This window comes from Gossypium hirsutum, chromosome A13, assembly GCF_007990345.1.
Source record: "Gossypium hirsutum isolate 1008001.06 chromosome A13, Gossypium_hirsutum_v2.1, whole genome shotgun sequence".
NCBI lineage: Eukaryota > Viridiplantae > Streptophyta > Magnoliopsida > Malvales > Malvaceae > Gossypium > Gossypium hirsutum.
The window spans coordinates 27,165,243-27,237,331 of record NC_053436.1 but is presented as its reverse complement, the minus strand read 5'-3'; the positions used below and the strand labels follow the sequence as shown (position 1 = coordinate 27,237,331).

Sequence of the window (72,089 nt, the reverse complement as noted above, 5' to 3'; positions counted from 1 at the left end):
CTTGGAAAAAGGTACTCAGATTCGGCCGTAAGGGCAAATTGAGTCCGAGGTTCATTGGGCCGTATGAAATATCCGAAAGAATTGGTCCAGTGGCATATAGATTGATTTTACCCCCTGAACTTGAAAGGATTCACAACGATTTTCATGTTTCGATGCTTCGACGTTATAGATCCGATCCGTCACATGTGATTAATCCCTCGGAAGTTGAAATTCAATCTGACTTGAGTTATGAAGAAGAACCGATTCGTATCCTAGCTCGTGAAGTGAAAGAGTTGCGAAACAGAAGGGTTCCGTTAGTTAAGGTGTTATGGCTCAAAAACGGGATCGAGGAAGCTACTTGGGAAATTGAGAGCTCGATGAAAGAACGATACCCAAACCTATTCACCGGTAAGATTTTCAGGGACGAAAATTTCTTAAGTGGGGGAGAGTTGTGACAGGCCAAAACTGACCCTAGTCGGGAAGTGGTTTCGGGACTGCTAAACCGAGTCACCGAAATGTTTGAATGTGATATTATTGTCTAAAATATGTGATTATGAATGTGTGGAAAATTTCAAGCTTCGATTTAGTCAATTGCATGTGAATTTAGTCCATAGGACTTATGTGAGAAAGTTTTAAAAAAATGTGATAGGGTAATTTATAAGGACCAATTTAAGCAAGGAGTGAAAATATTGGCTTTGCATGTCAAATACCCCTTTTTTATACATAGTGGCCGGCCATGATGGAGCATATATTAGACTATGTGGTAAATTTCCATGAAGTGGACATTAGTTTAAGTAAAAGAAAAGAAATGATAAAAGAAATATTAAGGATACTAAAAGAAAAAAAAAAAGAAGGAGGAAGGTTATCACCTTGTTCATCTTGGCCGGTTGTAGAGAGGAAGAGAGGAGGATAGCATTCGGTCATTTGAAACCTAAGGAAGGTTAGTCTTTTGTTTGGTTTTTGATAATTTTCACATTTTTGATATCATTGCTTTGTGTTCTTTAAACCCCATGGTTCAATTTTGTGAATTGATGATGATTTTGTGTTTTGCCATTGATGAGTGCTTGAGCTTTTTGATAGTTGTTGATGAAAAATGAAAGATATGTTAAAGATTAATATGTTTGTGTTGAAGTTTTTGGTGATTTTGAGTAGTTAGGGCTAAATTACAAAAATAAATTTTTGAAGGACTCAAAGGTGAAATAAATGAAATGTATGGACTTATATGGGTACTAGGAAGATTCGGCCCTTAAGGAGTGTGACCAAATTTTGTGTATTTTGTGTTTTGTGGAATAAAGACTAAATTGTGAAAGTGCGAAATATTAGGGGTAAAAATGTAATTTACCCATTTATGCGTTATTAGACTAAATTGAATGAAAATATGTTAAAACGAGATTTATTTGAATATGTTAAGATCAAGAAACCAAGAAATTGGATTTAGATCGGGGAAAATCGAAAGTAGTTGAGTAGCCGATCAATTAGTCGACGACATCCGAAGAAAGTTATAAGCAATTAGATATTAAAATTTCGGAATAAATGTTAGTTATATATGCTGAAATGGAAATATGATAAATGTATATATAGCTGAATATGATATGTGTGAATTATATGTTAAATTAAGGCTTGGTAAGCTAGCTATTAAGGTGAAATGCTAATGTTAGTATTTGATTTGGTAATAATCTGTTTGGGGACAGCAGCAGTAAGGTGATTTTGGAAAATCGTCATAATTTGTAGGAGTTGAATTAGAAGCTGAGTGAATTATGTCATTAAAGCTTGAAGAGTCTATTTTCTTACAAAAGAAACTATAAAAACAAAAGAGTTACCGATCTTGAGATATTTGAAGTATTGTTGGGCTGAGTCAAAATGACTACTGGATTCCCTGTTCTGTTTTTAGAAAATCATTATAAATTGTACAAAAATGATTATAAGATAAAATTTATATGCTTAGACTCCTTAATGAGTCTAGTTTCAAATGAGATCAAATACAACACATTTTGAATTCTGTAAAATGAGAAATTGGATTCGTAGTGAAGAGTGGTCAGAATAGTCAAACAGTGAAACAGGGGAAACTTTAAGAAAAATCTGGTATTGATTGGCCAAGCCTAAAATTCTGAAAATTTTATGGATGGAAGATATACGAGTCTATATTCAGGGAAAATTAACGGCAAGTGATTTGGAGTTTAGTAGCTCCAGTTATAAATAATTTAGTAACTCCTGCTCAGGAAAACAGCTCGTAGTGAATATGTGATTTTGTTGTAAACATTAATGAAAATTTGCCAATGAATTATTTATGGATTATTATAAAGCTTACTATAATCTATGTGTGTGAAAGTCGGATCAATATATATATTATTCTGAAAGTAATACTTGAATAGTCGATTAATGACTATTTTAAATTTTGTTGAACTTAAGCTCAAGAGCAAAGGGGAACTAGATCCGATAAAGGGAAGGAAAAAGTAATTGAATAGCCATTGAAGTCGTTCGACGACATTTGAGGTAAGTCTTCGAGTAATGACCCTACTTGAATTATATTGAAATGATTAGTCATACTATGACGGATAGTCGAATGTGCTTAGAGACTATGTTATAAAGCCAATTGAAATCATGCTCTTTGTGTGTGGCTATTGAGCCGAAATTTGAAAGGTTTAATAAATGTTTTGTGTTTGAGCCTTAGTAACGAAGAAATGATATGGATGTGTTATGATTATTGATATATGTGTGCATGAGCACTGGAATATATCCGGGCTAAGACCCGAAGGCAATTACGCGAGTTGATATATCCGGGCTATGACCCGAAGGCAATTATGCGAGTTGATATATCCGGGCTAAGACCCGAAGGCAATTATGCAAGTTGATATATCCGGGTTAAGACCCGAAGGCAATTATGCAAGTTGATATGTCCGGGTTAAGACCCGAAGGCAAATGTGTTTGCGGCTATATCCGGTTAAATACCGAAGAGACTTGGGTTTGAATGTGAGCGCTTGGTGCTGTAATAAATTCTATTAATACGCTCGACTAAACCGAACGATAAGGTATGTTTGCATGTGCTTCAGAAAAGTCGATTAGTTTTAAATAGTCTTCGTGAAATCGACTAATGAATTTTCGGCTTTTAGAAAGGTTGATACCTTGTGTATATATGTTGATGAAGTGTGAAGTAAGTATGATTATGAGAATGTGTGTTAATAAAGTGACTTAGTTAGCTATGTGAATGTAATACTTTAGTCAAAGCCGATTTCATTACTTGAAACTTACTAAGCTTAAAATGCTTACCCGGTTGCTTTGGCTCTCTGTTTTATAGATTTTGTTCGTTAGCTATCGGATTCGGGATCAGCGAAGTCGAAGTCATCCACACTATCAAAGCTCTTTTGGTACTCTTTTAGTTGAACTCTGGATATGGCATGTATAGGACTACCCCCTGTTGTTTAAGTACTTTTTGTGATGTATGTGTGTAAAGCCATGCGAAAATGGCTCGTAGAAGTGGAGTATGGCATTAGACCATTTGTGTTTATGTATGTATATATGGTTTCACAATGTGACGGGTTCGGGGTGTTACAAGCAATATGCTCAATATTTGACCGAACCTCGGTAAAATGGAATGGATTAAGTGAAATTGTGTAAAAGTGAACTTTAGTTGTAAAACAGTATTAGACAGCAGCAGTGCATGACTTTGAAAATTCACCAAAAATTGTGTAAGTTGAATTAAATTTTAAAAAAATTATGGAAATAAATCTTAATGAGTCTATTATCACAAGAAAGAAACAGGAGAAGCAAAAGAATTCTATATTGTGTGATATTTTAATTCTTGTGAAACAGGGTCTGAATGAATTCGAGATACCCTGTTCTTAATTTATAAATTCACCATAAATTGTAAAAAAATTATTGAGAGTCATACCTTATATGAATAGATTCCTTATTGAATCTAATTTTAAGGGAAACAAACGGCATGGTCGTTGGAATTCTGTACAGGGATAAATTTGGTTCGTAGTGCACAGGGGCAAAGTAGTCATACCCTGAAACAGGGGAGACTTTAACTAATAAACTGTACTAAATGGCCCGACCAAAAATTCTAGAAAAAATTAGTAAGTATACATATGAGTCTAGTTTCATATAAAATTTATGAAATTGGATTTCAAGTTTTGTAACTTGAGATATGATTTTTTTTTACACGGGGACTCCAGAAAATAGCCTGTCCTGAATATGTGTAATTGTACAATTATAGTGTTTTATCTTGAAAAGCATGGTAGTAATTGCTTATTATTTTCATATGAACTTACTAAGCGTAAAGCTTACCCATCCTCTCCTTTTCTTTAGCATTGGTAGGTCGGCTCGGGGTTGGAGATCGTCGGAGACAAAATCACACTATCAAACTATCATTTTTGGGAAAATTAATTCAAATATTAGAAATATCAAGTGAGTGGCATGTATAGGAAGTTGGTTTGTGATATGTATTTTTATTATGATTTTGACCATACGTATCAGTTTGCATTGAGTTATCGTATAAAATCATGAGATGTGGTCCTTATCCATTATGGTTTATAAGTTTAATTAATCGTGCCATGTCCTATGTTTTGATGTGATGATATAGTTAGCTTTGTTTGTTATGCATGTGTTCGAAAAGTTTTGAATTAAATGAAATTTTATGGCCCGGTTTTCGTCTATGTGTATTGTTAAGTCTGGTAATGCCTCGTACTCTGTTCCGGCCTTGGATACGGGTAAGGGGTGTTACATTTAGGTGGTATCAGAGTCAGGTATCGATCCTGGGACCTGTGGGTTATGGGCCCACCATGCTTCTGCTGCGTACAAGGCATTACCAGACTTAACAATACACATAGACGAAAATCGGGCCATAAAATTTTATTTAATTCAAAACTTTTCGAACACATGCATAACAAACAAAGCTAACTATATCATCACATCAAAACATAGGACATGGCACGATTAATTAAACTTGTAAACCATAATGGATAAAGATCACATCTCATGATTTTATACGATAACTCAATGCAGACTGATACGTATGGTCAAAATCATAATAAAAATACATATCACAAACCAACTTCCTATACATGCCACTCACTTGATATTTCTAATATTTGAATTAATTTTCCCAAAAATGATAGTTTGATAGTGTGATTTTGCCTCCGACGATCTCCAACCCCGAGCCGACCTTCCAATACTAAAGAAATGGATAGGATGGGTAAGCTTTACGCTTAGTAAGTTCACATGAAAATAATAAGCAATTACTACCATGCTTTTCAAGATAAAACACTATAATTGTACAATTACACATATTCAGGACAGGCTGTTTTCTGGAGTTCCAATGTAAACAAAATCATATATCAAGTTAAAAAACTCGAAATCCAATTCCGTAGATTTTATATGAAACTAGACTCATATTTCTACTTACTAATTTGTTTCTAGAATTTTTTGTCAGGCCATTTAGTACAATTTATTAGCTAAAGTCTCCCCTGTTTCAGGGTATGACTACTCTGACCCCTGTGCACTACGAACCGAATTTATCCCTGTACAGAATTCCAACAACCATGCTATTTCTTTCCATCAAAATTAGATTCAATAAGGAATCCATGCATGTAAGGTATGACTCTCAATAATTTTTGTACAATTTATGGTGAATTTCTAAAGTCAGAACAGGGGATCTCGAATTCATGCAAACCCTATTTCACAAGAATTAAAATATCACAAAATATAGAATTATTTTGCTTCCCCTGTTTCTTTCATGTGAAAATATACTCATTAAGCTTTATTTCCATAATTTTTTTAAAATTTAATTCAACTTACACAATTTTTGGTGAATTTTCAAAGTCATGCACTGCTGCTGTCTAATACTGTTTTACTACTAAAGTTCACTTTTACAGAATTTCACTTAATCCATTCCATTTTACCGAGGTTCGCTCAAATATTGAGCATATTGCTCATAAATTCAAATAAACATATACTTGCACTTGTTCATCACATAATCACTTTCACATGTATTTTCATTTAATCAATTTCTCGTTGAACTCATTGGAATAATAACAGATACACAATTACCTGCACATTTTCCCATTTCCACACTTGTAGCCGAAGCTATCTGGTACGCATAGTATCTTGCACTTAGTACTACACATGCGACCAACAGTCTAGTACACATAGTAGCCTGCACTTAGTACTACACACGTGACCTCACCATCTAATACACGTAGTAGCCTGCACTTAGTACTACACACGTGATCATAGTTTTCGGGTGCACATAGTAGCCTGCACTTAGTACTACACATGCGACCTCACAATAGATCATTCGTATCGTTTTTATTCCGAAGGTTCAATCGGGAAATTCCTCACTTTTCAACATTTTACTAAATTGTCCGTAATCAATTTAAATTCATAATTTACATCAAATAACCATTTGATAGGCAGCCACATTTCATATGATATCAAAATATAATAACATAAAAAGAATCAATAGATTATTTATGTACAAATTTACTCGAAGTGTCGATCTCACTATCCATAGTACCAATTGTCTATTCATAGTATATTAAGACACAACTCAAATATTAAATCAGCTTTTAAGAATTTACATAACATATATCACATATTTCATATATCACTTGTCATGTATCTTCATTTTCTTGCATTTCATGTAACATTATTTCATGTCATATTTCCACATCATAAACACCATTCCATCAACTTTTCCAATATATTAAATCATAAAATATATGCAATAATAGTAAGAAATATAATTCAAACATAACATTTGCATTATTATTATCATACGAACTTACCTCGATCTAGAAACAGCAATTACCATTTTAGTCCATAACCTTGTATTTTCCCGATTTAAGCCTGAATCTCGATTTCCTTCATCTATAATATCACATTTAGCCTAATAATTAGTCACACTATTCATATGGGTCCAAAAATCATATTTTTAAAAATTTTCATTTTGACCCATAAACTTTTGCATATTTTCACTTTTGCCCCAAGGTTCGGAAATTAAATTTCATCCTATTTTCTTATGTTTTATGACATGCTGATCATTTTTCTCTTCTATGGCAACATCAAATTCTCACTCTAACATGTACTTATGACTATTAGGTATTTTTACCGATTAAGCCCTTTTGCTCGTTTTCACTTAAAACCGAGTAGCACAAGTTGTCTAACATAATTTAAAACCTCATATTCTATCATAAAACACCAAAATACACAAATTTCACCTATGGGTATTGTTACAGGCCAATTTTGGGCCGTTTACAATTTTACCCATTTAAAACCTAAACCAACCACTACCCAAACCTTAGCCTAACAACCTAAATACCCCTAAACCCATTTACAAATTAAACCCAATACCCACTACAAAACACACCCTTAGCCCAATTAAACCTACCCAACAGAAGCCAAAACCCCTTACAACCCAATACCCATTGAAACCCTAGCCACCTACCCCATCACCAAGGGTCACCTCAGCCGAATTAGCCTTCCCACTTGCCCTGACTGTCGGCCAACCACCCTCTGCACCCCATGCCGTCTGCCACCATCATCTGCTCCACCTACAAGATCAAGCAAACACAATGTAAAGGCTATAAAAGCCGAATGTAAAAACAAAAACAGAGGATTTTTTTTTCTTTTCAATCAAAAAGCAGTGATATTTCCAGAATATAAAGAATGAAGTATCAATCTTTCAACAACACCATAGCAGATCGAATATAGCAAAAAAAAAAACAAAAGCAAAACAAGCGTCAAAACCGAAGGACCATTACAAATTAGAGAACCAAACACTTTAAAATCTAAACCGAAAGATTAAGGTGATTTTTTTCTTTTTCATTTTCTAGCCTATTTTTAATCTATAAGTACATATTTAATAAATATTACTAAAATAAAATATATAAAAAATAAAAAGAGAAATTTTTAAAAAAAAATTATCTTCTCCGGCCACCGTGCAGGCGACGGATGGCGGCCGACGATCGGCTGGTAACCGGCCCCTTAGCCGGAAAACCCTCTCTCCTTTCTCCTCTCTCTTTTTTTTTCTCTTTTACTGTGCAAATGAAAATTTTCAAAATTTTTTGTTTTTATAGGGACCAAAAGGCACCGTTTTGGCCCCCCCGGTTTTAATGAAAACGACGTCGTTTTGGCCCCGAGTCGGGTCGACCCAACCCGCTCCGAGCAAGATCCGCGTGTTTTTTTAAGGGAGGGGTTATTTGCGCGTTTAACCCCTCCGCTTTTTAAACGTTTTGCAATTAAGTCTTTCATGCTTTTAATTTGGCCCTGAAATTCGACTCGCCTTACAATTTAGTCCCGTTCAATACGGTGCGTTTTAGAGGCTTGGACAAATTGCCCTTTTGGTCCCCCTAAGTCACGCGTGCGTTACAATTCAGCCCCGTGTCCTATTTTATTTATAATTTTTCCCCAGAATTCGATCTTTTATTCAATTTAGTCCATCTTGTTAGTTTACTACTTTATTTTCAAATTTCTTGCTTTCATTTTCTGTTATTTACTGTTATTAATTATAATCTTTATATATTTATTATGTTTATTGTATTTACTATATATAGTAGCGTATATTTCATTATGTATGTATATGTATATGTATTTAATATATTTATATATATTTATGTAGCATCATTATTAGTGGGTTTTTTAATGTGTATAAATTATGTAAATATTTTAATACTATATTATTTTTTTTCATATATTATATACATGTGTTTTTAATATTATATTTTATATATTATTATGTATATTTTTAGCATGTATATATTTGTGAAGTATTATCAATAATTCTAGTTTTTTTATTATTTATCTTTAATATGTATATTGCGCATATATTTTAATACTATATTATATATATTTTCATATTATGTAAATATTCCAATATTATATGCTAAGTATTTCTAATATCCTTATTATTTATACCCATACGTACATCTCTATGTAGCGTATTAGTAAATTCATTCTATATTGTTATCATTTCTAATGCATACGTATATAGCATATATGTTTTATATATTATGTATATATATTTTCAACATTATCAGTTATATTTTTATATACTATTCTATATACATATTTCCATATCATCTTATGTATATGTGTTCTTAAATACTATTATATGCATATGTATATTTTTAATGCCATATTGTGCATATATTATTATTACATTTGTTTATTCCTACTATATTTATTATTAATATTAGTAATTCTATCATTCTTGTATACATATTTTATATATAGTATTATTTTCATATATCCTTATAGTTATTACTATACTTATTATTTTATTCTAATGTTATTATATATTCATTTTAAAATATATATATACGTGTATTTATATAGTATTATCAATGTATATAATTTTCTTTATGTCATTAGTATTTATAATGTACTTTGTATATATTCATTATATATATTATATAGTTATACATTATGTATGTATTTCAGTATTACTATGTATACACTTTCCACTCTTATCATTATGTATACTTTAATATATATATATCTAGCACTATTAATATTTTAATATCAAGCTTATATCACTTTATTTCTTATATGTATATATATATGTTTGTTCTTATTTCGCATTTAACAATATTGTTATCATGTTTAGTATTACATACGTTGCTATTGTTTTAATATTATTATCGTAGTTATTATTTGTTTTGATGTATTTCTAACTCTTATTTTTTGTTTCCCGCTCACTTTATATCCTTTCACTATTCACCGTTTCAAAAATGTTCATTCATGTTTTTATTTATTTCAATAATTAAGGCAACGTACCGATTTAACATTAAGTCATCGAATTTCATCGCTATGTTGGGTGAACATCAATCGACTCGTGTTAAAACGGTATGCCCTTCTAAAAAACCAAAAAAAAAACTAAAATTTTTCGTCTTTTCAATCGGATCACGACTAAATCTTACATTGAACTCGTATTTTGAAAATCAAGACAACACGTGTTTTACAAGATACCAATTTTGGGCGTTGCAAGGGTGCTAATACCTTCCTTGCGCGTAACTGACTCCCGAACCCTACTTTTTCTCTGGATTTTGACATAGACCTAAATTTGGCCTTCTTTTTGTTAAAAGAAAATGAATCTTCTCATCAAAAGATGATTTATTAGGTGTCTGATCACAACTAGAAAAAAGGATCGGTGGCGACTCCCCTATTTTATAAAACTGAAATTCCATTTTCAAATTTTCAATAAATCGCCACAATTAGCGACCAAGATAAAATTTTCACGTCGCTACAGCTGGCGACTCCGCTGGGGACCCCTTTTGAGAGTCATGTCTGGAATTAAACTCGCGTTGTCAGAATTTTCAAAGTTCCTTGTTCGAATTGACATTTAGTCGTGATCCTCAAATTTTTGCTTTCAAAAAGTCATGCATTCGCATTATGGGGTAAATATCTTTCTAACTCGTCTTGTCCTTTTGTTTTGTAGCTTTAAGTTTTATGGTTTTAGTTTAGTAGTTTTTTTAAATAAAATGAAAGGTTTGTGAGTTTCTCCCCACACACCGTGCACGTGCATCTTTGCATAATATGAGCTCTATACCCGGGCTCCGTCCGTTTAAGTGAAAGTAAACGCTATGCCTTCGTGAGTTAACTCGTCCCTCTGCACAGGCTAGTGAATACTATCGGGTTACATATGACTTATGCTTTCGTGAGTTAACTTGTCCCTCCGCATAGGCATAAGTAAATGTAATCCCTCGAATTGAACTCGTGAGCCTGTGATGGGCTATGACCGAGGCTTCGTACTAATCTTAGTAGATGATAGTATGGACAATTCGAGTACCTATCGAGAACCAAAACCACATATAGTGAACCGTACGAGCCACCTAATTAGAGCCATGTCGAACCTCCGTCCGTTAATAGTCACCAAAATAAGTACATGGGAGAAACGCCTCTTACCATTTATTTCTTTGACATTTACGCTTTCTATTTTGATTTTCCGTAATTCATATTTGTTGTACTAATCAAGATATTTTTCTATGTTCTTATTTTGCATCATGCATTATAGGCATCATATTAGGAAGGTGTTGACTAGAGATTGGTTGCCAAAAAAAGGGGTTTCTAATGGAAGAGTCAATTATACAAACAACCGAGAAGAATGCCGTGGTCCGGGACTGGTCTCTAAAAACTCAGAAAGAAAAAGGGGATAGTCTAGTGGAGGGATGTATTGCCAACCTGCCCGAGCACGTAACTGTGAATGTTCACCAGAATAACCTTGAAGATTTGGTTTGGGTTTGGAATCAATGGGACTCAGACACTAGGGGTATCTTCACTGAAAGATATGGGGACATAGCCAACTTGATTGCTGTCAATATAGACGAACGATTGATCCAAGCCATGGTCAGATTTTGGGATCCGGCTTACCAATGTTTTACCTTCAATCGAGAGGATATGACTCCAAATATAGAGGAGTACGTTGCTTTGCTTCGTTTTGAAAATGCGCAATTCTATAAAGTATATGTGAAGGAGCTTAAGCCGATGACCTTCAAGAAAAAGTTAGTGAGATTGACAGACATGATTGACGCATGGGCCGAAAAACAGATAAAGAAGAAGAATGAAAACATTTGCATTCCATGGTCTTCCCTACGAGATTTGGTTCTGAACCATCCCGACATGTTGAAAAAGGTAAATCTATTCGCTTTGGCCATTTATGGTTTGATCATCTTCCCGAAAGTCCTTGGACACATAGAAGTTGCAGTGGTGGATTTCTTTGAAGGATTAAAACAAGGAATCAACCCTGTCCCGACTATCCTAGCCGAGACCTTCAGATCCCTGAGTATTTGTCGGAGGAAAGGGGAAGGACGATTTATAGGATCCGCGCAGTTGCTCAATGTTTGGATCTTGAGTCATTTCTAGAAAGTAGAGCGCACACCGTTCCATATGTTTTCAAAAACATTTGTCCCGTTGGAAGCTTATCTCAAGAAAGAATGGCCAAAGGAAGTCACTGAACAGTATTGGGTCTCAGTTTTTCAAAACCTTTACGCCGAGGATATAACGTGGAGAGCACCGTGGATACGCCCTTCAGTTCTTCTATATAAGGTTGAAGATCAAGATTGGGTACCACTACTCGGGTTATGGGGAGGAATTGGATACGCTCCGTTAATGATCCAGAGGCAATTTTCTTCACGATAATTCATACCCGCCACTGGAGGATTAACGCAGTTCGAGTTTGCTTTTACGGGTGAAGGCTATATGAAGAGGGTCCGAGGCGCTGCAAAATCTTGGAAGGAAGTTCATCTGATGGAGTTGGCCCTGTATGCTGATACTCTCACTCAAGATTACGACGTATGGAGAATGCAACGGGTGAATAGCCAGCAAGTTTTGTCGATGAATTACGCCTTTTAGAATCCCTTCTTGAAGGAAATGCCGTTCGAGTTAGAAGTGGCAAGACAAGAGTTTGAACGCGAAAGGACCAAGAAGTCAAGGGACCTAAGTGCTCTTCAAGAAGAAAATTACCAGTTGAAGATCGACGTTCAGATTGAAAGGTCCAAAACTAAGAAAGTGCAAAAAGAAGTTGAAGTCGTAAGAAATGACTTAAGGAATCTCCATCTGGAAAATAAAAAGTTAAGAGGCACAATAAAAAATAGTGGGCAGGGCAAGTCGTCGACAGAATGGAAAGAAAAAATAAGCAACATTAAAGGCGGGATGGAATTTTGGAAAGGAAAAGCGAAGAAAGAGGAGCAAAAGTGTGACAGCCCAAAATTGACCCTAGTCGGGAAGTGGTTTCGGGACCACAAAACTGAGTTATGAAAATAATTAATTGTTATATTCTACGTTTATTATGTGTGTACATGCATATGTGGAAGTTTCATTCCCTAATTTTGCCAATTGCATGAGGAATTATTAAATAGGGATCAACATGAGACATGGTAAAATATGATAGGCTAATTTTAAAGGGCTTATTAGTGCATGTCAACACAAAGGTGGACTTGCATGTCAAATTGCCCAATTTCCTTATAGTGGCCGGCCAAGGTGGGTTGATGATGGGCAATATATTTGTGAAATTGATATTGGGTTGTGGGATTTAATGAATAAAAGAAAAGAATAAAAAGAAAGCAAATGAAAAAAAAAAGGCTTCATCCTTGTCTTCTTGGCCGAATTGAAGGAAGGAATAGGGGCAAAGAACTTTCGGCCATTTGAATGCTTAATAAGGTTAGTATGTTGTGTTAAAGTTGTGAAATTTTAGCTTGTTTTAGGTTAATTATCATGGTTCTTACTTAGACCATGCTAAATTTTTAACTTTGATGGATGGATGGAGCATTCGGCTATGGCTATTAAAGAAGGAATTTGATTACTTCCTTCAAGTTTTGATGAAGAATGTGTTGAGGAAAGAAATTGATCTTGCTAAAAATACAAATTCTAAATGCTCATATATGTAATACCCAAATAAAAATGCTTGATGTCTTGAACAAATATTGTTTCGATGGGTGGAATGAGTAATGTCATGTATAGGTTTCGGCTATGGATTTTCATGTTTAATATTTTTATGTTGGTGTTCAAATTGAAAATGGATGTTAGTTGTGTTATAACACTTGCTTAATGATGAAAGGATCATGAGCTTAGGGCTTGAGAGGCATTCGGCTTTGGAGTAAAAATAATAAAAATGGTGTTTAGTCAATGCAAGTGTCCATACTTGTAGAATATATTGAGTGTTGCAATCGGCCTTAACATAGACATGTGTGTGTTCGGCCACATAAATGAGCACCTAAGTTGATGTGTATGTTCGGCCAAAGGTAAGCATGTTGATGGCTTTATCTTGACTTAGAAGATTCGGCTAAAGGGAAAATTAGCTAATATGTCGAATTCGATTCGTGATTTCGTACATATGTGACTCTAATGTCTAATGTGTATATGGACTAAGTACCTTGAGGTTCTCTTTTGATGTTCGAGTGAATTGTATTGAATCATTTGATGTGATTAAAAATGCGTATGACCATTGTGTATTTGAGCTAAAAGGTGGCCATATGACCCATCAAACTCCTTGTCATATTCGGCCATAAGCTAGCAAAATGAGACTTTAATGAGTTAAATTTGTTTGAATTAGCTCAAGAGCTTAGAGGACCACAGTTGGATAAGGGAAAGGAAAAAGTGATCGAATAGCTATCGAACTCGCTCGACCACATCCGAGGTAAGTCTTCAAGTAATGACCCTACTTGAATTATATTGAAATGATTAGTCATACTATGACGGATAGTCGAATGTGCTTAGAGACTATGTTATAAAGCCAATTGAAATCATGCTCTTTGTGTGTGGCTATTGAGCCGAAATTTGAAAGGTTTAATAAATGTTTTGTGTTTGAGCCTTAGTAACGAAGAAATGATATGGATGTGTTATGATTATTGATATATGTGTGCATGAGCACTGGAATATATCCGGGCTAAGACCCGAAGGCAATTACGCGAGTTGTTATATCCGGGCTATGACCCGAAGGCAATTATGCGAGTTGATATATCCGGGCTAAGACCCGAAGGCAATTATGCAAGTTGATATATCCGGGTTAAGACCCGAAGGCAATTATGCAAGTTGATATGTCCGGGTTAAGACCCGAAGGCAAATGTGTTTGCGGCTGTATCCGGTTAAATACCGAAGAGACTTGGGTTTGAATGTGAGCGCTTGGTGCTGTAATAAATTCTATTAATACGCTCGACTAAACCGAACGATAAGGTATGTTTGCATGTGCTTCAGAAAAGTCGATTAGTTTTAAATAGTCTTCGTGAAATCGACTAATGAATTTTCGGCTTTTAGAAAGGTTGATACCTTGTGTATATATGTTGATGAAGTGTGAAGTAAGTATGATTATGAGAATGTGTGTTAATAAAGTGACTTAGTTAGCTATGTGAATGTAATACTTTAGTCAAAGCCGATTTCATTACTTGAAACTTACTAAGCTTAAAATGCTTACCCGGTTGCTTTGGCTCTCTGTTTTATAGATTTTGTTCGTTAGCTATCGGATTCGGGATCAGCGAAGTCGAAGTCATCCACACTATCAAAGCTCTTTTGGTACTCTTTTAGTTGAACTCTGGATATGGCATGTATAGGACTACCCCCTGTTGTTTAAGTACTTTTTGTGATGTATGTGTGTAAAGCCATGCGAAAATGGCTCGTAGAAGTGGAGTATGGCATTAGACCATTTGTGTTTATGTATGTATATATGGTTTCACAATGTGACTATGGTTTGGAATGGAAGTGTTGGGCAAATGATCAGCCATTGGAATGGCTAAATATGATCATATGTGGACCTATGTATGACAAAACCCTAGTTGGTCCATGGTAACCACGAAATAGGTAAAGTTTACCTTGAAAACAGATGCTGACAGCAGCAGTGGTGTGGTTTTGGAAAATCACAATAATTTGTAGGAATGGAATTAAATAGTGAATAAATTATGTAATCGAACCTTGATGAATCTATTTTCATATGAAAGTAACGAAACAATCATATGAACAGTATATTAAGAGATATTAAAGTTCTCGTGAAACAGGGCCAGAACGGTTTCTGGATCTCCTGTTTCGAATTTGAAAATTTACCATAAATTAACCAGAGATAATTAGGAGTCATACCATATATGTATAGATTCCTCTCTGATTCTAGTTTCTATAGAAACAAACGGTATCAGTATTGGAGCCCTGTACAAGGAGATATCCAAGTCGTAATGCGCAAAGGTCAGGGTAGTCGATCCCTGTAACATGGGAGACTTTGACTAATAAACTGTACTAATTGGCCAGACCAAAAATTCTAGAAAAAAATATGTAGATGGGCATATGAGTCTAGTTTCAGGGAAAAATCGCGAAACTGATTTTCGAGTTGTGAAACTCAAGATATGATTTTTAAAGCGACTATTACGCAGATTGGCAGTGTCTGGAAAATTTTTAAAAAGTCTGTTAACACCTCGTGTTCGACTCCGGTGACGGTCTCGGGTTCGGGGTGTTACAATTGATTGGTATCAGAGCTACGGTTTAGTCGATTCTAGGACTACCGTAATGCGTTGGGTCTAGCTATACATGCCATTTTATGTGATTATTTGATAGTGTGGATATTTCTGACATTTGCAAATGTGTTTATTTATAGTAATGGATCCCGATCCCGACCGAGCGGTAGCTGATGATCTTGAGAGTGTAGCACCTGCTCCCGCACAAGGGACAGCGCCGGCGGACTCTCAACCTAATGCTAGTAACCCGAATGATGAAGCTAGACAAGCTTTCTATAGCGTGATGAATGATTGGTTCAACCAATACATTCGAACTAATACGGCTGTTCCACAACCTCCATTCCCGACAAACACCACCCCCGCACCTACAATACCTCCGGTAACTGACCAAATAAGGTCAAATAAGCCCCCAGTTGACAGAATCCGAAAACATGGGGCTACTGAATTTAAAGCTACGGATAGCGACGATGCCGAGCAAGCTGAATTTTGGTTGGACAACACTATCCGGGTACTCGATGAGCTATCTTGTACACCCGATGAATGCCTAAAGTGTACTATCTCCTTGCTACGTGATTCTGCCTACTATTGGTGGAGTACTCTGACTTCTGTTGTGCCCCGAGAGCAAGTAACTTGGGAGTTTTTCCAAACTGAGTTTCGGAAAAAGTATATCAGTCAGAGATTTGTTGATCAAAAACGGAAGGAATTTCTTGAGCTTAAGCAAGGTTCTATGTCAGTTACTGATTACGAGCGAAAATTTGTTAGACTTAGTAGATACGCTCGGGAATGTGTTTCGTCTGAGGCTGTCATGTGTAAACGCTTCGAAGATGGGCTGAATGAAGATATAAAAATGTTCGTTGGCATTCTTGAAATACGAGAGTTCGTAGTACTTGTCGAGAGAGCTTGTAAAGCTGAAGAGCTTAGAAAGGAAAAACAAAATGTTGATGTGGGAACTGGGGAGTTTCGTAAAAGATCCTCGGGAAAGTCTCTTCAACAGGCATCGAAGAAATTTCGAGATGATGTGGGCTGGTCTAGAGGCACTTCGGGCCTTTTTAGACGAGATCGTGATCGACCCCCTGTGGGTACACGAGGCACTTCGGTCGCCAGTGTTGGGAATGAACGTCGAGACAGAACGGAATGTCGACATTGCGGTAAATGGCATTCGGGGAGTTGTAGATTTCATGACCGCTCCTGTTACAAGTGCGGATCAGTGGACCACTTCATTAAAGATTGCCCGAGGCTGTCTGAACAGAATGTAAATCAGAGTGGGAAACCGGGTGCTACCACTGCTCGAGGTAGACCATCTAGAAATACGGGCAATGCTAGTGGTGGCCAGAGAGGATCTAGAGATGCTACGACCAGATCCGAGGCTCGTGCACCTACTAGAGCATATGCTATACGTGCCCGCGAGGATGCTTCTTCGCCTGATGTTATTACCGGTACTTTTACTCTCTTTGATACTAATGTAATTGCTTTGATTGACCCCGGTTCTACTCATTCTTACATATGTGAAACCTTAGCATCCAGTAAGACTTTACCTATTGAGTCTACTAAGTTTGTAATTCAGGTGTCAAATCCCTTGGGTCGTTACGTGCTTGTCGACAAAGTGTGTAAGAAATGTCCCCTAGCAATTCGAGGTTCCTGTTTTCCGGCGGACTTGATGCTTTTGCCGTTTGATGAATTTGATGTTATTCTCGGGTTGGATTGGTTGACCGTGCATGATGCGGTTGTGAATTGCAAAAGCAAGACTATTGATTTGAGGTGCGCAAATAACGAAGTAATCCGAGTTGAGTCTACGGACTTGGATGGGTTGCCAGCTGTAATATCCTCAATGTTGGCCCAGAAATACGTAAGAAAAATGTGCGAAGCATACCTTGCGTATGTACTGGATGACCAAGAATTAGAAAGGAAACCTGAATCTGTGCCGGTGGTTTGTGAATACCCGGATGTTTTTCCTGAAGGATTGCCGGGTATACCACCTGTTTGGGAGATAGAGTTTGGTATTGAGCTTGTACCTGGGACTACGCCGATTTCGATAGCTCCGTATCGTATGGCACCAACTGAGTTAAAAGAGTTGAAAGCTCAGCTGCAAGAATTGACGGATAGAGGTTTCGCTCGGCCAAGTTTCTCACCTTGGGGTGCACCAGTATTGTTCGTGAAAAAGAAGGACGGAACCATGAGGTTGTGCATTGACTATCGTCAACTGAATAAAGTGACGATAAAGAATAAATATCCATTACCGCGTATTGATGATTTGTTTGATCAACTAAAGGGGGCCTCAGTGTTCTCAAAAATAGATTTGAGATCGGGTTATTATCAGTTGCAGATTCGAGATTCGGACGTACCCAAAACTGCTTTCAGAACGAGGTACGGTCACTACGAATTCTTAGTGATGCCGTTTGGGCTCACTAATGCCCCTGCAGTATTTATGGATTTGATGAATCGGATCTTCAGACCATATTTGGATCGGTTCGTAGTTGTGTTCATTGATGACATCTTGGTCTATTCAAGAGATGAGACCGAACATGCTGAGCACCTGAGACTAGTGTTGCAAATTTTACGGGATAAGCAGTTATATGCTAAGTTCAGTAAGTGTGAGTTCTGGTTAAGAGAGGTTAGCTTCTTGGGTCATGTGGTATCCGCATCGGGTATTCGAGTTGACCCGAACAAAATTTCAGCCATACTTAACTGGAAACCTCCGAGAAATATTACTGAGGTTCGGAGCTTTTTGGGGCTCGCCGGTTATTACCGACGATTTGTCAAAGGTTTCTCGATGATAGCCACACCAATGACGAAGCTACTTCAAAAGGATGTTAAGTTCGAATGGACGGAGAAGTGTCAGAAAAGTTTCGATCAACTGAAAACTCATTTGACTGAAGCTCCAATTCTAGTGCAACCCGAATCAGGCAAGGAGTTTGTCATTTATAGTGACGCATCCCTACTTGGGTTGGGTTGCGTGTTGATGCAAGAAGGTCGAGTGGTGGCCTATGCGTCGAGACAATTAAAGCCACATGAGAAAAATTATCCGACCCATGATCTCGAACTAGCTGCCATCGTATTTGCTTTAAAAATATGGCGACATTACTTATTTGGTGAAAAGTGCCATGTATTTTCGGATCACAAAAGTCTCAAATATTTGATGACTCAGAGAGACTTAAATCTGCGACAAAGACGTTGGCTTGAGTTGTTGAAAGATTACGAGCTTGTCATTGATTACCACCCGGGAAAGGCTAATGTGGTTGCGGACGCCTTAAGCCGGAAATCATTGTTTGCTTTACGAGCGATGAATGTACACTTGTCTGTTCTACCCGACAATGTGTTAGTAGCTGAATTAAAAGCCAAAGCATTATTGATTCATCAAATTCGTGAAGCCCAGAAAGTTGATGATGAATTGGTTGCAAAACGGGCTGAGTGTGTTTCGAACAAGGAATCGGAGTTTCAAATTGATGGTGATGATTGTTTGAGGTTCAGAAGTCGTTTATGTGTTCCAAGGAATTCGGAACTCATTTCGATGATTCTGAACGAAGCCCATTGTAGCCGAATGTCAATTCACCCGGGGAGTACAAAAATGTACAACGATTTGAAACATCGATTTTGGTGGCATGGTATGAAACGAGACATCTCCGACTTTGTTTCGAGATGTTTAATATGTCAACAAGTGAAAGCGGAACATCAAGTGCCTTCAGGACTACTTCAGCCGATCATGATACCCGAGTGGAAATGGGATCGAGTCACAATGGACCTTGTGTCCGGACTGCCATTGTCAGCAAGTAAGAAAGATGCGATTTGGGTTGTTGTCGATAGACTAACTAAGTCGTTTCACTTTATCCCCGTGCGTACGGATTTTTCATTGGATAAACTAGCTGAATTGTATGTTTCTCAGATTGTGAGATTACACGGGGTACCGATTTCTATTGTGTCGGATAGAGATCCGAGATTCACCTCGCGATTTTGGAAGAAATTGCAAGAAGCTTTGGGTACCAAGCTGCATTTTAGCACCGCTTTTCATCCACAAACTGATGGTCAATCCGAGCGGATAATTCAGATACTTGAGGATATGTTAAGATGTTGCATCCTCGAGTTTAGTGGTTCATGGGAGCGGTATTTGCCTTTGATTGAATTCGCTTACAACAATAGTTTTCAATCAAGTATTAAGATGGCACCTTACGAGGCTTTGTATGGGCGTAAATGCCGTACACCATTGTTTTGGACCGAGCTCGGTGAAAGTAAAATTTTCGGAGTTGATTTGATAAAAGATGCAGAACGGAAAGTAAAAGTAATCCGTGAAAGTCTGGAGGCAGCCACAGATCGCCAGAAGTCGTACGCGGATTTGAAACGAAAAGACATCGAGTATCAGGTGGGAGACAAAGTGTTCCTTAAGGTTTCACCTTGGAAAAAGATACTCAGATTTGGCTGTAAGGGCAAGTTGAGCCCGAGATTCATTGGGCCGTACGAAATCTCCGAACGAGTTGGTCCGGTTGCGTATAGATTGATTTTGCCCCCTGAGCTTGAAAAGATTCACGACGTCTTTCATGTTTCGATGCTTCGACGCTATCGATCTGATCCATCGCACATAATTAGCCCATCAGAAGTTGAAATTCAAGTCGATATGAGCTATGAAGAAGAACCGATGCGTATCCTAGCTCGTGAAGTGAAGGAGTTGCGAAACAAAAGAGTTCCGCTAGTAAAAGTGTTATGGCTCAAACACGGGATAGAGGAAGCTACTTGGAAAACCGAGAGCTCGATGAAAGAACGATACCCAAACCTATTTACCGGTAAGATTTTCGGGGACGAAAATTTCTTAAGTGGGGGAGAGTTGTGACAGCCCAAAATTGACCCTAGTCGGGAAGTGGTTTCGGGACCACAAAACTGAGTTATGGAAATAATTAATTGTTATATTCTACGTTTATTATGTGTGTACATGCATATGTGGAAGTTTCATTCCCTAATTTTGCCAATTGCATGAGGAATTATTAAATAGGGATCAACATGAGACATGGTAAAATATGATAGGCTAATTTTAAAGGGCTTATTAGTGCATGTCAACACAAAGGTGGACTTGCATGTCAAATTGCCCAATTTCCTTATAGTGGCCGGCCAAGGTGGGTTGATGATGGGCAATATATTTGTGAAATTGATATTGGGTTGTGGGATTTAATGAATAAAAGAAAAGAATAAAAAGAAAGCAAATGAAAAAAAAAAAAGGCTTCATCCTTGTCTTCTTGGCCAAATTGAAGGAAGGAATAGGGGCAAAGAACTTTCGGCCATTTGAATGCTTAATAAGGTTAGTATGTTGTGTTAAAGTTGTGAAATTTTAGCTTGTTTTAGGTTAATTATCATGGTTCTTACTTAGACCATGCTAAATTTTTAACTTTGATGGATGGATGGAGCATTCGGCTATGGCTATTAAAGAAGGAATTTGATTACTTCCTTCAAGTTTTGATGAAGAATGTGTTGAGGAAAGAAATTGATCTTGCTAAAAATACAAAGTCTAAATGCTCATATATGTAATACCCAAATAAAAATGCTTGATGTCTTGAACAAATATTGTTTCGATGGGTGGAATGAGTAATGTCATGTATAGGTTTCGGCTATGGATTTTCATGTTTAATATTTTTATGTTGGTGTTCAAATTGAAAATGGATGTTAGTTGTGTTATAACACTTGCTTAATGATGAAAGGATCATGAGCTTAGGGCTTGAGAGGCATTCGGCTTTGGAGTAAAAATAATAAAAATGGTGTTTAGTCAATGCAAGTGTCCATACTTGTAGAATATATTGAGTGTTGCAATCGGCCTTAACATAGACATGTGTGTGTTCGGCCACATAAATGAGCACCTAAGTTGATGTGTATGTTCGGCCAAAGGTAAGCATGTTGATGGATTTATCTTGACTTAGAAGATTCGGCTAAAGGGAAAATTAGCTAATATGTCGAATTCGATTCGTGATTTCGTACATATGTGACTCTAATGTCTAATGTGTATATGGACTAAGTACCTTGAGGTTCTCTTTTGATGTTCGAGTGAATTGTATTGAATCATTTGATGTGATTAAAAATGCGTATGACCATTGTGTATTTGAGCTAAAAGGTGGCCATATGACCCATCAAACTCCTTGTCATATTCGGCCATAAGCTAGCAAAATGAGACTTTAATGAGTTAAATTTGTTTGAATTAGCTCAAGAGCTTAGAGGACCACAGTTGGATAAGGGAAAGGAAAAAGTGATCGAATAGCTGTCGAACTCACTCGACCACATCCGAGGTAAGTCTTCGAGTAATGACCCTACTTGAATTATATTGAAATGATTAGTCATACTATGACGGATAGTCGAATGTGCTTAGAGACTATGTTATAAAGCCAATTGAAATCATGCTCTTTGTGTGTGGCTATTGAGCCGAAATTTGAAAGGTTTAATAAATGTTTTGTGTTTGAGCCTTAGTAACGAAAAAATGATATGGATGTGTTATGATTATTGATATATGTGTGCATGAGCACTGGAATATATCCGGGCTAAGACCCGAAGGCAATTACGCGAGTTGATATATCCGGGCTATGACCCGAAGGCAATTATGCGAGTTGATATATCCGGGCTAAGACCCGAAGGCAATTATGCAAGTTGATATATCCGGGTTAAGACCCGAAGGCAATTATGCAAGTTGATATGTCCGGGTTAAGACCCGAAGGCAAATGTGTTTGTGGCTATATCCGGTTAAATACCGAAGAGACTTGGGTTTGAATGTGAGCGCTTGGTGCTGTAATAAATTCTATTAATACGCTCGACTAAACCGAACGATAAGGTATGTTTGCATGTGCTTCAGAAAAGTCGATTAGTTTTAAATAGTCTTCGTGAAATCGACTAATGAATTTTCGGCTTTTAGAAAGGTTGATACCTTGTGTATATATGTTGATGAAGTGTGAAGTAAGTATGATTATGAGAATGTGTGTTAATAAAGTGACTTAGTTAGCTATGTGAATGTAATACTTTAGTCAAAGCCGATTTCATTACTTGAAACTTACTAAGCTTAAAATGCTTACCCGGTTGCTTTCGCTCTCTGTTTTATAGATTTTGTTCGTTAGCTATCGGATTCGGGATCAGCGAAGTCGAAGTCATCCACACTATCAAAGCTCTTTTGGTACTCTTTTAGTTGAACTCTGGATATGGCATGTATAGGACTACCCCCTGTTGTTTAAGTACTTTTTGTGATGTATGTGTGTAAAGCCATGCGAAAATGGCTCGTAGAAGTGGAGTATGGCATTAGACCATTTGTGTTTATGTATGTATATATGGTTTCACAATGTGACTATGGTTTGGAATGGAAGTGTTGGGCAAATGATCAGCCATTGGAATAGCTAAATATGATCATATGTGGACCTATGTATGACAAAACCCTAGTTGGTCCATGGTAACCACGAAATAGGTAAAGTTTACCTTGAAAACAGATGCTGACAGCAGCAGTAGTGTGGTTTTGGAAAATCACAATAATTTGTAGGAATGGAATTAAATAGTGAATAAATTATGTAATCGAACCTTGATGAATCTATTTTCATATGAAAGTAACGAAACAATCATATGAACAGTATATTAAGAGATATTAAAGTTCTCGTGAAACAGGGCCAGAATGGTTTCTGGATCTCCTGTTTCGAATTTGAAAATTTACCATAAATTAACCAGAGATAATTAGGAGTCATACCATATATGTATAGATTCCTCTCTGAGTCTAGTTTCTATAGAAACAAACGGCATCAGTATTGGAGCCCTGTACAAGGAGTGATCCAAGTCGTAATGCGCAAAGGTCAGGGTAGTCGATCCCTGTAACATGGGAGACTTTGACTAATAAACTGTACTAATTGGCCCGACCAAAAATTCTAGAAACAAATATGTAGATGGGCATATGAGTCTAGTTTCAGGGAAAAATCACAAAACTGATTTTCGAGTTGTGAAACTCAAGATATGATTTTTAAAGCGACTATTACGCAGATTGGCAGTGTCTGGAAAATTTTTAAAAAGTCTGTTAACACCTCGTGTTCGACTCCGGTGACGGTCTCGGGTTCGGGGTGTTACAAAAAGGCTCTGCGGGCTATGATTGGACTAAGGAAGAAGAACGCCGAATATGAAGCTGTGCCTGCTGAACTTACGATTAGTCAGACCGAATGCCGAGAGTTAAAAGAGAGAATACGGGAATTTGAAGATATGCTGCAAGATCGTCAACAACAGTTAGATACTCTCTTGGAGGCTTTGGAAGAAAAGAATAGTCAATATGATAGAGACATTGTGCTTACGAAGAGGACCTCCAAGAAAAAGAAATGCAACTTATTTATTTGATCAATGAAATTCCTGGGGTAGCCATGCATGTGGTACAACTATCGGAAGAAGCTGAAATTCTCATTTGCCAATTCCCTCCAAGTCGAAGATCGAACATATCAGCATTCATAGCACGAGTAAAAAAATATGGCGATATAACTAGGAAGTTTGTGTAATGGCTGAATTAAAAATGGCAAAATGTTTTGTAATGAACTCTTTTGATGAATGAAATGCCTAAATAGGGGCTATCTTGAAATCAACACCCATTTCTTGCATTTCTTTCATGATTGACATTCATTTTTGCATTCATTCATTCATTGCATGTACCTATCCCATAATCACTCCCTAAGGCTAGAATCATATAATTCGCAGTCACAACACTTCAAATCTGGAATCACGCCATTCGTATAAAACGCGTCGACAGGCTAGAACAATAGAGGCTGAGTTCAATGAAAGAATCGAAAGGATGGAAAGAGTCCAAAGGGAATTGCAAGAACAACTGGCTAAGTCATAGCAAGAAACGAGGGATCTGATGGTGAAATCTCGAGAGGAATCACTTGAACAGGCGGATCAAATGGCTAAGATGATGGAAATGATGTCGGCTCTGGTAAAAGGAAAAGGACTTATGAACCCTGACGTTGTGGAACCACAGTTAAGGGCTAATCATGATCAGGATTTGCCCTATCCGCCAGGATTTACTCCACCGCATGCCCACGCAACACAAAGAGGGTACGCTCAATGGGAACCTATAGGCCTGGAGCAACGACCTGCGCCACCTGCTAACCTAGGGCAAAGAATGTTCGTATCAAGCCCGGGGCTAGTCCTGCTGATCCACTCGTTCTAGATTTGGATGATCCAGCAGAAATAGCCAAGTTGAAAACCGATGATCACGTGGCTCAAGACAAGTATAGGAGCTTAGAAGAAAGACTCAAAGCGATAGAAGGCACTGAAGTCTTCTCCGTACTAGGTGCTAAAGAACTCAGTTTGGTACCCGATCTAATTCTGCCTCCGAAGTTCAAGGTGCCTGATTTTGAAAAGTACGATGGGACAAGATGCCCAAAAGCGCATCTCATCATGTTCTGCCGGAAGATGACCGGCTATGTGAATGAAGATAAGCTGCTCATACACTGTTTTTAGGATAGCTTAGTCGGATCAGCTCTTCCATGGTACAACTAGCTTAGTAGAGAAAAGATCCGATCCTGGAAGGACTTGGCATCAGCATTCTGTGAGCAGTACAAGCATGTATCAGATATGGTGCCTGATCGAATGACTCTACAAATGATGGAAAAGAAACCAGCAGAAACCTTTAGACAGTATGCGCAAAGGTGGAGAGATATCTCAGCCCAAGTGGAACCCCCACTAATAAAAACGGAGATAACCGTTCTCTTTATCAATACTTTAAAGGCGCCGTTTTATGACAAACTAGTGGGAAGTGCTACGAAGGACTTTACGGATATTGTAATATCCGGTGAGCTTATAGAGAATGCCGTCAAGAGCGGTAGAATGGAAGGTCAAGAAAGTTCAAGGAGGGTAGCGCCCATGAAGAAGAAAGAACCAGAAGCCCATATGGTGGGAATAGAAAGCCGTTATACCCCTAATCCATATCCAAACCCACCCCGACTTCGAAATTATCCACCTTCGAATTTCTATTATCCCCCTCAAACCCCTTATTACCAAGCACCACCTCCTTCCTACCCCGTATACGCCAGAACAATCAAAGACCCGTCACCACATTCCCACAAAACACTGTACCCACTCAAAGCCAACCCAGAAACAAACCAAGACCCGCAAGGTCCAATCCCGAGAGACCGCAATTTACTCCTATGCCTGTGTCGTATGGGGAATTATACCCAAAACTCTTGGAGAAGCAATTAATATCTCCCCATTACATGGCACCCCTTAAGCCTCCATACCCGAAATGGTACGATCCAAATACTAGTTGTGCATACCATGCTGGGAACCAGGGACACTCTACGAAAAACTGCCTTGCCTTTAAAAGGAGAGTTCAAGGACTCATTGATGCGGGCATTCTGCGATTTGATGGCACTAGCAGTACAACCGGGAACCCATTCCCAAACTACACCGAAGGGAATGTGAGCACAGTAGGAGAGGAGGACAAATGGAAAAGTAAAAGATGGGTTTCTGAAATAAGAACACCTCTGCAGAAAATCTGGGAGGTACTAATTGAAAAGGGGTTGCTCTGTCATCTTAACAAAGTATTCGAAGGAAGAAATGCAAAAGGTCAAATTTTTTGCGAATTCCATGGTATTGAAGGGCACGACATTCAGTCCTGCGAGGAGTTCAGGAGATTACTGCAAAATATGATGGATAATAAGGAGATTGGGATTTTTATAAAGGCGAAGAGGCCGATAGAGGAGAAATATGTGCCTCTGACAATCAATCGTCAGGCTTCCTGTATAGTGCCGACCGACCGTTAATAATTTATTATGACGCGAAGAAGGAGCTGGTAAAACCAAAGATGATCATTGAAGTACCATCTCTTTTCCCTTATAAGGACGACAAGGTAGTACCATGGAAAAACGATATCAATATCGTCACACCTGAAGATGAAAAATCTGAAACCACAATTGGAGATGTTGGGAAGGTAGGCCATTTTACCCGCAGTGGGTGGTGTTATTCTAAAAAGATTGAGCTGATAAAGAAGAACAATGATTGGAAGCAAAAAGAAAAGGCAGTAATGTATGAGGCCGAAGTTGAGCAGGAAACCCCACCCGTGCAAGAAACTAAAAAGCCTGTGGATGAGGAGGAAGCACAGGAGTTCTTGAAATTTATCAAGCACAGTGAATACAATATGGTGGAACAATTGAATAAGCAGCCAGGACGAATCTCGGTATTATCTCTACTGTTGAATTCAGAACCACACCGAAATGCTCTACTGAAAGTGTTAAATCAAGCTTATGTGGCAAATAATATATCCGTTGAAAAGTTGGATAGGTGGGTGAATAACTTGAATGCGGATAATTTCATTTCTTTTAGTGATGATGAAATACCGCCCAATGGTAGAGGCTCCGTGAAAGCATTGCATATCACAACCCGTTGAAAGGGTTATATAATACCGAACGTGCTCATCGACAATGGATCGGCACTCAACGTCATGCCTTTGGCCACACTTTCTAGGATTCCGATGGATTTGTCCTATCTAAGGCCTTGCCATTCCACAGTAAGGGCATTCGATGGAACAAGACGAGAAGTCATGGGAAAAATCGAGATCCTTCTAGAAGTGGGTCCCTACATATATGATGTCGAGTTTCAAGTCATGGACATTACACCATCATACAATTGTCTCTTAGGAAGACCTTGGATCCATTCTGCTAGAGCAGTCCCATCATCCCTCCATCAAAAGGTGAAATTTATCATGGATGGCTGTTTAGTCACCGTCGAGGGAGAAGAAGACATTGTCGCATCTATCTCTGCTGATGCGTCATACCTTGAAGTAAGAAAAGACGCAGTGGAATGTTCCTTCAGATCCCTTGAATTTGTTAATGCCACTTTTTTCATTGAGGGAAACAGAATTTCGGTGCCAAAACTGTCGAGAAATACCAGAATGGGTGTCAAATTGACCGTAGGAAGGGGAGCTCGAGCAAGAAAAGGTTTAGGGAGATATCTACAAGGAATAGTCAGGGCCTTAAAGTCGATATATCACAAAGCTCGATACGGTTTAGGGTTCCAACCAGATGTGCGTCAAAGAAGAAAACAGTGGAAGAAGGATCAGGAGAGAAGGATTGCAAGAACTTTGGGCCGAGAAATAGAATAGGAGCCCATAACGTACCCTCCTTTGTCAAAAACATTTACATCTGCAGGAATGATATACCCCGGACAAGATAATCCACGAAGCATGATGTTATTAATTGAAATGAGTCTTTAGAATGTCAGTATAAATGTCATTGACAAAGGAAGTGATGCAATTAAAGATGTTTCAACGATACGCCTTTCTCCTCTTGGATTTGTTTTGAAGAATTGGACTGCTGTGGAGCTCCTTGTAGTTTCTAAATCTTCTCCAGAGTAATGCTCAATATTAACACTATTCTTTTTGTGTGTCCCTAAGTAAATAAAGTGATTCTTTTGTAAGAGCTTATGATTCGTTCTTTATCATTAAAATGAACATTAATGAAGATGCATTTTGTCATAGTCTTTACATTCTCATTAACTTCATAATTTTTTCCCTCTTTTCATAGCCTGTTATTGCATATATCCCACATCATGCCATTATACTTGTTGGTCCTAATACTTTGATACTCCTCTATAGTTTCCTTTTCCATTCAACTTTCAAGTGCTCATATATCAATGGCATGAACAAACCCGTTAAGATTCGTGAAATCGATTTTGAGAAGGCTATTTGTTTAGGAGAATTCGAAGCCGAAGAAAATGCTGAAGACTATGTCTCGTCTCCTGACTTGCTAAGAATGATAGAACAAAAGGATAAACAGATTTTGCCTCATCAAGAATCTGTTGAAACAATAAATTTGGGAACTGAAGAAAGGAAGCAAGAAGTGAAGATTGGGAGGCATAATTTGATTACTTTGCTCCGCTAGTACAAAGATGTATTCGCATGGTCATATCAGGACATGCCAAGATTGGATAAAGATGTAGTGGTCCATAAGCTCCCATTAAAGCCAGAATGCAAACCCATTCAACAAAAGTTAAGACGGATGAGACCTGAGATGTTGTTGAAAATAAAAGAGGAAGTCAAGAAGCAATTTGATACTGGCTTCCTACAAGCCTCCAAATATCCAGAATGGGTGGCTAACGTAGTTCCGATACCAAAGAAAGATGTCAAAGTACGAATGTGCGTGGATTATCGTGACCTGAATCGAGCAAGTCCTAAAGATAATTTTTCCCTTACCATACATTGATACGTTGGTGGATAACACAGCAAAACATTCATTATTTTCCTTCATGGATAGATTCTCAGGGTATAATCAGATCAAGATGGCCCCTGAGGAAATAGAGAAAACTACTTTCATAACAATGTGGGGAACATTCTGCTACAAGGTAAAGCCGTTCGGATTGAAGAATGCTGGGGAAACATATCAGAGGGTTATGGTGACGTTATTCCATGACATGATGCATAAAGAAATAGAGGTTTACATCGACGATATGATTGCTAAATCCCGAGGGGAAGAAGAGCATGTAGTGAACCTGAAGAACTTGTTCGACAGACTGAGAAAGTTCCAGCTAAAGCTCAATCCGACCAAATGTACGTTTGGGGTTACTTCGGGTAAGTTGCTAGGCTTCATTGTCAGTGAAAGAGGTATCTAGGTTGATCTAGATAAAATAAAAGCCATTCAAGAGTTACCACCTCCGCACACGCAAAAGGAAGTCAGAGGATTTTTAGGGCGGTTAAACTACATCGCTCGATTCATCGCTCAACTTACCAACCAGTGTGACCCAATTTTTCGACTCCTTCGAAAACATAATCCCGGAGAATGGAATGAGGAATGCTAGATGGCCTTTGATAAGATAAAACAATATTTGTCTAGTCCTCCAGTGCTAGTACTGCCAATCCCGGGAAGACCATTGATATTGTATTTGACTGTGTTCGAAAATTCAATGGGTTGCGTACTGGGGCAACATGATGAGTCAGGGAAAAGAGAAAAGGTGATTTACTATCTCAGCAAAAAGTTCACAGAGTATGAGGCAAAGTATTCGTCAATTGAAAAATATTGTTGCGCTCTGGTTTGGGTAGCTCGGAGACTCAGGCAATATATGTTGTATCATACGACATGGTTAATTTCAAAGCTGGATCCAATAAAGTACATGATGAAATCACCTGCACTCTCAGGAAGGATGGCACGATGGCAAATCCTGCTATCAGAATACGACATTGTCTATGTGAGCCAAAAGTTGATAAAAGGAAGCGCAATAGCTGACTTCTTAGCAACTCGAACAATGGATAAATACGAGCTATTGAGATTTGATTTTTCGAATAAAGACTTGATGTGTATTACAGAAAACGAATGCGAGTCATCAAAAGAGAAGTCATAGAAGATGAGCTTTAATGGTGCATCGAACGTATTGGGGCATGGGATTGGAGCAGTCTTAGTATCGCAAAAAGGGAACCATTATCCATTCACTGCCAGATTAAACTTCTTCTGTACCAATAACATAGCGGAATATGAGGCTTGCATCATGGGACTTCGTGCGGCAATTGAATGGAACATCAAAACTTTAGAGGTATACGGAGACTCAGCGTTGGTGATTTACCAAATCCGTGGAGATTGGGAAGTGAGAGATTCGAAATTAGTCAAATACAGCGACCTAGTGGCAGGACTGATTAAAGAATTCAAAGAAATAACTTTTAATTACTTCCCGTGAGAAGAAAACCAATTGGCTGATGCTCTGGCCACTTTGGCTTCAATGTTCAAAGCAAACAGAGAAACAGAAATAATGCCTCTTCAAATGAGCATATATGAAGTCCCTGTACATTGTTTCAGCATTGAGAAAGAGCCAGATGGACAGCCATGGTTCCATGATATCTTAGAATATATCAAGAATCAAAAGTATCCTGAACAAGCAAATGAGAACGACAAAAGAACAATCAGAAGAATGGCAGCGGGATTTGTTCTTGATGGGGATATCCTGTACAAAAGAGGAAAAGATCAGGTGCTCTTGAGATGTGTAGATGTTGTTAAAGCTAGAAAAATACTCGAAGATATCCATGAGGGATTCTGTGGAACACATGCAAATGGTTTAACTATGGCCAGGAAGATTATGAGACTTGGGTACTATTGGTTGACGATGGAAAGCGACTGCATTAGTTTTGCAAGAAAATGCCACAAATGTTAGATTTATGGCGATAAGATTCATGTAGCCCCTTCGCCCCTTCATGTCATGACTTCTCCGTGGCCTTTTTCTATGTGGGGCATGGATGTTATAGGGCCAATTTCCCCAAAAGCTTCTAATGGACACTGGTTCATTTTTCTGGTTATTGATTACTTCACAAAATGGATAGAGGTCGCTTCATTTGCCAATGTGACGAAGACCGCAGTTTGCAGGTTTTTGAAAAAGGAAATCATTTGTCGATACGGTTTGCCTGAAAGAATTATTTTAGATAACGCCTTGAATCTGAATAACAAGATGATGAAGGAAGTGTGTGAGCAATTTCAAATAAAGCATCATAACTCATCACCCAATCGCCCAAAAATGAATGGAGTAGTTGAAGCAGCCAACAAGAATATTAAGAAGATTATTGGGAAATTGACCGAGACATATAAAGACTGGCACGAGAAGCTACCATTTGCTTTGTATGCTTATCTCACATCTGTGCGGACATCTACGGGAGCAACTCCTTTCTCTCTAGTCTATGAAACGGAAGCTGTGCTACCTATCGAAGTTGAGATTCCCTCTCTACGAGTCTTAATGGAGTTGAAACTAGAAGAAGCAGAGTGGGTTTAAGCTCGATATGACCAGCTAAACCTCATCAAAGAAAAACATTTAAAGGCAATTTGTCACAGACAGATGTACCAGAAGAGAATGATCGTGGCCCATGACAAGAAAGTACGGCCAAGAGAATTCCACGAAGGAGAACTCGTGCTAAGAAAGATTCTCCCAATACAAAAAGATCTGCGAGGAAAATGGGCACCAAATTGGGAAGGTCCATACGTTGTAAAGAAGGCATTCTCGGGCGGAGCTTTAATTCTCACCATGATGGATGGGAAGGAGTTATCGAACCCAGTGAACTCAGATGTTGTAAAGAAATATTATGCTTGAAGAAAAAGAAAATCAAGATGAAAATCCGAAAAGGGCATCTAAAAAAAGAGATCAAGGTGAAAACCCGAAAAGGGCGTCTTGATTAATACAAAAGATTAGGATGAAAACCTGAAAGGGCGTTATAATGAAGCAAACCCGGGCTTAAAAGACAATGCATTTTGAACGGTGGGTCAAACAGCGAGACTATAGTATTCGAAGCATTTATGAAAGCTCGAATCTTCTGCGCAAGAAGCCATGCTCGAAAAGATTCTTGATTGAGGAGCGTGGAAGAGTTCATGCGTTGAATATCTAGAGCATTTGTATTCGTTGAATGCGATCCCGTTCCTCTTTATGATACCTTTTACTATCCTGGGTTAACTTTCTTTGTTTGTTACCTTTGAAATAAATGTGAGGCATTCTGTTTATCCCTACCTGACCATTTTCATGCATCTCATTATACGGTTTATTTACATGATAAATAGTGAAATGACATACTCTAAACAAAAGTAATGTTAAGCATTACCTGGATGAAAATTTGACAAATACAAGAGCCTCAAAGAAAGGACAAAGTTCAACCAGGGGCAAAAGAGCGATATCTGAGAAACACGGATTACTCGTGAAACTTGTAGACGGGTACAGGGCCTAAAGACAAATTCAAGAGCCAAACTAATGCAGATCAGCATGAAAATCGTGACGAAAAAGGACATATGACAAACAAGCCCAAGGCTCATAGCATGATCATGTAGGCATAAAGGCATTTAAGACCAACATGTGCATATCATGATAACATCATGCATGTCATATACAGGTACTCTAGCAAGAGCAAGAAATTTTGAATGATAGTTATACTGGATCAAGGAAGAGACACTTGAATTCCACCAGATGATTCGTTTTGGTATTCTGATATTTTTATTTCTGTTTCAAAAATCGACTCATATAGCGAGAGATGAGTTGAGCCTCAGGGCACACTGAGGTATGCTTAGTTTGTGTTTTTTAATTTATGTTTCAAAAAAATCAACTCATATTGCGAGAGGTGATTTGAGCCTCAGGGCACACTGAGGTATGTTCAGTTTGTGTTTTTTAATTTATGTTTCAAAAAATCAACTCATATTGCGAGAAGCGAGTTGAGCCTCAGGATACGCTGAGGTATTTTCAATTTCTATTTTTCAATTTATATTTTTCAAAAATCAACTCATATTGCGAGAGGTGAGTTGAGCCTCGGCTCGCATGCTGAGGTATTTTCAGTTTCTGTTTTTCAAATTTCTGTTTGTCAAAAATCAACTCATATTGCGAGAGGTGAGTTGAGCCTCAGGACACACTGAGGTATTTTCAATTTCTGTTTTTTAATTTATATATTTCAAAAATCAACTCATATTGCGAGAGGTGAGTTGAGCCTCGGGTCACATGTTGAGGTATTTTCAAAATTTGCTTTTAAGTTTCAAAAAAACTAACTCATATTGCGAGAGGTGAGTTGAGCCTTGGCTCACGTGCTGAGCTATTTTCAATTTCTGTTTTTAATGTTTATTTTTAAAGATTCAATTCATATTGCGAGAAATGAGTTGAGCTCAAGGTCACATGCCGAATAAAGAATAAAGATTGGAGCTGATGGAAGACACCAGATTTGACTCCCTGAAGTTGCAGTGGAGCAGGTTAAAGTTGCAAGTCTTGTCTCCCTGAAGTTGCAGTGGAGTTGATCAAGGATATCAAGTCTCGCCTTTCTAAAGTTACAAAAGAGAAGATCACAAACCTCATCTCACTGAAGCGATAGAGAAGCAGATTGAAGTTGTAGACCTGATCTTTATGAAGCTGCATGGAAGCAGATCAAAGCCACAAATCTCATATCCTTGAAGTTACATCGAAGTAGATTGAAGCTACAAGGCAAATGTCAGAAGATGCAGCGGATTGAACCGAAGCTACAATATGCGATGGACTGGAAGGAGACTATCTGAACCAGAAGAGCACCAATGAAGTCAAGACTCGGCAAGACAGGGCAAAATTAGCCTTTCATTATGTCTTTGCTCCATTCCCGTTACACGACAACGAGCAAAGAGGGGCAGCTGTTACAGGCCAATTTTGGGCCGTTTACAATTTTACCCATTTAAAACCTAAACCAACCACTACCCAAACCTTAGCCCAACAACCTAAATACCCCTAAACCCATTTACAAATTGCCCTTTTGGTCCCCCTAAGTCACGCGTGCGTTACAGTTTGGCCCCGTGTCCTATTTTATTTATAATTTTTCCCCAGAATTCGAACCTTTATTCAATTTAGTCCAACTTGTTAGTTTACTGCTTTATTTTCAAATTTCTTGCTTTCATTTTCTGTTATTTATTGTTATTAATTATAATCTTTATATATGTATTATGTTTATTGTATTTACTATATATAGTAGCGTATATTTTATTATGTATTTATATGTATATGTATTTAATATATTTATATATATATTTATGTAGCATCATTATTAGTGGTTTTTTTAATGTGTATAAATTATGTAAATATTTTAATACTATATTATATATATATTTTTTCATATATTATATACATGTGTTTTTAATATTATATTTTATATATTATTATGTATATTTTTAGCATGTATATATTTGTGAAGTATTATCAATAGTTCTAGTTTTTTATTATTATTTATCTTTAATATGTATATTGCGCATATATTTTAATACTATATTATATATATTTTTTCATATTATGTAAATATTCCAATATTATAAACTAAGTATTTCTAATATCCTTATTATTTATACCCATACGTACATCTCTATGTAGCGTATTAGTAAATTCATTCTATATTGTTATCATTTCTAATGCATACGTATATAGCATATATGTTTTATATATTATGTACATATATTTTCAACATTATCAGTTATATTTTTATATACTATTCTATGTACATATTTCCATATCATCTTATGTATATGTGTTCTTAAATACTATTATATGCATATGTATATTTTTAATACCATATTGTTCATATATTATTATTACATTTGTTTATTCCTACTATATTTATTATTAATATTAGTACATATATTCTATCGTTCTTGTATACATATTTTATATATAGTATTATTTTCATATATCCTTATAGTTATTACTATACTTATTATTTTATTCTAATGTTATTATGTATTCATTTTAAAATATATATATACGTGTATTTATATAGTATTATCAATGTATATAATTTTCTTTATGTCATTAGTATTTATAATGTACTTTGTATATATTCATTATATATATTATATAGGTATACATTATGTATGTATTTCAGTATTACTATGTATACACTTTCCACTCTTATCATTACGTATACTTTAATATATATATCTAGCACTATTAATATTTTAATATCAAGCTTATATCACTTTATTTCTTATATGTATATATATATATGTTTGTTCTTATTTCGCGTTTAACAATATTGTTATCATGTTTAGTATTACATACGTTGCTATTGTTTTAATATTATTATCGTAGTTATTATTTGTTTTGATGTATTTCTAACTCTTATTTTTCATTTCCCGCTCACTTTATATCCTTTCACTATTCACCGTTTCAAAAATGTTCATTCATGTTTTTATTTATTTCAATAATCAAGGCAACGTACCGATTTAACATTAGGTCATCGAATTTCATCGCTATGTTGGGTGAACATCAATCGACTCGTGTTAAAACGGTATGCCCTTCTAAAAAACCAAAAAAAACTAAAATTTCTCGTCTTTTCAATCGGATCACGACTAAATCTTACATTGAACTCGTATTTTTGAAAATCAAGACAACACGTGTTTTACAAGATACCAATTTAGGGCGTCGCGAGGGTGCTAATACCTTCCTCGCGCATAACCGACTCCCGAACCCTACTTTTTCTCTGGATTTTGACATAGACCTAAATTTGACCTTCTTTTTGTTAGAAGAAAATGAATTTTCTCATCAAAAGATGATTTCTTAGGTGTCCGATCACACCTAGAAAAAAGGATCGGTGGCGACTCCCCTTTTTTTATAAAACCGAAATTCCATTTTCAAATTTTCAATAAATCGCCACAATGAGCGACTAAGCTAAAATTTTCATGTCGCTACAGGTATTTTTCCAAATATGAACCCTAGGTTGAATTATTGCTAGCATAAGCTAAATCAAGTTACCGGGACTCCAAAAACGTAAAAATCATTAAAAACGAGGCTAGAACGGACTTACAATCGAGCTTGGAAGCTTGGAAACCCTAGCCATGGAGTCTCCCTTGGAATACACATCCATGGTGAAGAAGATGAGCAAAATTGGCTTTTAATTTTGTATTTTAATTCATTTTACCCCTAAATGACCAAAATGCCCTTACTACTAAACTTTCCAAAAATTCCATTCATGTCCAATATTTGTCCATAAACATTGAAATTGGTCAAATTTCTATTTAAGACCTTCTAATTAATATTTCAAAGCAATTTCATACTAGAAACTTCTAGAATGCAAGTTTTGCAACTTATTCAATTTAGTCCCTAACTTCAAATTAAGCACTTTATGCATAGAATTTCTTCACGAAATTTTCACACAATCATGCAATCATATCATAGACCTCAAAATAATCATAAAATAATTATTTATATCTCGGATTTGTGGTCACGAAACCACTATTCTGATTAGGCCCTAATTCGGGATATTACAATTCTCCCCCCCTTTAGGGATTTTCGTCCTCGAAAATCTTACCAGAAAAGTGGTCTTCACTTAGATTCCTCAATTTCATATTCAGTGTTGAAGAACTTTCACTCAGGCGATGCCTCCAATATATCTCTTTAATTTCTCATATATTCTGAAATTCATTATCAGAAGTCGATCCTTACTGTACTCTTTTAGTTTGCTACTCACTATCACATTTTCCTCTTTCCTCTACAAAAATAATTCTGATATAACCTCAAAAATAATCCTTTCTTCTAGTTACAAAACAATTCATCATGCCATCCTTTACTATTCATTCATTACGTTAATCAAAATCGTCTCAATTGTATTAGCTCAAGCACCAAAATATCTCAATTGAAGACATTAACTATAATTGACTTACTTGAGAGAAGTAATCCACCATACCGATTGAAACTCGCACTTTTATCACTTATACCTTTACTGTTGTCAAACCTTACACGAAAATTAGAAAAATCTCAATACTGAAATCACCACATCACCCAAATCAAATCAGAAGTATAGCCATACTTGACATGATTATCACGAGTTGAAGAATGCACTCCGAAATGAGTCATAGTTGACAAATTACGGAATAAAGATAACAAGAAAACCGAATAAAGAAATCCAAGATAGAAAAACCCAGAATAAAGAAACCCAAGATACGATACTATGCCAGAAAATTGAAAACCAAACTCATAGGAAAATATAGAAGATCCCGATAATTCTTCAGAGAAAAGAAATCTAGTAAAAAAATCATTTAGTCTCACTGGAATCAAATGCAACAAGAACAATGTATCATCCCTTATATATACATATCAAATGGAGCATCAAGTAGAAGAAACAGAATCATAGTATCATACATATTCTCTCATCAATTTTTTTTATCAGGCAGAATATAATAGAATGCCCGAAAGAATAGAGCAATATAAATTATAAACCAGTCAGGCTACCAATGCTTTCATTTAACATTAGGATTAGAAAACATCCCCATATAACAAGAATTTCTTCAAAAGATCAATAACCATAAAAATATTTTTGGGAACGGATAAACACATAGAACATCTTAGAAGAAACTGCTAAAATCTGTCCAACTGTAACTGCCACACTCAGATATTACACATTTCAGATATCATTTCCCCAACTATTTCTGCCATCACAAATTTCATATTACTTTTCACTAAAGAAGACTAGTTCTGAATAAATTTTTTATTTGCACTTTTCTCGACCTTGTACCTTAGTAATTCGATTTATCAAAATAAATTTCTTCTCTAACTGGAATAGTGCATAACTCCAATAATCCTTATGCCAATCTGATACTTTTCTAGCTTTGACTTTACTTATCAATTCATTCTTCAATCTCTAATCATATTTATAATTATTCTAGCACTGAACTCTTTGGTTTCTCAACCGGAAACTTATTCAGTATAAATCTCATGAAATTCCATTATAAAACACCACTTTAGTAAGGGGAAAGGGGTCGTAGGGCCTCTGATTCAACTCTCATATACATATACATGTAACACAGTTTTCTTCATAGCAATCATATCTCAATCATGTTATTCATTTCGAGTAACTAACATTCATATTGATTTAATGCTCACTTTCCAGTTATCTCATTTAGTCAAGTATAATTATGCATGCATCCTATGTTTTCTGGATAGCTTGACTTATCCATTCATCTACTCGAACAAATCATACTCATGACATCATATAAGGGTTAAACAAACATATATATTTATATCACAATCACAACTTTCGTTTCGTGCATCATCATATACATATAATTATAATAACATAATTCAGTCCAAACAATTTAACCTAGATAAATTCATTTCATTATAATCATTTATCTCATAAAAAATATCATTAACATTCATCAACATTCAACATTCAATCAAGGCAATGACATTTTCATTCATATCATGATATTAGGAACTTTTACTCATACTTCTACGAATTTCTATTTATCCCGTTCATCTTATCAAGTAAGCCAAGTGCACTACATCATATGAGCATCAAGCAAGTATGGATATTTATCACAACATGACCTTTCATCTCACGTGTTATCACTTATATATATATATCATAAACTTTTATTCATACTTTTCTAAATTGAGACTCATCATAATCGTAATTTTATTCAAACACCTTCGCATCACATTGAACATGGTCAGTGCAACTCGGTTGGAGAGTACCTCTGTCTAAGCAAGACGGTGCTCATACACGTCGGGAGACATCACACTATCACGGATCAATGGCATGTATAGCTGGACTATTACACATGCTAGGTTAGTCCGAGAACCGACTAAGCCATAGCTCTGATACCACTAAATGTAACACCCCTTACCAGTATCCAAGGCCGGAACAGAGTACAAGGCATTACCATACTTAACAATACACATAGATGAAAACCAGGCCATAAAATTTTATTTAATTCAAAACTTTTTGAACACATGCATAACAAACAAAGCTAACTATATCATCACATCAAAACATAGGACATGGCACGATTAATTAAACTTAAAAACCATAATGGATAAGGACCACATCTCATGATTTTATACGATAACTCAATGCAGACTGATACGTATGGCCAAAATCATAATAAAAATACATATCACAAACCAACTTCCTATACATGCCACTCACTTGATAATTCTAATATTTGAATTAATTTTCCTAAAAATGATAGTTTGACAGTGTGATTTTGCCTCCGACAATCTCCAACCCCGAGCCAACCTGCCAATACTAAAGAAATGGAGAGGATGGGTAAGCTTTACGCTTAGTAAGTTCATATGAAAATAATAAGCAATTACTACCATGCTTTTTAAGATAAAACACTATAATTGTACAATTACACATATTTAGGACAGGCTATTTTCTGGAGTCCTAGTGTAAAAAAAATCATATCTCAAGTTAAAAAACTCAAAATCCAATTCCGTAAATTTTATATGAAACTAGACTCATATTTCTACTTACTAATGTTTTTCTAGAATTTTTGGTCAGGCCATTTAGTACAGTTTATTAGTGAAAGCCTCCCCTGTTTCAGGGTATGACTACTCTGACCCCTGTGCACTACAAACCGAATTTATCCCTGTACAGAATTCCAACGACCATGTCATTTGTTTCCATTAAAATTAAATTCAATAAGGAATCCATGCATGTAAGGTATGACTCTCAATCATTTTTGTACAATTTATGGTGAATTTATAAATTCAAAACAGGGGATCTCGAATTCATTCAGACCCTATTTCACAAGAATTCAAATATCACACAATATAGAATTCTTTTGCTTCCCCTGTTTCTTTCATGTGAAAATAGACTCATTAAGCTTTATTTCCATAATTTTTTTTAAATTTAATTCAACTTACACAACTTTTTGTGAATTTTCAAAGTCATGCACTGCTGCTGTCTAATACTGTTTTACTACTAAAGTTCACTTTTACACAATTTCACTTAATCCATTCCATGTTACTGAGGTTCGCTCAAATATTGAGCATATTGCTCATAAATTCAAATAAACATATACTTGCACTTGTTCATCATATAATCACTTTCACATGTATTTTCATTTAATCGATTTCCCGTTGAACTCATCGGAATAATAACAGATACACAATTGACTGCACATTTTCCCATTTCTACACTTGTAGCCGAAGCTATCTGGTACGCATAGTAGCCTGCACTTAGTACTACACATGCGACCAACAGTCTGGTACACGTAGTAGCCTGCACTTAGTACTACACACGTGATTACAGTTTTTGGGTACGCATAATAGCCCGCACTTAGTACTACACATGCGACCTCACAATAGCTCATTCGTATCGTTTTTATTCCGAAGGTTCAATTGAGAAATTCCTCACTTTTCAACAATTTACTAAATTTTCTGTAATCAATTTAAATTGATAATTTACATCAAATAACCATTTGATAGGCAGCCACATTTCATATGATATCAAAATATAATAACATAAAAAGAATCGATAGATTATATATATACGAATTTACTCGAAGTGTTGATTTCACTATCCATAGTACCAATTGTCCATTCATAGTATATTAAGACACAACTCAAATATTAAATCAGCTTTTAAGAATTTATATATCATATATCACATATTTCATATATCACTTGTCATGTATCTTCATTTTCTTGCATTTCATGTAACATTCTTTCATGTCATATTTCCACATCATAAACACCATTCCATCAACTTTTCCAATATATTAAATCATAAAATATATGCAATAATAGTAAGAAATATAATTCAAACATAACATTGCATTATTATTATCATACGAACTTACCTCGATCCAGAAACAGCAATTTACCATTTTAGTCCATAACCTTGTATTTTCCCGATTTAAGCCCGAATCTCGATTTCCTTCATCTATAATATCACATTTAGCCTAATAATTAGTCACACTATTCATACGGGTCCAAAAATCATATTTTTAAAAATTTTCATTTTGACCCCTAAACTTTTGCATATTTGCACTTTTTCCCAAGGTTCAAAAATTAAACTTCATCCTATTTTCTTATGTTTTATGACATGCTGATCATTTTTCTCTTCTATGGCAACATCAAATTCTCACTCTAACATTTACTTATGACTATTAGGTATTTTTACCGATTAAGCTCTTTTGCTCGTTTTCACTTAAAACCGAGTAGCACAAGTTGTCTAACATAATTTAAAACCTAATATTATATCATAAAATACCAAAATACACAAATTTCACCTATGGGTATTTTTCCAAATATGAACCCTAGGTTGAATTATTGCTAGCATAAGCTAAATCAAGTTACTGGAACTCCAAAAACGTAAAAATCATTAAAAACGAGGCTAGAATGGACTTACAATCGAGCTTGGAAGCTTGGAAACCCTAGCCATGGAGTCTCCCCTGGAATACACGTCCATGGTGAAGAAGATGAGCAAAATTGGCTTTTAATTTTGTATTTTAATTCATTTTATCCCTAAATGACCAAAATGCCCTTACTACTAAACTTTCCAAAAATTCCATTCATGTCCAATATTTGTCCATAAACTTTGAAATTGGTCAAATTTCTATTTAAGACCTCCTAATTAATATTTCAAAGCAATTTCATACTAGAAACTTCTAGAATGCAAGTTTTGCAACTTATTCAATTTAGTCCCTAACTTCAAATTAAACACTTTATGCATAGAATTTCTTCACGAAATTTTCACACAATCATGAAATCATATCATAGACATCAAAATAATCATAAAATAATTATTTCTATCTCGGATTTGTGGTCACGAAACCACTATTTCAATTAGGCCCTAATTCAGGATATTACATGTAAAAACTTCTAAAGTTTTCGATTTAGTCCTAGACCACTCCCAAAGCATGTTTAGGGCCTTGTAGGCTTGTATTAGGGACTTTATGATTAATTGCAAATGGTTTTAATTTCGACGGAAATTTTATTGCTCGAAATTGTATGATTGTTCGTGTGGTAAGTCAAGTACTGCCTCAGGCCCTGTTCTGGCGTTGAATACGAGTAAGGGGTGTTACATTAAGGGTGTTATAACACGAATCTCCAATCACACCAAATGACTCAGAGAGTGGAACATATTCCGTAAGTGAAGCATATAACTAACACTCTCCTTATTTCCCCTCATATGTCCCGTTGAATGGAGGTTAGCTCACATTCCCTTATCCCTCTAACATGTCCCAGGGCCTCAAAGCCCAAAATCGCTATATATATAGGTGAGTACTCAAAAATCTATGGCATGTCAACTATATCCAATGGTTTCAAGATCACAAGGCCAAAATATCTGAAACAAACACATATCACTTACCGATTATCTGTGCACTAGCACTGCATATTTTCATTTTTAGCAAAACATTGTCACTAACATTTAACATATACATAACATGTACACATTTGCACTTTCACAACAATTATCACAACCACATATCACATGTTATAACATCTCATCCCAATTCACATATTCACATTCACATAAGCACATAATTTACAAGATAAACATAGGTATGAGAAAGTTTACACTCAGAATTTAGAGTAGGGGTTTATGCTACTGCTAAGTTCCTAAATAACACATGACTAGTGTCTACGAGCAACGATTCCAAACACTCACTAATGCGCTTTCACCGAGAAGCCGAAAGCTCAATTAGCCTTTACTAACTCATAGATGGTCCTAGGGAATCCGGAACTTCAACTTAATAAATTCACACAACAATACATTCAAAAATCAGCCAAAGACTCACCACAAGCAATCAAAAACATATGCCTAAACTAAGTTCTCATGTAACCGAAAGCTTTAACATAATAAACTTTAAATTCGAATATCTAGGTTTATACTCAGTCTTTTTGTCTAAAACTAATTTTGTTCATCTTATAATTCACCTACGACTAATTCTCAACATTTAAACTATAATAAATACTCAATTTATAATATCGACTTTTTCAACATGTTCTATGGCTATTTTTTGAAAGTTCATTAAACTCAAGAAATTTTTATCTAAACTTTAAAACAAGTTTTGGAAACCTCTTAATCATGTCAAAACTAATTGAAAAACACTTCAAAATCATGTTTTTACTCAAAATCCCAAAATTCACGATTAACGACTCTAATTTCGACTTTTAATCAAAACATAGGATTCCATGGCTAATAATTCAGTTTTAAAGACTAATTAACATTAAAAAATAATGGGTAGACGAATGGTTACCTTTGATGGGAGAAAAACAAATATTTGTCGAAAACCCAAAAAACTCACATGTGAAGAAGATGATGAAATCTATAGAGTTTTAGGATGTTTTCTTGATGATTTATTAAGGTTTAATACTTGGGAAATGATGGGAGAAAAAAAGAGTGAAGATTTAACAAAGAAAATTGAGGATCAAAGGTTGGAAGAGCAAGGGGCGGCACTAAGAAGTAAAAATGAAGAAATAACGTGAAAAATGTAGGTGGGGTGATTTTTAGGTTCAATTTTAAAAATTGGTAAAACTACAACATAAATGCTCACAATTTTGTCTCTGTTTATAAATTAGTCCTTTTTTTTCTAAAATTAAAGGTTTCCAAAATACTTTTTCAAAAATTGATTTAATTTCCTAAAATCCATAGTAAAAAAATTATCGAAACACCAAGTCACAAAATTCCGAACACTCTAAGGCTAAAAAACCTAAAATACCCCTAAAACTCCTAAGCCCTATTTTGGGGTGTTACAATTCAAACTACTAGTTCTTGAGCACCTAGTGGTATTGATAACATTGGAGGAGATGCGTATATGCAAGAATTTGCTGCTCAATTTATGAAGCAAGATAAGAGTCAGAGTTATGAAAAATCATATTCGGAAAAATACTTGGAAGCTTCTAATGTACCACTTTGTGATGATTTTGATATCCTCACCTGGTGGAAGATAAATGGAAGCCCATATCCAATTCTTCAATAAATAGATAGGGATATTTTAAGCATTCTTGTTTTTACAGTCCCTTCGAAGTCTGCTTTCAGCACTAGTGGTCAACTACTTGACCCTTATTATAGTCGACTTCTATCGAAAACTATTAAGGCTTTGATGTGTGCTCAAAGTTAGATTTGGGCTGACTTTGAAAGTAGTTTATGATATTTTTTATTTTGAATTTATTTATAAAATAGTAACATATCATTTTTTTACATTGAATTTATTTGTCAAATAAAAGTGTAAGTTACTTATAAAGATGCTTACATATGCAAGTTTAGGTGAAGTTAGAGAGATACAATGCTCACAATTGATAAAAGAATTAGAAGATGAATGTGATACAGAAGCAACATGAGTGACAAGTATTGATTGATTTTTGGAATTTTTACACTTGTGTTGCATTTGAAGACATTTATGATGTATTTGAGACATTGTTTGTATTTGGATATGTAAGGACTTTATTTTCTGAATTTTTTAAACTTGTGTTGAAGTTATATTCTATTTACCAATTAAAGAGTTGCAACGATTCTTTTTTTAATGGTGACAATTGAAATAATGTCACATATGTGGTGGGAGTCCTGAGGACAAGTATTTCATAGTTCTTTCATAAAAAAATTGGTTTATATTTATTTAACTATTACTTATAAATATATTATATGAAGTGGGTCGTGGGGAGGGTATAACGAGGATTAGGTGGGTTTGGGGACCCACGTGGGTGGTCGGGTGGGGTTGGTTTTGGGTTTTGTATTTGCAGCAGGTCGCGAGGCGGGGATGGGGATAAAAATTCTTAGTCGGGATGGGTATGGAGGGAGCATCCCCGTACCCGCCCCGCCTCGCCCAATTAACATTCCTATCTATATATGCCCATATCTCACATCTCACATCGCTTAAAAAATTAAGGGAAATGAGACTTGGGCACTATATAAATATCTATTTTGTAAGTTTTATTTTTACATTAATAAGTGACACCAAAAAATAAAAAAATTTATTTATGCTGTCACTTTTAGTGCTGATGTTTCCATCTGGAAACGTTTTTTCTGCAAATCATCTGGAAATGCTTTGAGAAAATATTTTTTTAAATTTCACCTATAAATTAATTATTTTGAAAATGCTTTGAGAAAATATTTTTTTAAAATTTCACCTATAAATTAATTATTTCAAAAAATGATTTAATTTGATAAATTTGAAAAATTTTCAACATTTATCGGTAATTTAGTCCTGAGAGGCTTCATCATTGCAGAGAAGGAAGTGTAGTTTACAGACACGCCGCAGTCTCTGGTGATCCAAGTAACCGGAATCTGTCTGTCAATATTTGATAGTCCAACAAAAAACTTTGGAAACCAGGAAAACACAAATGTGGGCATCTCAACAGGGTGTTTATTCCATTCCCTTCGAACTGCAACTAATAATAGTTCTAACATCCGAATTTAAATAGTATTTGAATTTGTAAAAAGTAAATTAAATATTCACAATTTAATTTATCATCTCTAATAAATTATATATATTATTATAGATAATATGTAGATTACAATTGAAACTCGGATTAGATATTTTGATCCTAGATTGATCTAATATGACTCAAATTAAAAAATAAAATATTTTATTTAAAAATTAATTAAAATAAGTATATATTAAATAGTTTATAATATATCAACAACAAAAATAAATTAGATTAAATCAAGCAAATCGTTTAAAATCAAGTCATGACCAATCCATCCTATTAACAGGGCTAAAGGGATGTCGAGTTAAAATTATTAGTCACCTTTTACTTTTGCCTCCAATTGCATTGTTAAATGTTAATACAGGTGTTACAAGTCTAGTAGAATCTGAATTGATTTTATGAATGGTATTAAAAAAAATTATGTTTATTTAATATTGATCTAAAATTAAATATTTTAAAGTTTATTCATTTATATTATTATTTAAATTTTTTGATTGAGTTAGTGTTATTAATTAATCGAATATTAATTTAATTGTAAAATGATTAAGAATCCATTCTTCTTACAAAGTATCAATTATTATAATGAAAATATTTTTGTTGTTTTATATTTTTATATAAAATTTATAAAACTAGAATAAGCCTTGAAAAGTGCTCAAATATGATGGGATTTGAACATTAGATACCATAATTTTTAAAGCTTCACATAATCATTTAAACAAAGTTCTTGTTTATGTTTATATAAAAATAGTTTTTACTTAAAATCTTTTCACTCATGTCATGGTTGTATCATAATATAGTATTTATAAATGATTGACACAAACTTGACCATATTTTCTTTCTTACAAAAATTTGTACTATTTCTACATATTTTCCGTCGTATGTATCTACTAATAATTAACCTAAACTAAGTTCGGACATTAAATATGGTAGTCTGATCTCGGTTTATATTTTAAGCTAAACTTTTTTTTACCTAAAATCAATTTAAAACCTAATATTTAAATTTGGATGAATAATTGGACTTTTAAACATGTAAATTATGATTTTATTAGGTTGTAATCAAAGTAAACAGCATGGTGAAAGGATTTTTGTTGGATTGGAAGTCCGAGTTTCAATTTCAATTTTTATAAGATTGATATCATAACAAAAATGTTTAAATTGGGGACATTGATGAGACATATGGGCAATTAAAGTGGTAAATTGTTTCATGCAAATGGCAAATTAAAGTTAAGGAAGATGAAATGGACCTCTCACCTATTTGACCTTACTTTTTGCAAGTATATATATTTATGTTTTGAGAAAAGTGAGTTTATGTCTCATAGCTGTTTTAGTTTAATTTGTTAATTTATGCTTAATCATCACAACTTTTGCTGCAAAATTAACATTATAGAAGTTGACCCCTTTATTTATTTTCTTTGCTTTCGTTTTGTTAATCATTTTGTTTGGAAGAACTTCTAAAACAGTATTCTTTTACTTTGTTAATTATTTTGTGTTCTCTAAATGATGAGCTGGTAGCGTTTGAGTCACGCCACATAAACCACCAAAAGAAGAAGAAAAAATATCTTTAAAGATAAGTTCTATTGTGATTGATATTGGATTTCAGAAATATTTTTCATATTTATCTTTGTATATCTTTTTATATTAATCTAGAAATGATCACTGCAGAAAATGGTGATAGTGTACTAAACTAAGAATTGCAGTTCTTTCAGCCATTATTACCATTATATGTGGTCCAGCTTTTTAGTCTACATCCACTGTCCAAAAATGTATAATGATCGCTGCATGATAAAGCTATAAAACCCTCGCAAAAAAAGATTGTGTACAGATTCTTTTATTTAATTCTAATTAAGAATATTTAATTCATTAACTGTTAAATAATCTTCTATCGATATAATCATAAGTTAACTCAAACTAAATATTAATAACAAATAAAATTTGGAGCAATAACCCATGGTTTCAACTTCTAAAATGAGTTCAAAGAAGAGTTCAAAATATAAGCCTTCCACTATTGCAATTAGGCATAGAATAGAGAGGTTGGGTATAAACTGGAAAGGCAAAGCAAGCAAATTATTAAATAATTTGATTACCACTAACATGGCAGAGAATGCTGTGAAGAGGAATGGACCTATAAACTTCATGAGATGCACGTTGAGGAACAGCCCCACAAGTGAATTAAAAAAAGAAACAAAGACCTGGTATCATCATTACCAAACAAAACAAAACACAAAAAAGCAAAAAAAAAAAAAAAAGTGATGGAGGAAAAGCAAATAAATCCCATGGCCCAAACCAATAGAACTTTGGTTCATCAAACAGACAAAGGCCTAATGGTTGCTTTCTTCCCTTCTTAAAGATTCTTATAATCATTTTGTGTGTGGTTTATTACCTTAGTAGCTATATTCAGGAGATGGGCAGATCGGGCACTAGGCTGCCAAGCTTTTGCCTCAATAGGATTAGGCCTCATGTTAGAGTTCGGTCCCCTCCAATACAAGCCAAGGCCAATTTGAATTCAGCTACAACTGATCACAAGCATGAGAATAATGGCAAACTTGAAGAAGATAAACCCAGCCATGGAGAAAAGAAACCTGATTTTGTTATGGGTAGGAAGATCATGATCGTGGTTGATTCCAGCATTGAAGCCAGGGGAGCTTTACAATGGGCACTCTCTCACACTGTCCAGTGCCATGACACAGTTATTCTTCTCTATGTCACAAAGCCCTCAAAACAAGGTTTGCAGCTCTTTGTTTTCATGTCCTTTACCCTGAAAAAACCAAAGCTTTTGATTAATGGCTGAAAATATTTTTATTCAGTTCCAGTTACAAATGATGAGTCCAACGAGAACAGGGCTTATGAACCGATTTCCACCTTGAAAACCATGTGCAAGCAAAAGAGACCAGAGGTTGGTTAACATGTCTAATTATAATGTCATTTTTTTCTTGGTCCTTGAGGCAGCTATGTGAATTGACACACATCTTTGAAATTAAAAGTTCAACCACTTTTTATCTGACAGGTAGAAGTTGAGGTAGCAGTGGTGGAGGGGAAAGAGAAAGGTCCAACAATAGTAGAAGAGGCCAAAAAGCAAGGAGCGGCGCTTCTGGTTTTGGGGCGAAAAAAGAAGTCCATGACATGGCGGCTCATCATGATGTGGGCGGGGAACCGGATTACTGGTGGAGTTGTAGAGTACTGTATCCAAAATGCTAGTTGCATGGCAGTTGCAGTAAGAAGAAAAAGCAAAAAACTTGGAGGTTATTTGATCACCACTAAGCGGCACAAGGACTTTTGGCTCTTGGCCTAAATCAAGCATCATCATCATTGAATATATGTAATTGTATTCTTTAATCTAGTGTTGTTGTTTGTAAATATAATACTAGTAAAGTATATTGAGAAAAAAAAATGTGGGGTTTGGTGTGTGGATGAATAAAGTGTGTTGTGTGTTTATTGATGGACATGGAAATTGTGGGGCCAAGGGAAACACAGTTGGGTCCCAAGTTAATCCCTTTAGGATCTTTACTGGATGCTACAATGGCCTAAAAGAAGCACATGGTTGTTGCAGTGGAGATGCTGGGTTTGATCCGCTTTGCTGAAGCTGCAAAACACTCTTATGCAATTGTTGTAAATTTACAACAAATTTAGCCTCTGAAAATTGGTTTTCTGCTTGAAATTTTATCAGTTGGTTTACAAATAAATTCTTTCAATCTGATTATAAAACAGGGGGACAATCTTTTATTGAAATAGTGAGTAGTTGTGACCCCATTAGTCATATATGCTTCAAATGCACTTCAACATTAAGCATCAAGTACTTCATCGTCAAAGCAAGATTCCCACACCATTTAGGTCCCTGTCTACAACAAAGAGACCATATTGCCATACAAAAAATGAAAATAGGGATGAAGATTGAGGAAATCAATGGATGCAAAGGCAAAGAATTAGTAAAAGTTTTTCCTTTCAGGTATTTTAAAAGGATTTCAGAAACATGGTTGTGTCATGTTGTTTAGTGGGTTAATTTATCCACTGTATTAAAGTAAAGAAAAGGAGAATATCTGTACCAATTAGTAGACCTCATGGTTCATGGACATGTGGTGGGGCAAAAAGTAAAATTTTTTTTTTGAACAATAATCAATTTGCAGACAAAAGTAACATAGGGAGAGAGAGAGAGAGAGAGAGAGAGAGAGTTAAGGCCAGCTGAAGGAGGTATTCACTTTCACTGCCATTTTCACTAGGTGCTTGGCCTCCTCAGCAGTCTAATTTGGATCTAGATGTGCTAGAGGAGGGTAGGGAGAGCATTAATAGGTTATAATCGATTTAATCCGTACATTCATTTAGATTGTTTTCGTTTAAAACGATTTCGGCGATCAAATTATAATTTTCTATTTTTTATTATTAAATCTCATAATCAAATTCATCCTACTTAATTTTAAATTATTTATATTTTAAGCTTAACCCTTAAAGTATGCCATATTTTTCATTTTGATCTTTATTTTTCATTTTGATCTTTAAAGTTTTTTTTTGCCCACTTCAGTCCTTTGAGCGTTAATAAAAATTGTCCAGCCAATCGTATACTGTCATGTGTCATATAATAACGTCATTATGATATTATCACCTTAAAATATTTAAAAACTATAAAAAATGCAAAAAAATATTTTAAAAATTAATAATTTTTTTAAAAATATAAAATAGAAAAAAAACATTACAAAATATTAAATTTACTAAAAATTTAAAAATATATATTAAAATTAGGAAAGATATTAGCTACCATAATTATTTTATAATTCAATAAATTGGAATTTAAATTTAGGAATTTAAAATTAGTAAATATTTTAAGTGATAAATTTAGATATTTTTTTTCAAATTATTTAAATAATTAGAAATAATGTTATTTCAATTAATTAATAATTCAATCAATTGTTGTTCTTACAAATTTGGTGTTTCATTTCAAAAAAACAAGAGAAAAAACAAATGCATTAATACTAATATCTAAGTGTAGGTAGACGAAATGATAATGTTTTCACGAGCCAATGAACTAATTTCAGTTCTTGCTATGATCAACCACTACGTGCAACACAAAGCCATTATTAATCTCTCAAAAACGTTGGAACTCAATCGAAATTTCAGTTAAAATAAAGTCATCTATATGGTTTCATTGCAAATATTGAAATAATATTATTTTTTATTATTTAATGAAAATATCATCCAAATTTATGGCATAAAAATATATCAATTACAAATTTCAGTTGATTAAATTATAAAACAATTATCATAGATAATATCTTTTAAAAAGACAATGATATCATGTTTAATCTCTAGTAAATCTGATTTATAAAATTTTAAAAATATTAATATTTATAATTATTTTAAAAAAATTAGTAATTTTTTAAATATTTTTATAATGCTTTTAACTTTTCCTAATTTTTTATAATTTTAAATTTGTTTTAAATTCTTAAATATTTTTTTTTGTAATTTTTTACAATTCTTGTATATTTATAATTTTTTAAATACTCTTTGTATTTAATTTTTGTATTTTTTTGTAATTTTTAAAGATTTTAAGGTTTTTTTGGGTGATAACGTTACGGTGATGTCATTGTATGCCACATGGCAACATATGATTGGTTGATCAATATTTTTTAACGTCCAAAGTATTGAACCGGGAACGCCTGATAACTTAGGGACTAAACTAGAAACGTTTGATAGCATTAATGACTGAAGTAAGTCAAAAAATGAATTTTAAAGACCAAAATGAAAAAACAATATACTTCAGAAATCATTAAACCTATATTTTATAAATATTATATTAAATTAAGTCCAATACTCCAAACCTAATAAAATTAAATGGGTTATATAAAAAGAACCCTATTAATTTAACCCCGTAAATTAAAACTCCAAACCCAGTTAAAAACAAAATATATAAAAAAAAACACCTTAAACTAAAACATAACTCTGTTAATAAGCTAAATGTAGGAGGAGAGAGGTGCATGGGAACTACCCATATTTTGTTGAGATGCTTGAAAATGATGAGGCTAAGAAAGAGATATTAGAAAGGGTATGGATAAGGGGATAGAGGCAAAGGGCTTGTTTGCTGTGTTGAGTAATGTGGTACTACCTCTTGAATTTAATAATCTTAACCTTAAAAGGAATTTAGATGAATGTATTAGAGAAGATGATGAGGAGTTCTCTCGAGGCAAAAGACAGTGTTTAGGTGAGTTAAGTCTAAATTTTGAAAGGGCAGGTGCTTCTATAAGATTGGGTAAGGGTAGTAAAAGGGTATTAGGAAGAAATGGTGTTAAATGGAGAAAGGATAGAGGTAAGGTATACTGTGATAATCTTCTAGTGGAAGTACCTGTTTTGTTGGGAAGAGATTTCAACAACAATGCTAATGGGTTTGGTGGCTGCCCTAATCCAACCACCCAGCAGCCATGAGACTTATGGTATGAAACTGTTAGGGTTTAGGATTAGCCTTGACAGTGAAGGTGTTCAAGGAGAATATCTATAAATTTGATCTGAATTTTATTTATTTACTGGAAACAAAGAATAAGAAAGAAAAAGCGGAGTTTGTAAGAAAGTTAAAATTCAGTGAAGGATTTGCAATGGATCTTTAGGGTTTGCATGGGGGAATAGCTTTTTGGTGGAAGGACGACTAGTTGGTGAATATTTTGGAAAGTTCAAATAATGCAGTTGACACTACAGTGTGTAATGGGGATTATAAGGCCATGGTAAGGCTTTTTTGGGTTTATAGGGCCCTTATCTTTGAGGATTGAATGGTAATATGAGAACATGTAAAGCAAAAATGTGTGACAGGTAATATGGCTTGGTTGTGTGTTGGGGACTTTAATGACATTAGGGGAGGCATGAAAAGGAAGGGGGGAGGCCTAAGTAAAAAAAGAAGATGGAATGTTTCAATGAAATGATTCAAGAATGTCAGCTAAATGAGATAAATTTTAAGGGTTTGAAATTTACATAGATGGGAGTAAGGAGAACTGCTTGGTTAAAGAGAGGCTAGACAGAGCATTGGTGAATTTTAGGTGGATGGAAATCTTTCCTAATAGCCTCGAATTCAATCTTTTTACTATAGGGTCGAATCACTCTCTTTTGATGTTGTTTTCTAATTTTAATGATAAGAAGTTTCCTAAGAGATTCAAATTTGAAGCTAATTTGTTGCAAGTGGATGGTTTTAAAGCAATGTTAAAAAATTGTTGGCAACATGTGGATCAAAGGTTTAGGGATCTGAAACTGGCACAAAAGTTAAACAAGAGCAGGAAGGTATTGAGTGAGTAGAGTAGGAAGAATGTAAGGAATAATAGAATTATTATTGAGGAATGAAAGGAAGAGTTGAAGAAACTTCAAGATGAAGATGGTGTTGAAAGGGATATTCTTAAGCTTAGAGAGTTAAAAGAGGGGATTCGAATTGCTTGGGAAAAGGAAGAAATGTACTATTTTCAAAGGGCTAGGAGGAATTGGTAACAATTTGGGGATAGAAACTCTAAGTTTTTTTCATCTTGCAACATATCAGAGAAGAAGTGTGAATAAAATATTGAGGCTTAAGGTTGGAGACAGGTGGTTGGAGGATGAGAAAGAGATCACTGATGCCTTTACTTAGTTGTAACACCCATTACCCGTGTTTGACGTTGGGACAAGATACGAGGCATTACCAGACTTAAACATACACATACATGTAAAACTGGGCCATAAAATTTTAAGCAATTCAAAAACATTCAAACACAGACATAAAGTCCTTTCTACGGGCCTACGAGGCCCAAAACACACATCGGGGGTGGTTCGGGACTAAACTAAGAACTTACAAATTTTTTACAATACTTAGAAAATTTTCTAGTTTTGGATAGTCACATGCCCGTGTGTGTAACACCCCTTACCCGAGACCGTCTCCGGAATCGAGTACGAGATGTCATCCAATTTAACTTACCGATTCGGAGCATAAAAATTTGCTTTTAAAATTAAATTCACTGTTCATAACAACACTGTCCACCTGCACAACTGTCACTAATTTAATTATAACTTGAGTTACGAAACTCAAAATTTAAATCCGTAAATTTTCCGTGAAACTAGACTCATATTCCTACTTACCATAAAAGTTTCAGAATTTTTGACTTAGCACATTAGTACAGTTTATTCATTAAAGTATCCCCTGTTTCACAGCTCGACAGATCTGACCTCTTGGCGCTAAAAATCAAATATCTAATTGTACAGAATTCATATAAGGTTACCATTAATTTATTTTGAAAATAGACTCACTAAGGAATCTAAACATATAAATTATGACCTATAATTATTTCTGTACAATTTATAATGATTTTCTAAAGTTAGAACAGGGGACTTCAAAAACCATTCTGACCCTGTCTCACTAAAATTTAAATATCTCAAAATATAAAATTCCTTTGCCTACACCGTTTCTTTCATGTAAAAATAGACTTGATAATCTTTAATTCTATACATCATTCACCCTCTAATTCCATTTCTACTATTTATGGTGATTTTTCACATTCACATCACTGCTGCTGTCAAAGAAACTGCTTCTTTGAATTAGTTACCATTTAAACATACATAACTCCAAAACATATTCTTTAATAACTACTTCAATAGCTAACATTAGCCATATCATTTGGACATGCTCAAAATGATTAAGACTCTATACATGCCATAGTTTAAACATTTTGAAAAGCACATAATACCGAGATGGTTATGATAGTGTGATACGAGCTCCGACGGTCCACTATTCGATCAAGTTCAAATCACTATAAAACAAAGGAAAGAAAGAGATGTGTAAGCTATAAATAGCTTAGTAAGTTACATGTAAACAATAATTACTCAATTAATAATTAACACTTTTAACATATAACTAATCAAAATATTTCTTAGCAATTTCAATCACTTACACATACACAATCTTACCAATTCACTTGCATATACATTTTCACACTTAACATTTCATATTCACTTTAATTCATTATTAATCCCGTTGAACACTTGGAATATACACGGATACGTAGAGATTTAGCACATAAGTGCCACACTGATATGTAGCCGAAGCTACCACTGATATGTAGCCGAAGCTACCACTGGATGTAGCCAAAGCTACCACTGAAATGTAGCCGAAGCTACCACTGATCAATAACACTGGAAATGTCCACGGGTCTGCTCACACAAGCTGTCAGGTGTCTGCAACACATGCTAGATCACCCAGCACCCGGGACTCACTGTAACACTGTAACACTGGTCTCTAGTGACATGTCACTTGTATCCAATTCTATTCCTAAGTTCAACCGGGAATTTACACTTAACACTTTATTTTCAACACTTTATCACTTGAATAATTCATGAACAACTTTCCTTCCACATTCAATATTAATTCACATATCAAATATAATTCACAATTTATACAAATATAACTATTATTTACATATAACTTACCTCGGATGCAAAACGACTATTTTTGTAATTTAGTCGATAACTTTCTCTTTTCCCCGATCACTTGCACTATTTCTTCTTTCTTGATCTATATTAACACAATTTAATACATTTTATCAATATTCCATTCAAATACAATTCATACACAACATTTTGACACATTTACATTTTTCCCCATAACTTTTCAAAAATTCCACTTTTGTCCCTAAGCTCGTAAAAATAAAATTCTCTAAATTCTTAAATTTCAAACTTCACTAAATCATATTTCATGCTCATAACGGGCCTCAATTTCACAAAATCACAACTTTATGCACACTTTACCATCTTTCACAATTTAGCCCTTTTTCAACATTTTTCATTGAAATTCATCTAGTAAAACTTGTAATTAACACTTCAAACATTCATTATCTAACATCACTAATCAATTTACAATTATATCATGAATGGGTCAATTTTTAAACTTTAATTTCATTTAAATTAAATGGTAGAAACATGAAATTCAAGCTTCAATAAGCATAAAAATACGAAAATAATTAAAAACGGGGCAAGAAATCACTTACAATTGAGCTTAGGAAAATCAAAACCCTTAAATATGGTAACCTGAAACTTTCGGCAGCAAGCTTCTGATTTTTTTTTGAAGAAGATGGACACTTATTTTCTCTTTATTTTGTCTTTTACCCAATTTGGACAAAAATGCCCTTGACCCATTACTTAGATATTTTTCTAGAAATACCCTTTTGTGTCCATAACACTAATTTATGGTCTAATTGCCACATAAACACTTCCAATTTCATGCAATAATTCAATTAAGTCATTTAATCACTAATTAGACACACTTTGCATTTTTCTCAATTTAGTCCTAAAAATTCAATTAAGCACTAAAGTATTAAAATTTCCTATCCATATTTTCACACAATATTTCAATCAATCAGTAACTAATAGAAATTTATAAAATTAAACTATTTCACTTCGGATTTGTGGTTACGAAACCACTATTCCGATTAGGCCCTATTTCGGGCTATCACAGTGTGGGTATGCCGTGTAACATCCCGAATTAGGGCCTAGCCCAAACAGTGGTTTCGAGACCACAAATTTGAGATAAAAATAATTATTTTATAATTCTTATGAGGTTTATGTTATGAATGCATGCTTGTGTGAAAGTTTCATGAAGAAGTTCTATGCATAAAATGTCTAATTGCATTTTAGGGACAAAATTGACTAAAGTGCAAAACTCATATTCTAGAAGCTTTAAGCATGGAATTGCATTATATATTGAATTAGAGGGTCCTAATTAGCAATTTAACCAATTTCTATAATTTTGGACAAAAATAGACATGCATAGGAAAAATGTGAAAGGAAAACCCTAAGGGCATTTTGGTCATTTGGTAATTAAAAGAATAAAAAGGGGAAAATAAGTCAAAATTGGTGTCCATCTTCTTCCTTCATTGCTGAATTTTGCAAGACACCATAGCTAGGGTTTGTTCAACATTTTCAAGCTTGATTGTAAGTGCATCCTAGCCCCGTTTTTAATGTTCTTTGCATTTTTTAAGTCCTTGAAGCATGATCTACCCATTTCTGGCTATATTTTGAGCTAGGGTTCACGTATAAAATTTGACCCATGTGTAACATGCATGTATTTTGATGACTAATGAAGGAATATGAATGTTTAATACATGAGAAACATCTTTTACTAGGTGATTTTTAGTGAAAACATCTAAACAAGGGACTTGTTTGTAAAAGTGTAAAAGAGAATAGTAATAACGGGGAATAAGTGAAAATATGGGCTAATATAAGCTTAGTAAAGGCTCAACTAGGCTTGGGTAACCAAGAAAGTCCATGCATTTCATTTTACAAGTATAGAGACCAAAGTGCAAATATGTAAAAGTTTAGGGGTCAAAATGTAAAATTTCAAAAGTATGATTTATGGACCCATTTGAACAATGTGAATAATAAATAAGTTAAATTTGACATTATAGATCAGGAAAAACGTGAACCGGGACTTGATCGAGGAAAGAATAAAGTATATGACAATTAGGCTTAATTATCATCATTTTGTATCGAGGTAAGTACAAATGCTAATAATGTGGTGTTGTAGTATGTTTTAATGCTTTAATATATTGTAACAAATGTTTTATTGTAATTATGAGTTATATGCTTGCCGATTGTTATGAAAGCATGAATGTTATTATGGTCGTTATCCACGACGTTACGAGCAAGTACGATGGAGATACTATATGCAAGTGAGGAAAAATCCCGTTTGAACCTTAGAAATAGTTTAGGATACAAGTGACATGTCACTAGGAACTAAGAAGTCTAAACTCATTGAGTGGTCTGGATTCATGAGATATATGGCATTCGAGCTCGTTGAAAGGTCCGAGTTCATCATGGATGCGAGTATCTGAGCTCGTTGAGAGGTCTGAGTTCATAATAGATGTGATTCATGTAACATCCGAGCTCGTTGAGAGGTCCGAGTTTATTATGGATGTGTTACATGTTATGTGGTAGCCTCGGCTACATTTGTAAACGTGGTACTTATGTGCAAGGTTTTCGCGTATCCAATAGTATTCTGAGTGTTCAACGGGTAATGTAATGAATGTAATGAGAGCGCTGAGGAGGACATATGCAAGAGGTATGGTTATGGATACTTTACGATGAGTACAAGTATATATGCTAAATCTATGAGTAATGCCTTAATAAAGATCGATTTACGATGAGCAAGTATATATGTGCGTATGATGAGTAAGCAAAAAGGTTTGAATGCTGAATAGTCTTTACGTATATGTTGCTATGTTTTTGCATGTTGATTACTTACTATCATTTCATATTATTTGTATGTGGACTTACTAACGTTTAATTCTTACTACCCTCTCTTTCCACCCTTTTTAGTTTTACCAAGCTAGCTCGGGGATCGAAAGCTATCGGAGTATTCTATCACACTATCAAAAGACTATTGGGTATAGTGAAATTGTTATTTTTGGGTATGGCATGTATAAGGAACTTGGTCATTTTGTGATATGTGTCATGCTATTTGGTCAAATTGTGAAGGCCTGTGATAATGGTAATTCATTTTGTATTGGCCATGTGATATGCTCATATTTGATCATTTGGGTTGTAATCTAATTACCCAAACATGCATGCACAAGTGTTTTTATGGTAGGATATGTTATTGCTTTGTGAGTGCATGATAATGATGTGATATGTTGTTGATCGATGAATATATGGTAAAGTATGAATCTAGTGCTAAAGGATAAGGGGTGACCTAATAGCTTAAAATGGCTATATGCATGAATGCTAAATTTAAGTTATGGTAACAAGTTTAATAATGCATGAAATTGGTGGGGAATGCCTTTAAATGGTACAGCAAATGAATGTGAAATAGAATGACATTATGAAGATGTGAAAGTGCCATGGTGGAGAATATTTGAGTGCCTAAATATGTCATGTTGCATGTTATAAAGTATGTTTGAATGTATGGGTGATTGTGTGTGACTATTGGCTTGGAAAATACCCTTTAAATGGTCCACACGGGTAGACACATGGGCATGTGTCTAGACCGTGTGTAACACACGACCTACGCTATGGGCATGTTGAATAGCCATGTGTCCCCTGCACCTAAAATTTCTAAGTCAGTATGCATGGTAGTAAACACACAGGTAGAGACACAGTCGTGTGTCTCAACTATGTAGAGGACACGGTCTAGCACACGAGTGTGTGCCTTGGCCGTATGCCCCTAAATAAGCAATGATGTCATAAACAAAATGTCCAGTTTTTGGACACAGGCAATGACACGGGCGTGTCTAGGCCGTGTGAAGGACACGGGCCAGTGACACAGACGTGTGCTCGGCTGTGCGAAAACCTCTGTAGGTTCGAAATGAAAAATAAATTCTAGAAATTCCACACGGGTATGGGACATGGGCGTGTCCCATAGCACACGGGCGTGTGTATTACCTCCATACGAGCGTGTGAGGCTTAAACCTAGAAATTTTTCTTAGATTTTTTTTAAAGTTTTGATTTAGTTACAGATTGCTTTTAATGAATGTTTTGGACCTCGTAGGTCCTTAATAAGGATAATATGATTTTTTTGATTGGTTCTAATTTGGAATGAAATTTTATGATTCGTATTTTACGGATATGCCCTGTTTTTGTATGGTAATGCTTGTACCTTGTCCTGGTCTCGGGTACAGGTAAGGGGTGTTACATTTAGTGGTATCATAGCTATGGTTTAGTCGATTCTCGGACTAACCTAGTTTATTTGAGTCTAGCTATACATGCCGTACATATATATATATTAGTAATGATAGTGTGACGACTCCTGAGAATATTAAAATGTGTTTTTATATGGAAAATGGATCCCGACAGAGCGGTGGCAGATGACGTAGAATGTAACGCGCCTACTTCAACAGAAGGAGCGGTGCCATCTGAAAGTACGCGAGAAACGGTCAGTAGAGGAGAAGGAGGCAGAGAGGCCTTTCTCCACATAATGAATGCATGGTATACGGAGTTTGTTCGAGTGAACCCGAATGCTTAACCTCCCCCACCTCCTCCAATGCCTCAACATATGGATTTCATGAAATTTGCTAGAACACCTATTGATAGAATTTAGAAGCGAGGTGCCGAAGAATTTAAGGAAAATGTCAATGATGACCCCAAAAGAGCAGAGTTCTGGTTAGAAAACTCGATATGGGTATTTGATGAATTGTCATGTACACCCGAGGAGTGCTTAAAATGTGCCATATCCCTATTGAGAGATACAACATATCACTGATGGAGAACGCTAATATCTGTAGTACCACCAGAGAGGGTTACTTGGGAATTCTTTCAAGAGAAATTTTGAAAGAAATATATTAGTGAAAGATTCATCGAATAGAAGCGTAAGGAGTTCTTGGAATTGAAACAGGGTCGTATGAGAGTCAGTGAATATGAGAGAGAATTCGTCAAACTTAGCAAATATGCTTGGGAGTGTGTACCCTTTGAAGCTAAGGTGTGTAGAAGATTTAAAGATGGGCTCAATGAGGATATTAAGACACTAGTGGGTATTCTTGAGTTGAAAGAATTTATGATACTTGTTGAACGGGCTTGTAGAGTCAAAGACTTGGTTAAAGAGAGGAAGAAGGTCGAGTCTGATGCAAGAGATACAAGAAAGAGGTACATAAGTAAGTCATTGCCATCCCAGTCTAAGAAATCTAAAGAGATGTATTCTTGTTCACATGTGTCAGTTGGACATTCATACGGGAATTGTAGAAAGCAGAATTCAGGTTTTAGATCTCGGGCTACGTCTCTGGCAAGTGTGGGTAATGCTAAACCTTCTAAGGCTGAATGTCCGCAATGTGGTAGATGTCATTTTGGCAACTGTAGAGTAAGAGAAGGATCATGTTTTAAATGTGGTTCTTTAGACCACTTTATTAAGGATTGTCCTGAGATGATGGAAAAAGAAAGATTTCTGAGTCCAAGACTGAGTGGCCCAGCTTCTAGGGGAAGACCCTCGAGAAATGCCAGGAATGAGTCCGATAGTAAGAATGTGACGCGAGATATAGCAGTGAGGTCTGAAGCTAGGGCTCCGGCTAGAGCCTATGCCATATGTGCATGTGAAGACTCAACTTCTCCTGATGTGATCATTGGTAAATTTTCTCTCTATGATACTAATGTTATTGCTTTGATAGACCCTGGCTCCACTAATTCGTATGTGTGTATGAAATTGGCATCTAGTATGAATATACCTGTCGAGTCTACAGAATTTGTAATTAAGGTGTCTATCCCTTTAGGGAAGCAAATGATAGTTGATAAAGTATGTAAGAAATGTCCTTTGATGGTTAAAGATCATTGTTTTCTGGTCGACTTGTTGCTGTTGCTGTTTGACGAATTTGATGTCATATTGGGTATGGATTGGATGACACTACATGAGGCCATAATGAATTATAGACAGAAAGTTATGGAATTGAAAGGTGAAAATGGTAAAATTCTTCGGGTTGAATCAGATGATGCAGATAAGTCGCCAATGATGATTTCTTCAATGATTGCTTAGAGATACTTGAGAAAGGGGTATGAAGCTTATTTGGCATATATATTGAATACAAAAGAATCTGAATTGAAAATCGAATCAGTGCCGGTTGTGTGTGAGTATGCGGATGTATTTCTGAAGGAATTATTGGGTTTGCCTCTAGTTAGAGAAGTGGAATTCAGTATTGAACTAATGCCTGGGACGGTACCTATCTCTACTACCCTATATAGAATAGCCCCGACTAAACTGAAAGAATTGAAGTCACAGTTGCAAGAGCTGACCGACAAAGGTTTTGCGAGACCAAGTTTTTCACTGTGGGGTGCTCTCATACTGTTCGTTGAAAAGAAGGACGACTCTATGAGATTATGCATTGAATACCAGCAGCTCAATAAAGTGACAATAAAAAATAAGTATCCTCTTCCAAGGATTGATGACTTGTTTGATTAGCTGAAGGGAGCGACGTCGTTCTCTAAGATAGACTTGAGGTCTAGATACTACCAGTTACGAGTGAAAGAGTCTGATGTGCCTAAGACTGCCTTTAGAACAAGGTATGGCCACTATGAGTTTCTTGTTATGCCATTTGGACTAACGAATGCTCTTGCCGTGTTTATGGATTTAATGAACCTAATTTTTCGACCATATTTAGATAAGTTTGTTGTGGTGTTTATCGATGATATTCTGATTTATTCTAGAGATGAGGCAGAGCATACCGAGCACTTGAGAACTATTTTACAAACTCTGAGGGATAAACAGTTATATGCCAAGTTTAGTAAAAGCGAGTTTTGGCTTCGAGAGGTTGGGTTTTTAGGCAACATTGTTTCAGGGGATGGTATACGAGTTTATCCCAGTAAAATTTTTGCTATTGTCGAATGGAAGCCGCCAAGGAATGTAATCGAAGTTAGGAGCTTTTTGGGTTTAGCCGGTTATTACAGACGGTTTGTGAAAGGATTTCGATGATAGCCACCCCAATGACGAGGTTGTTGTAAAAGGATGTTAAGTTCGAATAGACGGAGAAGTGCCAACAGAGTTTTGAGAAACTGAAAGCATTGTTAACCGAGGCACCAGTGTTAGTACAACTGGAATCAGGGAAAGAATTTGTGATTTATAGTGATGCATCCTTGAATGGACTAGGTTGTGTCCTTATGCAAGAAGGTAATGTAGTAGCTTATGCTTCGAGGCAACTGAAGCCCCATGAGAAGAATTATCCTACGTATGATTTAAAATTAGCCGCTATTTTATTTGCTTTGAATATTTGGCGGCATTACCTATTCAGGGAGAAATGACATGTTTAATCAGATCATAAAAGTCTTAAATATCTGATGACTCAAAAGGACTTGAACTTGAGGCAACGAAGATGGCTTGAATTGTTAAAAGATTATGAGCTTGTGATAGATTATCACCCTGATAAAGAAAATGTGGTTGCCGATGCCTTGAGCAGAAAGTCTTTATTTGCTTTGAGAGCTATGAACGTACGGCTAGCCCTATTTCATGATGGTGCTATTCTAGCAGAGTTGAAAGCTAGACCTACTTTTCTTCAACAAAATTGTGATGCTCAGGAAGCTGATAATGAGTTGCAAGTTAAAAAAGCCCAGTGTGAATCGACCAGAGAATCAGATTTCCAGAGAGATCCTGATGGTTGTTTGAGGTTTCGTGGAAGGACTTATGTTCCGAAGAATGCTAAATTGATTTGGAATATTTTTCATGAGGCTCATAATGGAGGTATGTCAGTTCACCTGGGTAGCACAAAAATGTACAATGATTTAAAGAAAATGTATTGGTGGAATGGCATGAAAAGAGATATATCCAAATTTGCATCGAGATGCTTGATTTGCCAACAAGTAAAGGCAAAACACCAGGTACCTTCAGGTTTACTTTAGCCTATCTTAGTTCCGGGATGGAAATGGGACAAAATTACTATGGACTTTGTGATAAGCTAGCCGTTGACACCAAGAAAAAAAGATGCCGTATGGGTAGTGGTTGACAGATTGACTAAGTCTACTCATTTTATACCGGTACACGTTGATTATTCACTTGATAAGTTAGCCGAGCTATATATTTCTGAGATTGTGAGACTTCATTACCTTTGTCAATTATTTCGGATTGGGATCTGAGGTTCACTTTGAGGTTTTGGAAGAAGTTACAAGAAGCTTTGGGTATAAAGCTGAATTTTAGTATCGTTTTTCATCCACAAACTGATGGACAATCCAAGAGAGTAATTCAGACACTTGAAGATATGCTTAGATGTTGTGTTCTTGAGTTCCAAGGTAGTTGGGAAAAGTACCTACCTTTGGTTGAATTTGCCAATAACAATAGCTATCAGACGAGTTTAAAGATGGCATCTTGAAGCATTGTATGGACGTAAATTTCATACGCCATTGTATTGGACTGAGCTTAAGGAGAATAAGATTAATGGGATAGATTTGATTAAGGAAACTGAGGAAAAGGTGAAAGTGATTCGTGATTGTTTGAAAGCGGCGTCGGATGGACAAAATTCGTATACAGATTTGAAAAGGAAAGAAATTGAGTATCAAGTTGGTGATAAGGTATTCTTGAAAGTATCCCCATGGAAGAAGATTTTGAGATTCGGTAGAAAAGGCAAGTTGAGTCCTCGTTTTATAGGACCGTATGAGGTTACTGAAAGGATAGGGCCTATTGCTTATCGATTGGCTTTGCCAACTAAATTAGAAAAGATCCACGATATGTTTCATGTGTCCATGTTACGCAGGTATAGATTCGACCCTTCACATGTGATTGTACCGACCGAAGTTGAAATCAAACCGAACATGACTTATGGTGAGGAACCTGTTAAGATCTTAGCTCAGGAAGTCAAGCAATTGCAAAACAAAAGTGTTGCTCTTGTAAAATTTTTATGGCAATGACATGGGGTTGAATAGGCTACATGGGAGCTCGAGGAGGCTAAGAGAAAACAATACCCAAACCTTTTTACCGGTAAAATTTTCGGGGATGAAAATCCCTAAAAAGGGGGAGAGTTGTAACATCCCAATTAGGGCCTAGTCGAAATAGTGGTTCGAGACCACAAATCCTAGATAGAAATAATTATTTTATGATTCTTATGAGGTTTATATTATGAATGCATGCTTGTGTGGAAGTCTCATGAAGAAATTCTATGTATAAAATGTCTAATTGCATTTTAGGGACCAAATTGAATAAAGTGCAAAACTTGCATTCTAGAAGCTTCAAGCATGAAATTGCATTATATATTGAATTAGAGGGTCCTAATTAGCAATTTGACCATTTTCTATAATTTTGGACAAAAATGGACATCCATAGGAAAAATGTGAAAGAAAAACCCTAAGGGCATTTTGGTCATTTGGTAATTAAAAGAATAAAAAGGGAAAAATAGGTCAAAATTGGTGTCCATATTCTTCCTTCATTGCCGAATTTTGCAGGACACCATAGCTAGGGATTGTTCAACATTTTCAAGCTTGATTGTAAGTGCATCCTAGCCCCGTTTTTTAATATTCTTTGCATTTTTGAAGTCCTTGAAGCATGATCTACCCATTTCTAGCTATATTTTGAGCTAGGGTTCTTGTATAAAATTTGACCCATGTGTAACATGCATGTATTTTGATGATTAATGGAGGAATTTGAATGTTTGATGCATGATAAACATTTTTTACTAGGTGATTTTTAGTGAAAACACCTAAACAAGGGACTTGTTTGTAAAAGTGTAAAAGAGAATAGTAATAACGAGAAATAAGTGAAAATATGGGCTGATATAAGCTTAGTAAAGGCTTGGCTAGGCTTGGGTAACCAAGAAAGTGCATGCATTTCATTTTACGAGTCTAGGGACCAAAGTGCAAATATGTGAAAGTTTAGGGGTCAAAGTGTAAAATTTAAAAGTTTTATTTATGGACCCATTTGAACAATGTGAATAATAAATAAGTAAAATTTTGCATTATAGATCAAGAAAAACGTAAGCCGTGACTTGATCGAGAAAAGAATAAAGTATACGATGATTAGGCTTGATTATCATCATTTTGTACCGAGGTAAGTACATATGGAAATAATGTGGTGTTGTTGTATGTTTTAATGCTTTAATATATGGTAACAAATGTTCTATTGTAATTATGAGTTATATGCTTACCGATTGTTATGAAAGCATGAATGTTATTATGGTCGTTATCCACGACGTTACGAGCAAGTACGATGGAGATACTATATGCAAGTGAGGAAAATCTCGTTTGAACCTTAGGAATAGTTTAGGATACAAGTGACATGTCACTAGGAACTAATAAGTCTGAACTCGTTGAGTAGTCTGGGTTCATGAGATATGTGGCATCCGAGCTTGTTGAAAGGTCCGAGTTCATCATGGATGTGAGCATCCGAGCTCGTTGAGAGGTCCGAGTTCATAATGGATGTGATTCATGTAACATCCGAGCTCGTTGAGAGGTCCGAGTTCGTTATGGATGTGTTACATATTATGTGGTTGTGACAGCCCAAAATTGACCCTAGTCGGGAAGTGGTTTCGGGACCGCTAAACCGAGTCACAATAATAATTAGATGTTATATCCTATGTTTATTTCATGTGAAAGTGCATGTGTGAAAATTTCATGCTTTGATTTTGCCAATTGTGAGTGAAATTTTGAAATGTAACTCATGTGAAAATTTTTGCAAATGTTATAGGCTAATTTGTAGTGGCCAAATAACTTATAGTATGAAATAGGTGGATTTGCATGTCAAATTTTCCACCTTAAAACAAGGTGGCCGGCCATGATGGGCATGATGAGCAATTGTGCAATTTTTTTTTTATGGAAATTATGGCATAAGTATGGCACAAATAAAATATGTTAATTTGTGTCATAAAATGTTGGGATAAAACAAATAAAATAAGGGGCATGGGCATAAAATAATGAAAAGGAGTATGGTGAATACAAAAAAAAAATGTGTGTGTAGTTGTTTGTCCCCCCCATTGCCGTGAGCTAAAGAAAAGAAAGGAGAGAATTTTTGTTCATCTTTTTCTCATCTTCATACTTGCCGAAACTAGAAAGAAAAACAAAGAAAAAAATTTCTCATCCTTTGGTTCATCCTTGGCCAATAATTTTAAGGAGGAAGGAAGAAGAAAGGTGAAGAGGTTCGGCCATGCATGTAGCTAGGCTAAGGTATGTTTGATGATGTTCCATGAGATGCATGCATGTTTTAGTTGTTAGCTTGAGTTCTACCTAGCCCATGGTCTAAATCTTGCTATGTGATGGAAATGACACTTGACCATGATGCATCATTCTTGGTTGATGTTTGATGTGGTGGTGATGAGACATGAGGATGAGTTAAGATTCGACCTAGGTAGAGGTTGTGTTAATGCCATTGCATGCTAAATATGAAGCTTGTTAATGATGCATGTGATGATGACTTGATGATTCTTGAACCTCCTTTTTAGCATTTTTGAGTGAACACATATGTGCATTGGTTGCTAAATGGAGAAGAATCGGCTAGCAAGTTGTGTGCTAAGGCCGAATGTAACTTTTACATGTTAATGAGCAATGCATGTGTTAAATCGATGGGAAGGGAGAGGATGCTTTACTAGTGTGTATATGTGTGTATTAAGTGTTGAAATCGGCCCCAAAAATAGACATGCATATTCGGCCAAGGAGGAAAAAAAATTAGCTAATATGTTGTGTTGATGCATGATTTCACATGTATGTGACTTTAATGTCTAATGTATAAATATGGGCTAAGTGCCTTGTGTTCATCTTTTCGATGCCTAAATGATGAAATCAATTTATTTGTTTAATTAAGCTCAAGAGCAAAGGGGAAATAGATCCGATAAAGGGAAGGAAAAAGTGGTCGAATAGTTAGCGGAATCGTTCGACAACACCCAAGGTAAGTTCTTGAGTAAGAGAGCTTAAATTACGATGTGATTAAATCATGTCTTAAGCAAATGAAAATCATGCTCTATGTGTGGCTATTGAGCCGAATGTGCAAGGATGATATGTGCCTTGTGTTTGAGTTTTGCAAATGAAAATGAAATACGAATGTGCCATGAATTATTGTTAGATGTGCATGATTAATTGAATGCTGTCCGGGCTAAGTCCCGAAGGCTCTGTGCTAAGTGACTATATCCGGACTAAGATCCGAAGGCATTTGTGCGAGTTATTAATTCCGGGTTAAGTCCCGAAGGCCTTTGTGCGAGATACTAATTCCGGGTTAAGTCCCGAAGGCATTTGTGCGAGTTATTAATTCCGGGTTAAGTCCCGAAGGCCTTTGTGCGAGATACTAATTCCGGGTTAAGTCCCGAAGGCATTCGTGCGAGTTTTAAAATCCGGGTTAAGTCCCGAAGGCATTGTATGAGTTACTATAACCGGGCTATGTCCCGAAGGCACTTGAACGAGGAGCTATATCCGGTTAAATTCCGAAGGTACGTGATTTTGGTAATGAATGAGCTTGCTGTAAAATTCCAGCTAATACTCGAAAAACATCCCAATATTGGGATATGTTACGTATGTGTTGAATTTAATCGAGCCCTTACAAATAAATATTCGCTCAGTTGATGAACGAGCTACCGGCCTTCGGCTAAGTTGGTCTTTTGTGTATGTACATAAGGGTTAACGTTGTGAAGTAAGTTTGATATCGGAAAAATTGTGTATTATGAAATATTCCGTTTAGCTAAATGTGTGCTATGCTTTCGTTATGCTGGAATTTCTTGCTCAAAACTTACTAAGCATAAATTGCTTACTTCGTTCCATTGCTCCTCTGTTTTATAGATTTTTGGTTCTCCAGCTATCGGACTCGGGATCTTGAAGTCGAAGTCGCCCACACTATCAAAGGCTCTTTTGGGTACTCTTTTGGTTGAACTTTGATATGGCATGTATAGGACGACCCATTGTTGTTTTTCGAGTACTTTATGTGATGTATAAGTTTTGGATAGCCATGCGAAAATGGCTTATATGTGTTTGAGTATAATGTTATAATCATTTGGTGTGGATATGCTTGACAAGGATTGGCCACGGGGATGGTTAATCACTTTCATAAATTGTGCCATTTATGCAAAAAGGGCTAGTTGAATCATGGAAACCATAAAATAGGTAAAGCCCACCTTAAAGGCAGATGCTGACAGCAGCAGTGACGTAGATTTGGAAAATCACTAAAAATAGTAGGAATGGAATTAAATAGTGAATAAATTATGTAAACAAACCTTGAAGAATATACTTTCATAGGAAAGTAACGAAACAATCATATGGACAGTATGTTAAGAGATATTCAGGTTCTCGTGAGACAGGGCCAGAACGGGTTCTGGATTCCTTGTTCCGACTTTGGAAATTGATTATAAATTAACCAGAGATAATTAGGAGTCCTACCATATATGTATAGATTCCTCTCTGAGTCTAGTTTCTATAGAAATAAACGGCATCAGTATTGGAGCCCTGTACAAGGAGATATCCAAGTCGTAATGCGCAAAGGTCAGGGTAGTCGATTCCTGTAACATGGGAGACTTTAACTAATAAACTGTACTAATTGGCCCAATAAAAAATTCTAGAAAAAAATATGTAGATGGGAATATGAGTCTAGTTTCAGGGAAAAATCACGAAACTGATTTTTGAGTTGTGAAGCTCAAGATATGATTTTTAAAGCGACTAGTACACAGATTGGGCAGTGTCTGGAAATTTTTCAAAGTTTGTTAACACCTTGTGTTCGACTCCGGTGTCGGATTCGGGTTCGGGGTGTTACAGTGGTAGCCTCGGCTATATTTGTAAATGTGGCACTTATGTGCAAGGTTTCTGTGTATCCAATAGTATTCCGAGTGTTCAACAGGTAATGTAATGAATGTAATAAGAGTCCTGAGGAGGACATATGAAAGAGGTATGGTTATGAATACTTTACGATGAGTACATGTATGTATGCTAAACCTATGAGTAATGCCTTAATAAAGATCTATTTACGATGAGCAAGTATATATGTGCGTATGATGAGTAAGCAAAAAGGTTTGAATGATGAATAGTCTTTACGTATATGTTGCTATGTTTTTGCATGTTGATTACTTACTATCATTTCATATTATTTGTATGTGGACTTACTAACGTTTAATTCTTACTACCCTCTCTTTCCACCCTTTTTAGTTTTACCAAGCTAGCTCAGGGATCGAAAGCTATCGGAGTATTCTATCACACTATCAAAAGACTATTGGGTATAGTGAAATTTTTATTTTTGGGTATGACATGTATAGGGAACTTGGTCATTCTGTGATATGTGTTATGCTATTTGGCCAAATTGTGAAGGCATATGAGAATGGTAATTCATTTTGTATTGGCCATGTGATATGGCTCATATTTGATCATATGGGTTGTAATCTAATTACCCATGCATGCATGCGCTAGTGTTTTGATGGTCGGATATGTTATTACTTGGTGAGTGCATGATAATGATGTGATATGTTGTTGATCGATGAATGTATGGTAAAGTACGAATCTGGTGCTAAAGGATAAGGGGTGACCTAATAGCTTAAAATGACTATATGCATGAATGCTAAATTTAAGTTATGGTAACAAGTTTAATAATGCATGAAATTGGTGGGGAATGCCTTTAAATGGTACAACAAATGAATGTGAAATAGAATGACATTATGAAAATGTGAGAGTGCCATGGTGGAGAATATTTGAGTGCCTAAATATGTTATGTTGCATGTTATAAAGTACATTTGAATGTATGGGTGATTGTGGGAGACTATTGGCTTGGAAAATACCCTTTAAATGGTCCACATGGGTAGACACTTGGGCATGTGTCTAGACCGTGTGTGACACGTGGCCTACCCCATGGGCAAGTTGAATGACTGTGTGTCCCCTGCACCTAAAATTTCTAAGTCAGTATGCATGGTAGTAAACACATAGGTAGAGGCACGATCGTGTGTCTCAACTGTGTGGAGGACACAGCCTAGCACACGGGCGTGTGCCTTGACCGTGTGCCCCTAAATGAGCGATGACGCCATAAATAGAATGTCCAAGTTTTTGGACACGAGCGATGACATGGGCGTGTCTAGGCCGTTTAAGGGACACGGGCATGTGCTTGGCCGTGCGAAAACCCCTGTTGGTTCGAAATGAAAAATAAATTCTAGAAATTCCACAAGGGCATGGGACACAGGTGTGTCCCAAAGCATATGGGTGTGTGTATTACCTCCGCACGGACGTGTGAGGCTTAAACCTAGAAATTTTTCTTAGATTTTTTTCAAGTTCTCGGTTTAGTTTCGTATTGTTTTTAATGTATGTTTTGGACCTCGCAGGTCCATAATAAGGATAATCTGATCTTGTTTGATCGATTCTAATTTGGAATGAAATTTTATGGTCCATATTTTACGGAGATGCCCTGTTTTTGTACGGTAATGCCTCGTACCTTGTCTCGGTCTCGGGTATGGGTAAGGGGTGTTACATACCGTGTGGTCACACATGCCCATGTGGCTCAGACACGCCCGTGTCCTCAGCCTATGTAACTCTCTGTTTATGACGTCAGCAATATTTTAAGGTCACACGGTCAAGACACACGCCCGTGCGCTAGGCCGTATCCCTCACATGGCTGAGACACACAGTCGTGTCTCTGCCCGTGTGGTCAACACTTAGGCTATTTTCCAAGTCTTGGTCAACCATAAACCCTCACACATTTATACAACATCAAGGACATGTAACATGGCATCCATTTAATGATTAAACATCTTCAACTATGCCACAACATAGCATTTGCATGTCATGATACATCTGTTTTACATACTCATTTGGCCTTTTCTATTATGTTATTACTCATACTTTTATACTGTGGTTACCATCATACCAAAAAATTTCAACTTAGGAATCAAACATTCATATTCAAGGCTCCATCATGACTTTATAAAATACCAACATATTGTCCGTGCATAGAATAACATACTTGATTAAGACATTGCACACCATATCAAGTCACATACACACAACACATGAAACTTTTAAGCTTGTGCATGCACATATAATAAGGTTACAACCCAATAATCAATATGAGCCACATCTCATGGGTATATACAATTGAATCATTATAAACCAACTCAATTGGCCAAATCACGAAACATATATCATAAAGTACTAAATCTCTATACATGCCATTTGAAAATACTTAAGGTTTATTAATACCCCAACTTGATAATTTGATAGTGTGATACTGCCTTCAACGATCTCCAACCCCGAGAATACCTGACAACACTAAAGAAATGAAAAGAATGGGGTAAGCTTTATATCTTAGTAAGTTCGTAAAAAAAAATAATAAGCAATTTATTAACGTGCTTTTGCCAAATTCTTACAACATATTCTCATGGTAACACAATCGAAGTTGCACATAATTCCACTATTTGCTCATATTCTAGTTAAGTTGTCTACTCGAGTCATAGTCACTAAATTATTAATATCTAGAGCTACGGAACTCCAAATTAAGATCCGATAATTTTCCCTAAAACTAGACTCACATATCTTCTAACCATAAAATTTTTAAAATTTTTGGTCTAGTCAGTAAATATAGTTTATTCTTCAAATTTACCCCTGCTCTGCTATTTAACAGCTTCGACCTTTCTTTACTAAAAATTAATTATCTCATAGTACAAGATTCGGATAATGTTCCTGTCTATTTATATTGAAAATAGACTCATTAAGTATTTAGTAATATTAATTATAACCCATAATTATTTTCATAAAATTTTTAATGATTTTCCAAATTTAAGATAGGGGAGCCCGGAATCACTCTGACCCTGTCTCACAAAAATTCAAATATCTCACAATATGAAATTCTTTTTCTTACACTGTTTCCTCTATATGAAACTTGACTCAATAAAATTTAATTTCATATCTTACTCAGTCTCTAATTCGATTTCCACAATATTCGATGGATTTTCAAAGTCAGACTACTGCTACTGTCCAAAACTATTTTAGTGCAATATAATGATAACTATCATAAGTTCATTTTCAACTAATCATGAGCTCACCATTTCGTGGACTCCATGTTCAATTACACTATGTAAGTTAGCAAGATATTGCAAAAAAATTCATAATCATAATTCATACATCTTAGCTCACTGAGGTCTCGACATTTCAAAATCTCAATAACCATGAGCTTAGAGATTCATGTACATGCCTGTACCACATATTCTTACTCATATTACTCCTCTTCTTAACCAAAATCTTGAATGATCTGTTGGACCGCCTGGAATACTGAAGGACATTTGCGAT

General features: G+C 35.6%; 1 protein-coding gene across 1 annotated transcript; it reads left to right on the top strand.

Moving 5' to 3' along the window:
• Positions 1-47,514: 47,514 nt before the first annotated feature.
• LOC107893810 (universal stress protein PHOS32) lies at positions 47,515-48,918 on the top strand. Its single transcript, XM_016818901.2, has 3 exons — positions 47,515-48,211; positions 48,293-48,381; positions 48,493-48,918. Exons 1-3 carry the CDS (start codon positions 47,890-47,892, stop codon positions 48,775-48,777), a joined length of 696 nt encoding a protein of 231 aa, XP_016674390.1. The 5' UTR covers positions 47,515-47,889; the 3' UTR covers positions 48,778-48,918.
• Positions 48,919-72,089: the final 23,171 nt, after the last annotated feature.

What these genes read in the sequence shown, in the direction of transcription:
- LOC107893810 (XM_016818901.2), top strand. Translation starts at nt 47,890, where the DNA reads ATGGGCAGATCGGGCACTAGGCTGCCAAGCTTTTGCCTCAATAGGATT. An exon ending in CACAAAGCCCTCAAAACAAG is followed by an intron (nt 48,212 to 48,292) that starts GTTTGCAGCTCT and finishes ATTTTTATTCAG; the next exon opens with TTCCAGTTACAAATGATGAG. An exon ending in GCAAGCAAAAGAGACCAGAG is followed by an intron (nt 48,382 to 48,492) that starts GTTGGTTAACAT and finishes TTTATCTGACAG; the next exon opens with GTAGAAGTTGAGGTAGCAGT.